The 71,444-nt window shown below is 44.0% G+C and overlaps 3 protein-coding genes across 13 annotated transcripts in view; 2 read left to right on the plus strand and 1 right to left on the minus strand.

The window, feature by feature from the left end:
* The window catches only part of LOC106823978 (zinc finger protein 34-like), a 3,636-nt gene extending 2,715 nt beyond the window's left edge, over window positions 1-921 (plus strand). For 2 of the 4 annotated variants that reach the window (XM_044759277.2, XM_070499589.1), the window contains one exon: window positions 1-914. This exon is cut by the window's left edge and continues 433 nt beyond it. In XM_044759277.2, coding sequence (XP_044615212.2) covers window positions 1-622 — 622 coding nt within the window. In that variant the 3' untranslated portion in view covers window positions 623-914. The other 2 variants (XM_014829988.3, XM_044759276.2) reach the window with 2 other exon arrangements.
* A 21,528-nt stretch (window positions 922-22,449) lies between these two features.
* On the plus strand, window positions 22,450-54,733 carry ZNF667 (zinc finger protein 667). 7 transcript variants are annotated; one of them, XM_044759254.2, is made up of 8 exons: window positions 23,068-23,148; window positions 28,405-28,670; window positions 28,858-29,034; window positions 34,079-34,231; window positions 35,122-35,213; window positions 40,361-40,487; window positions 41,773-41,865; window positions 49,836-54,733. In XM_044759254.2, the coding sequence occupies exons 5-8, from the start codon at window positions 35,181-35,183 to the stop codon at window positions 51,413-51,415; spliced, it is 1,833 nt and encodes a 610-aa protein (XP_044615189.1). In that variant the 5' UTR covers window positions 23,068-23,148; window positions 28,405-28,670; window positions 28,858-29,034; window positions 34,079-34,231; window positions 35,122-35,180; the 3' UTR covers window positions 51,416-54,733. The 7 variants fall into 7 exon arrangements, with proteins under 7 accessions (XP_044615190.1, XP_044615192.1, XP_070355668.1 ...); XM_044759255.2 differs by lacking the exons at window positions 23,068-23,148; window positions 28,405-28,670 and adding an exon at window positions 22,450-22,676; XM_044759257.2 differs by lacking the exon at window positions 28,405-28,670 and having other exon boundaries at window positions 23,031-23,148.
* A 10,844-nt stretch (window positions 54,734-65,577) lies between these two features.
* The window catches only part of ZNF583 (zinc finger protein 583), a 15,505-nt gene continuing 9,638 nt past the window's right edge, over window positions 65,578-71,444 (minus strand). For both annotated transcript variants that reach the window (XM_044759261.2, XM_014830006.3), the window contains one exon: window positions 65,578-68,135. In XM_044759261.2, coding sequence (XP_044615196.1) covers window positions 66,658-68,135 — 1,478 coding nt within the window. In that variant the 3' untranslated portion in view covers window positions 65,578-66,657. The remainder of the gene's footprint in view (window positions 68,136-71,444) is intronic.

Below are 71,444 nucleotides of genomic sequence, written 5' to 3' on the forward strand. Positions count from 1 at the left end.
CGGCAAGGCCTTCAGCCACAGCTCGGCGCTGCTCCTGCACCGGCGCGTGCACACGGGCGAGCGGCCCTACGCGTGCCGGGACTGCGGCCGCGCCTTCTCGCAGAGCTCCTCGCTCATCCTGCACAAGCGCACGCACACCGGGGAGCGGCCCTACGACTGCCTCGCCTGCGGGAAGGCCTTCACCCGCCGCTCGGCCCTGGTAGAGCACCGGCGCGTGCACACGGGCGAGAGGCCATACGCGTGCGTCCGCTGTGGCCGGGCCTTCAGCCAGAGCGCGCACCTCGCGCGCCACCAGAAGGTGCACGTGACGCAGAAGCCGCACGCCTGCGGGGACTGCGGCAGAGCCTTCCGCTCGTCCGCCGCCCTGCTGCAGCACCGGAGGATCCACACGGGCGAACGGCCCTTCGGATGCCCTGTGTGCGGCAGGGCCTTCACCCAGCGCGCCTACCTGGCGCAGCACCTGCGCGTGCACTCGGGCCAGAGGCCCTTCGAGTGCGACCGGTGCGGGAAGGCCTTTGGCAAGTGCGCGCACCTGGCGCGCCACCGCGGGACGCACGCATGCGCCCGGGCACGGCCGGTGAGGGCACTCGCCGGGCAGGGCAGGCGCCCGGCAAGCGCGTAGACGCTGGCGGCACCGTGGTGGGGGACCCCTGCCTGCTGCGGCCCCACGCCTACGGGGAGTGCGGAGGGCCCTTAGAGTGGCTCAGCCCTCGCCCAGCTTCTAGGGCTGCACACCCCCTAACCTGTGTCCCAAACTGGCGGAAACCTGCCAACCCGCGTCCCAGGTGCGGGCCAGGCGTTGGCACGGCTTAGCTCATTACCTCGGAGACACAGGGGGCGGAATTTGGGGCAGAGAATCAACAGCAGAGCCTTCTTGAGAGCCCTCAATGTGCCATTTGAAAAATATATTGGAAAGCCTTATTTTGTCGTCTGGGAGTTTCTACGCCTCTTAGTTTGGAGTTGAACCTTGGAGTGTAGGGGTGATTGGTCATCTGGCCCCTTGGCTGCCCCTCCCCGTGCGGTCCGCTGCTATGAGTGGGAGGGTCAAGGAGGTGAGGGTGCTGATTCAGAACCCTCCTCTGTGGAGGCCGGGAGACCAGGGCCTGGGGTCCTTTTCGGCTTCTCCATAAACGTGGGTGAGGAGCTTTCTATTTCTAGTCTGCGCAAAGGGCCGAGTGTGCCAGACCCTGTCCTGAGTGCTTCACAGAATGTGTTGACTCCTTGCACCACCCCGGAGCTGGTACTGTTGTCACCTCCCTGTTACAGGTGGGAAAACCCAGGCTCTGGAGGGGAGGCCTCTGGTGCAAAGCCATGGAACTAGGCACCACCCTGGCCGCTGGGCCCAAGGGGCTGTTCTCTTAAACACCAGGCAATTAGTAATCAAGATGATGCTTGAGCGTTTGTCAGACCCCCGGTGGACATGCTCTCATTTCATTCTTCTGGCAACCCTGTGGGGCTTGGTCTCATCCCTTACTCTCAGATGAATAATCACCAGTAAAATGGCTCAGCCAAGGCTGCTGGCCCCCCAGGGTTCTTCCCCCTGCTGGGCCCAAGGGTCAGTGGCAAATTGAAGTCGCAGCCACAGTTCCCCTAAGAGAGTGTATGGGGAATTGATGGGGGATGGTCCCTGCCTCCTCCAGGAGGCGCAGTGTCTGCCCAGGCCAGTGGAGGTGTGTTAGGTGACAGTGGCTGTTATTCCACTTTCCTGAGAAAGAATCAGGAGAATGCGTACTCTTCGTGTTCTAAGACTTCATGATCGGTCATCTGTGATCATGATCGGTAACTATGTTTTGGCCTTGCAGGCTGCTGGATAGTAAGAAGTGGTTGGCCTGTGTTCCCTGGTCCCTGGGAGGGAACCTCACACCTTTGGAATTTGTTATTCCATGGTGGGCCCCTTGGACCCTGCGTGAGCTTAAGATAACGAGGTGACTCATGGTGGTGGGCCCCTGGATAGCTTCAGGATGGGGGCTGGTCATGCCGGAAAGACCACCCCTGTGATTGGCGGTTTGGGCTTTGTGAGGAGGAGTGGGGGCTGGAGATTGAGTTAAATGAGGCGGCCAGTCATCCACTCATCATGCCTACTTGATGAAACCCCAGTAAAAACCCCGCACCCCCGAGGCTTGGGTGAGCCCCCTGGTTGGTGATACACATCAACCGGCCACATCCTGAGGACATGGGGAGTTTTGCATCGGGATCTCGCAAACCTCCCTGCAGCTGGCCCTGGTTTGTATCCTTTATAATAAAACTATAGCCATAAGTACAGAGCTTTCCTGAGTTCTGTGTCATTCTAACGAGTTATCGAACCTGAGGTGGGTAGGAAACCTTCGAATGTGTAGCTGGTCTGTGCAGAAGTGAAGGTGGCCCAAGAGCCCTGGAGCTTGTGGCTGATGTCTAAAGTGGGGGCGATCTTGTACCCTCAACCTATGAAGTCTGGCCCAACGTAATTGAATTCCCTCTAATACTATTATGATTTTACTTCCTTTCTTTTTTTCACATTAGGTTTGGTCTGGAATTAGTGGTCAAACTGCGGCCCTCCAGCTGCGGGTGCTGTGGGGAAGGTGTTGACTGAGCTGGCTGGCTGCTCCCCCCCACCCCTTTCCTATCCTGGGTGCGGACCTACACACTGCTGGTCAAGCCCACATATAAAGTAGAGGAAGATGGGCACGGATGTTAGCTCAGGGCCAGTCTTCCTAAAAAGAAAAAACGAAAACAAAACAAAAAACCAAGTGGGACTGATACCAGCTCAACACGAGATTGACATAAGGGAAACCGTACCGTAGAAAAGAAACCATATTGTAACTTTGAATGACTTCTGATTAACTAGCCCAGACTTGCTCTGTAGCTTGTGTGGCCCCTCCCAGCTGCTTTATGGTGATATCTGTAGTCTTTTGAGTTCTCTAGGAATGTGATGACCCCCAGGCAGAGAGCCTATGCTCACAGCCATCATCAATGACAACTGAAAGATCAGGGCATAGGGCATTACTCCGTTCCATGATGCATATCCAGTAAAACAAAGGACTATCAGGAACTAGGACCAGATGTCTACCCAACCCAGAGACCAGCCGTCTCCCCCTCCTGGACACCAGCCCTGTATATAACTGGCCTGTAGTCTTTGTTCTGGGAGATGGTTGTTTCAGACATGAGTCTGCCATCTTCCCTCTTGCTAGCAAGCTGTAATAAACACCCTTTCTCTCCTCCCACCTTGCCTCCTGACTATTGGCATGTCTTGTGGTGAGCAGAGGATCCCCCCTTGGGCTAACAGGACCACTGATCTAGACCAGGCCTCTGCTTTGTGAATGCTAATGCAAGCTGCCATGGATCAGAGCGTTTACCAGGCACCAAGCAAACTACTGAGACCGGGACCTCACCTCCCTCCCCCCACAGCCAGCTCAGGTGGTAGCTCCTGCCCCCTGATAATGCATCCTGGTTACAGGTTTGCTTGCTACATCTTGACCTGGGTCTGGATCTTGGCTCTGGCGCCACCTAGCTACAGAGCCGGAGCCAAGGCAAGAGTTTCAATTCCTCCGGTTTCAGTGGCGGATCTGATCCCCTCCCAGGCTTGTTACAGAGTCAATGGGAAGCGCACGCAGGTCTTAAGTCAGGGCCCTGCACAGGTGTTCAATGATTGTTGGCGATTGTTTTCAGAGTAAATGTGAAGGGGCTAGCATATAATTTCTTTCAAAAATGATACATACTATCTGTTTAATAGAATTCGTATCAGCTCATAATAGCTACCATGTACTGAATCCTTGTTTTGTGCCAAAACCTGTAAAATGATTACGTTACTGTTTAAACCTTCGCCACAACCCCCTGAATGTGGCTCCTCTCTGTACTCCCCAGTTCACCCTGAGAACGCTGGGCCCGGAGCAGCTCCCTCGTTTGGGCAGAGGGGCCACTGAGCAAGTAGACAGCCCAGTGCATCCACTTACTGTCAAAACCTCCGCTGTTAGCCTCGCCATCTTCCTGCCTCCCACGCTGTGGTGATTACGTGGCATATACAGGTGTGACGTATAATAAGAAATATATATTTGGTCTTTGTCCCCATTCCTGACACAGAGCTCCCATTTCGTTAGTGATGAAAAGGATAAAGGCCTTTTATATGTTAATAAGGTGACTTTTGGAAAGCACCTGAGGGTGGGCTAGTTGCCATGGGAACCAACCACCTGATTGGAGGGTCAGACCTTTCAGGATGAATCAGTCGCCAAAGGCCAATGATTTAATCAGTCCTGCCTACGTCATGAAGCTTCCACAAAACCCCCAAAGGATGGAGTTCAGAGAGCTTCCAGGTTGGTGAACACGTGGAGCTTTGGGGAGAATAGGGCATTCAGAGAGCATGGAAGCCCCATACCCCTTCCCTCATACCTCCTCCTATGCGTTTCTCCCACCTGGCTGTTCCTCACTTATATTCTTATATAATAAACCAGTCACCTAGTAAGTAAAATGTTTCTCTGAGTTCTGTGAGCTGCTCTAGCAAATTAACTGAACCTGAGGAGGGGGTCATGGGAACCTCTGATTTACAGCCGGTCAGTCAGAAGCACAGGTGACATCCTGGACTTTGGACTGGGCTCTGAAGAGGTAGGAGCAGTCTTGTGGGACTGAGCCCTTCATGTGTGGCATCTGATGCTGTCTGCAGATGCATAGATAGTGTCAGAAGTGAGTTGAATTGTAGGACACCCAGCTGGTTCCGCGGAATTGCTTGGTGGTGTGTGAGAAAAACATATAATTGGTGTCAGAGTCAGAACATGTAACCCCTTTCTGGATTGCTGAGTTCCCCCTGCCCCCAGGAAAGATGCCGTCTTCCTTTTTGACTCTAAGCAAGACCAGAATAGTCCCTGCACCTGAGCAGAGGGATCCTTCGAGCCTTTGGAAGGTTTGATGGTGACACATGGCCCCTCTTCCCTGTGTCCCCAATGCCTTTCCCCGCCAGCGTGTCTGTATCCACCCTACAGGGCTGGGGGAGGTGTAGATGCATCTACCTCAGTGGCTAAGGACCAGCCTGAGTAATAGCTCATTACTACTTCATGCAAATTAAAATCTAAAAACCCTCTGGCTGGTGGTTCTCAAACTGTGGTCCCCCAACCAACGACACTTGCACCTTCTGGGAGCTTGTTAGAAATGCAAATTCCCAGGGTCCCACTCCAGACTATGGAGCCAGAGACTCCAGGGGTGGGGCAGCAACTGTGTTTCCTGGGCCTCCAGTTGATTCTGAGGCACTCAAGTTTGAAAATGGGATGGAGAAGAGACAAAATTAGAATGATTAGGAAACTTGGCTGATACGGTTGTTCTTTATTGGCGGGAAGAAGCTTCTGCCCACAGGCACGGTCAGGAAAGGAGCACTAGGATCCTACAGATTCGAGAAAGTCACAAGATTCTTTTTCGGTTCTTGAAGGCTCATAAGAATCGGAATAGCCACCAAAGTATGGCACCGTCTGGTCCTTTGCAGTTGCAAAGCTTCGCGGCAACATTACGGCATCTACTTAACCTCTTGCACCTTGGAATCATCTAGAGGGGCAGGGGGTCCATCCCTGAGGCTGGGCTTCAGCCGGCCCCAGGTGGTGCTGCGCCGATCTTTTAAAGAAGTGGTAGTGATGTGACAGGATGGAGGTGTTAACTAGTGCTGTGGTGGCAAGCATTTTATAATACAAATGTATCAAGGCAGCACGCTGTGCACCTTAAAGTTACACAATGTTATATGTCATTCATTGTAACCACGGGCCCTCGAGGACCAGTTCAACTGATTCCATCTTATCAGACTAATTAAGAGTGGGTTTTTCAGAAACTGAGACCCCTTGTTCAGTTCAGGCCAGTTGAAATTGATGCGGGGTCGGCGAGCCGAGGAGTCGAAAGAAAGATTTCTTAGACTCTCAAGATCTGGCAGTAGTGCTCTTTTATTTAGAGAATAGTATAGAATAGCATGGGGACAGGACCCATGGGCAGTCAGAGCTTCTGCTGCTGCTTCTGCTGCCCCCGCTGGCATGGGGACAGGACCCATGGGCAGGCAGAGCTGGTGCGTGGGGACAAGACCCACGGGCAGTCAGAGCTCCTGCTGCTGCCCCGAGTTGAGGGTTAGGGCTAAATTTAAGGCATAGGTATGTGAGTCATCTCGTTACGAGACAAAGAAAAAAAAAGTTAAAATGGTGCCAGTGCCGGTAGGGTCCGGCCATTGGGCGGTCCCACAACTTTTAGATAAGAATCAAACCGGATTGAGTAAATGGCAGAAGTCACCGCTCAAATATTATCTTCAACTAAAGACAAAGGAGGATTTCGGGGTGGGGGGTCAGTTACATGAGGTTGCCAGACAGTAAACAACTTAAGTTCTTGCCTTCCCCATTAAGAGTTTCCAGAGATAAGGCCATCCCCCCTTCCTCCTGGCGCAGAGAGGGAGGCATGGAGATTTCCTTCACAAATGCAATTGTCTCTGATCAAAGGGCAAGCAAATTCCACTCCTCGGAGCCTGATTCTCATCTGCAGTTTTAAAATTAACCAGCCTAAAAATCCTCATCACAAACTGTTCCAAAATTAAGCAGCCTAAAAATCCTCATCAAGATCACTAACCCTTCAACTGGGCCTGTGCAAATGCCTGATAAGTGACCCTTTTGATGTCAGGGGGCAGAAAACTCCATCCTCAGATCATGCTAACACCACCATTTTGTGAACATGTGTCCCATGGAGAGCCGTGGAGCTTGATCACACTTGCTCAGATCAGCAATTACCTCACTTCTTACCTCAGATCATCTCTCTCCACACTTCAGACCGCCCTGCCTCTGCTCTCAAAGATTTTGCCCCAAGCCCTGGATCAGGAGACAGATCTGAGAGCATATACCTCCTGTCTCCTTGCAGATGGATCTAGCAATAAAGCTGTTTTCTTTTCCCAAAAGCTGATTCTGTAATAATTGGCTTTTTTTTTTTTAAAGATTTTATTTTTCCCTTTTTCTCCCCAAAGCCCCCCGGTACATAGTTGTATATTCTTCATTGTGGGTCCTTCTAGTTGTGGCATGTGGGACGCTGCCTCAGCGTGGTTTGATGAGCAGTGCCATGTCCGGGCCCAGGATTCGAACCAACAAAACACTGGGCCGCCTGCAGCGGAGCTTGCAAACTTAACCACTCGGCCACGGGGCCAGCCCCTGTAATAATTGGCTTTTTAAAATGCACATCAGGTAGGAGAACCCATTTGTGTGGTAACAATATCTCAATAAAGCTGCAGGGGTGGTGGGGGGAGAAGAAAGAAGCTCCCAGGTGCAGCCCAGGTGGAGAGCCAGGCATTATAGTCCAGGAAGAACCTCCTCACTCCTTCCTCAGACACAGAGTGCCCGCCCGGGGTGAGGGTGTCGGCTGCACCGTGCAGCCCTCCAGGATGGGGTGGTGTTGGCAGGGGTCCGCAGACAAGTGAATGGGCACCCAGAAGAGTGTGAAAAGTGCTGTGATGACCAAAAGTACAAGATCCTAAGGGACCATGAGAAAGTAAGTTCTTCCTGCACCAAGGCTGGGGGAGGGAGGCGGGGCAGGGTTACCCTAGGGACCATTTCTGGGAAGTGCAGTGACATTTAAGGAAAAGAGAGATTGGGTGAAGGTGGGTGGAGGGAGTACACACTTCTGTCCACGTCCCATGGCCCAGAACACAGCTGCAAGGGAGGCTGAGAAGCTTTGGCTCATGGGGGCCACGACCAGCTCAAAGTCAGGGTCCATCACTGTGCTGGAGAGATAGCCTGACTGCTGGGACCAGTTGGCAGGTCAAAATGCATCTAATTTGCTGGGCAAAGACATCTAATAATAATAACCAAGCAACCATGATCATAAAAACAACTAAATGCCATTAGCTGAGCACACACTAGGCTGCAGAAATTCTGCCAACCACTTGACATCATCTCATCGGGTCCGTCCAGCAGCCCAAAGATGCTTTGCCCTGTCGCCTTCTCTCTGAGCCTCAGCTCCCTCTGCTGCCATATAGGAGGCACAACTCCCTATGTGCACTGTGAGGATTAGCAACCTTACCGGGTGAATAAAGAAGGCCACTTCCCTGGCAGGTGCAAGAAACCTCAGAATATTTTGGGGAACCTCAAGAGAAGAGAGGAACCCACCCAAATCTATAGGTACTGCCAGCAAAGTCTGATGACAAGTCCGTGGCTTGGTTTTCCCGGTCTTGAGAGGCCTTTAAAATTCAATCTGAGATTCCTTATGAAAAGTTCCAGCAAAGCAGATTTAAAAGAGCCTATAGGATCAACTACTATTCTTGCTGTACTTATGTAAATAATTGGGCCAAATTTATTGAAACTAGACTTATTTTTCAAACCAGATAGTCTTAATTTGGCTATAATTGGTAATGATGAGGGTGATTTTAGGGATAAAACCCAGAGGGGCTCCCACGCAGGGACACTCCTCAAAGACACTCTAGAAATGCATTTTCCCCTTTCTACACGAAGTGACCAAAGATCTGAACTCTTTGTTTTTCATCCCTTTGCTTTCCTTAGGGTTTTATCATACGTTTTCAAAATGTGTGCAAATGGAATCGTTCTCTGTGTGGTTTTTTTTTGTTAATATTTTGTTTATGCCATTCATGCATGTTTTTGCCCATAACTTTAGTTTATTCATGTTCACTATTGTTTCTTAGTCCGAACTATAGATATTGTTGATTATTATTCTGTTGTATAGCTGTTTCACAATTATTAATTCTCCTGTCTTTGCTGCATGATATTACAAAAATCCTGCTATTTACATATTGGGATGTGTCTCAGTGCACATGAGCAAGAGAACTTTTCCAGGTGGGACACAGACAGGTGAATACAACTTCTGGAGGTTGGGGAGTGATGCATTACCAGTGTTTTTAAGATATGGTGCAAAATACTTTCCAAAGTGCTTTGATCCATTTCACTCCTACTGCCACATGGTTAAGCGCTCCTGCCTGCAGGTTCTCACATCATCTTCAGCACAATATAAATGTCTATTGTTCTGTCATTCTGGTGCAGCATTTCTCTCACAACTGTTTCTCTGTTTCAAACCAATACATTGAGTTTTCAATTTTAATTTTTCCATTTTTGTATACAATTTTTATTTTGAAACTATCTCAAATTTACAAAAAATTCAAAGTACAGCAAAATTGGCTTTTATTTTCACAAAACATTTGAGAGTTATCTTCTAACCCAGAACCCTAACCCCCTGGTTACTTTAGTGTATATTCCCTAAAAACAAGGATTTTCTCTTACGTATCCACAATACAATCACGAAATCCAGGAAATTCACATTGATACCTACTACGATCTAATCCTCAGTCCCTAATCAAATTTCACCAATTATTTCAATAAAGTCCTTAATAGTGAAAGTAGACAGGTCAGAATTACATGTTGCTATTTACCTGTCCTGTCTCTTCAGACTCCTTCAGACCGGAAAAGGTTCTTTTTCTTTATTTGACTTTTTTCGTCTTGACACTTTGGAAGACTACAGGCAATTTATTTTGTGGAGTGTCTCATTTTGAGTTTGTCTGATGTTTCCTCTTGATTCACATTATGAATGCTTGGCAGGAATATCTCAGAAGGGATGCATCCTTATTGCATCCTTTCAAAAAGTGCATGATTTTTTTATTACATGTATTTTTATTTTTATTTTTTTATTGAGGCATAATTTATATATAACATTGTATAAGTTTAAGGTGTACAATGTGTTGATTTGATACATTTATAAACTGCAATATGATTAGCACCACAGTGTTACCTAATACTTCTATCGTGTCACATAATTATCATTTTTGTGTGTGGGCAAAGGAGAAACCATAAACTGGAGCTATAGTGCCACCTTCTGGAAAACAAGAGATGTTTCCAGCAGTCAGCCTGGTAAGTTGTACAAACCAGGGAAGACGTAAAAGCTCAAGAATTCTACCACAAGAGGGAGCAGAAAGTGGGGAGCAGAAAGTGGGGAGCAGGGTGTATCCATATAAGTTCAAAGAAAACCCCAGATATAACAGGACCATTAAACAGCATCTCCCACCTGAAAGCAACTAACCAAGATTTGAGGAGGTATCTGCTCCTTCAAATGCGAAAGCAGCAATGCAAGACAACAGGGAACATGAAGAATCAAGGAAACATGTCATCACCAAAAGATAACAATGATCCTCCAAAAACCAAGCTCAAAGGCATGGAATTTAGTGATCTAGCTGACAAAGAATTCAAAATAGCTATTCTGAAGAAACTCAATGTGCTACAAGAAAGACAATTCAATGAAATCAGGAAAAAAATACATGAACAAATGAGAAATTTAAGAAAGAGATAGAAATAATAAAAAAGAACCAAACAGAAATTCTAGAGCTGAAGAATTCAATGAATGAAATGAAAAATGTAATAGAGAGCATCTATATCAAAGTAGGCCAAATGGAAGATAGAATCAGTGATCTAGAGGATAGGAACTTTGAAATAACCCAATCAGAGGAGAACAAAATTAGGATGTTTAACTTCCTTCTAATGTCAAGGTGCTGCTGCTCATTTACTTGCACAATTTTTCTCCTTCTAAGAACTTACCAGTTTTCTCCTTCTAAGAATTTGTCAGTTACTGGGGCCAGCCTCATGGCCAAGTGGTTAAGTTCACATGCTCTGCTTCAGTGGCTCAGGGTTTTGCTGGTTCGGATCCTGGGCAAGGACATGGCACCACTCGTCAAGCTACGCTGAGGCGGCATCCCACATGCCACAACTAGAAGGACCCACAACTAAAAATTCAGAACTACGTACCAGGGGGCTTTGGGAGAAAAAGGAAAAATAAAATCTTTAAAAAAAAAAAGGAATTTGCCAGTTCCTTGATGTCAAGACACATGGGGGTCATTAGTTAACATAAGCCCAAATGACAGTGGCATGGTGCCAATGCCACAGCTTTATGTAATTATGTCTATATCACAAAAACTTAAACTTTCATTCAGGCTAATTGGTAAGTGCAGAAATTTGAATATGATTTTTTTTCTAAAATTTCTCTAAGGTTTAAGGATAGGTATTATCTTGGGATTTTATGAATATTTAACATTCAAGGATAGAGCAAAAAGTTGATATATACATGGGCAACAGCCATTGACTTTTGTCATCATGTGTTCATTTATGGAGGCCATGTAATAGCCAGCCCAGGCTCCCTGTGCATGCCCACACACTGGTCATTGGGGACCATATTGCACTGGGAATGGCCATCATCTTGGACAGGCAAAGACATTTGCCTCCAACCCAACTGCGTAGAACAATAATAACTAGGAAACCTCATGGAGCACCACCCACTGCAAATGCCCCAGCTTATGCTCCCAGTGTACTCTGCCAAAAAATTCCTTGGAACTTTCATATCAAATGGAAATTTCTAGAACACTTGTGTGGCAGAATGCATAAAACAAGGCAGAATATTGCCCTGGCTTGTTTTATGATGCAAAGCACTGTGTATGCAATATCTCCTCTCATACACAGAAACTAAGGCTCAAAAAGGTTTAATTACTTTCCTATAGCCACTCAGTAACCGAGTGGAGACTCAAGGAAAAGTTAGGGTTTTCTTGCGTCTATGTTCTTATTTATTAGGGGACTGTGGGGGATTCTTGTCCCTCCACAGGGAATTCAGGACTCCACCAGGATCAGAGTGGAGGAAGTCTAATGTGGTCTAGGTGGTCGGTGAAGCCCAGCCTGTAGACATGATCGTTAATCTGAGGACTGGAGTATGCGCTGGAGTTGATAGGATGAAAGAGGTGGGAGGGGAGAGCTGCTTACAGAAGGAAATGCTTGTGAGAAGCCACAATCTGCCTCCACTACATACCTCTCATCCCCCCTAGGAAGAATCAGAGAAATAAGAACCTCTGGCCAGAGTTTACCCTCTATCGACCGCCAGAGACGGTCCGGGGCTGGGCACTAAGTCCCGTCTGAGCCCAGCACTTCCCTCTTGTGTTTTGTGTGGATTACTGTCACAGCACATGAAACGCTTTTTTAAATTTTTTTATTTGTTTGTGTTCAGCAGCGTGCTGGAAAATATCTAACAGTAGGCTGCAGGGCAGAGTGCTGACACAGCACTTGCCTCTCTCCACAGCGTAAAGGGCCAGCTGGCCTGTGGCGAGGGATTGCTGGGGCCCGTCCTGTGCCTACTAAGCATTAGCTGGTTGTTTAATAAATGTTTGTTGAAGGAACAAATAAACGAAGGAATCTTTAAATGTTACTAATAATACCAGCCATTGATTATTGAATGCTTCTGAAAATTGAATTTCATTCAGCTGATTAAATCTGAGGCAGAGTGGCTTTTAACTAAACGAGGTCAAGGGACATCGGGAACTCTCTTATGAAGAGAAATGAGTCACCCCTTCTGTAAAGTTAGAATCCTTAGCAGTCAGTGTGATCCCTGATTCGCTGCAGTCATCTGTGTAATTCAGTAAATGGAGATGGAGAGCTCAGTGCTGTTGGCGGAGCTCGGGGAGGGGACCTTCCCTTCCTTACTTGAGTTCCAGGTGTAGGTGCGGGAGGAAGACCTTTCATCTCACATTTCCAAAACTTCTTTCCACCCTATGAGCAAATTCTTCTCAATGGAGATGTCACCAATCTGACTGTCCGGAACCAAATATTCATTTCACAAGTGGGCAAGTTCCCTGTGAAGCTGAAAATGCATGTTTCTGAATAGGTTTCTTTGCACTTTCCTCAGAGGCACAATTTTCAAAAGAATGTCCTCATTTATCAAGGCATGAGGGAGCCCTCCTCTTGTATCTTTTTTCCTTTCCTGCCCTTCCCCACAGCTGGGCCTCTTGCGCTGTTCCTGTGGGACAGACAGACAGCGGCAGAGTCCGTGGCCCTGTTTCCAGGAGCCAGACCTAGACGTGACCCACACTTTCTCTGTGCCAGCCACTTGTCCTCTTGATAGATGGAGAACATGGTCTGAGGGTCTTCCCTTTGGGCAAGGAGGACCTGAAACTTCACTGAGTCTTTAGGACAGAAGCCTGAATTCCAGCATCTTTTGCTGAGGGAGCCCTGCATTATTGGTGGAGGCCCAGCTCCTGATTACAGTGGTATCATTTTTTTAACCTATAAGTACTGACACACAGAACTTCACTGTCAGGAACTTTGTAGGAGAAGGAGTGAAAGGTAGGATTCAAGAACCACAGTACATACAACGCTTACTACACATTTCATAGGACCTTGTAGATGACAAGCGCTCAGTAAAGGAAAGGTGTGTTCATTTTTGATTCGCGGTTTCTCTCCCGACCCAGGCATGAAAACAGGCCAAATAACGAGCTGCCAGGAGGCTCCGAACTCCATGCAAAGCACCATGAACTCACAGGGCCAGCTGCCACTTTCCAGGAAACATCCCTGGATTCTGGGATTCCCTCCAAAGAGCCAAGGCAGACTATCTGAGACAGATATGTCAGTTATCTGATGAGATCTATGCTTTGACTCACGGGCAGCTGAAGCAGGGAAGCAGTGTTCCATTACTCCCTCTGACCAGTTCACATATCCAGCATTCAATGAACATATTAGAACACCTACTGGGCGTTCTGTTCAATATTTCCACTTACCTTTTGGGTACTAAACTCAGGTCCCAACTCCTAATATGTAGCACAGAGTATGGTATAGATTCAGTGCTTAATAAATGGGAACTAATACTTCTAAATTTTTATTGACAATAACTTATCCCTATCTAGTGCTTTCATCCCTTACCTCAATGCTGTTGCATCCATACCACTAATCCCAAATCTGAGCTTCAACCATTGACCCAACCTATCCATGTCTCTGGCCTTTGTCTTAATGGCAGAATTTTGTCTATCATTGTAGCTGAGAGGTTGAATACCATGGGATTGGAGTAAGAGAAACTGTGTTTGAATCTCAGGTACAGATTCCCAGGGGTACCACGGAGGATGTCATGGGTGCTGGTTACTTGACCCCCCTGGGAGAATAGTGGGGGAAGGGATGTAACCTGGCTGATCCAGGAGGCACATGAGTACGTTAAGGATCAACCATTAATTCAACCAATAATGTGAATGCACATTATTATACGTTCAAGAAATTAACTCAAGGGTGCAGTAAAGTAAAAAACTTAAAGTCAGGTGAAAAAAAAAAAAAAGGCTAGCGCTGATAGAATGCTTGCAAGGCACCACGTACCATGATCCGAGTCCTACATTTGGACAAAGACAGGTCTGATGTGACCAAGAACTTGTTCTATCAATGACTGAGCCACGGATGCTGAATGTCCCTCTGTGGTGGCTGTTTTGCCTTTCTCTTTATACTTGTATTGGTTTTTGTTTTGCTATGTTTTCAGAAGGTATGTCCTTCATTAAGAATACATTTAGACTGTAGAATTTTATTTCTTCTTGGGAAATTCACCCTGTGGAGTTTGTAAAATGCTCCATTTTATCTCTAAGTGTAATGTTTTGCCTTCAAGTTTACCTTGTCTGATATTAGTAGGACTAAACTAGCTTTATTTTGATTAGTATTTGCACAGTGTGACAGACTGAATGTTTATGTCCCCCCAAATTCATAATAGGAAATCCTAACCCCCAAAGAGATGGTATTATGAGGTAAGGCCTCTGGGAGGTGATTAGGTCATGAGGGCTCTGTCCTGGTGGGACTAGTGCCCTTATAAAAGAGATCTGAGAGAGATCCCTTGCGCCTTCCTCCACGTGAGGACGCGCTGATCAGGCATCATCCATGAACCAGGAGGCGGGCTCTCACCAGACACTGAATCTGCCAGTGCCTAGATCTTGGACTTCCCAGCCTCCAGAAGTGTAAGAAATACATTTCTGTTGTTTATAAGCCTCCCAGTTTCAGTATTTTTGTTACAGCAGCAAGACTAGGATGGTGGTATAAATTTTTCCAATTTTTTTATGGTCAACTTGGGTATGTCTGTCCCCTTATATGTCCCTATATCTGGGCTGTTTGTCTTCAACCAACATATGATTTTTTTTATACCAGGTTGTCAGTCTCTGCCTTTTAATTGGAACACTTATTCTTTTTATATTGAATATAGTTGCTGATGTACTTTGATTTAAAGCTGTTTTCCATTTGCCCCACCTGTACGTTGGTTCCATGCATTGAAGTAGAGAGATTAGATGAAAACCATCACTAAAGGAACTGCCATTATAAAGAGGAGAATACAGTACAGCTTTGACATACAAGAAACAATATGAGGGAAGGCAGCCCTGATGGCCTAGTGGTTAAAGTTTGGCACATTCCACTTCGGTGGCCCAGGTTCATTTCCCGGGCGTGGAACCATACCAGTCGTCTGTCAGTAGTCATACTGTGGCAGTGGCTCACACAGAACTAGAAGCACCTACAACTAGAATGTACAGCTGTGTGTTAGGGCTTTGGTGAGGGAAAAAATAAGAAAAAGAGGAAGGTTGGCAATGGATGTTGACTCATGGTGAATCTTTCCCAGCAAAACAAAAAACACACTATCAGAGATGGGGGAATGTGAAAGAAGTTAAACTGGAGACAAAAAAAGCAAATACTATGAAAGTGCATTTGTGCAGTGACCCAAGGATATACCCATGTGTTCACTTAAGAACACTTTGGGGGGCCACCCAGTGGCGCAGCAGTTAAGTGCGCACCTTCCGCTTCAGCGGCCGGGGGTTCACCAGTTCGGATCCCGGGTGTGGACACGGCACCACTTGGCAAGCCATGCTGTGGTAGGCATCCCACATATAAAGTAGAGGAAGATGGGCATGGGTGTTAGCTCATGGCCAGTCTTCCTCAGTAAAAAGAGGAGGATTGGCAGCAGATGTTAGCTCAGGGCTAATCTTCCTCAAAAAAAAAAAAAAAAGAACATTTTGGGCAAGCTGTATTTTCTCCTGCTGATCTGCGCAGGACAGGTATAAATAAACAACGACGTGTAGGTATGCAGATGTGGATGGCTCCATTTGACACAAATAAGAGTTTTTCTTTTTGAAACAAGTAACACAATGTCTAAAAATACACAGCTGTTATCCTTAGTTCAAAGGTTCAGTGTTCAGCACCCTGGACTGGCTGGCATGTCTGATCGTACGGGTCTTCTCCTCATGGTTGCCAGAGGGCAGGAAGCCCTCTCAGCTCACTCAAACACAAGAAGTAGATGGCTCCATGTGGCCCGGCGTAGCCCTCTGTAGGACTTTCTTCTATCCACAGAGATGTCTTTTCTTTCCTTCCCCGAATCCTCCCAGAACACTTTCTCTTATATCTCATTTTCAGGTATCCAGTCACACATTCGACCCTAGCTTAAACTGAGTAGGAGGGAAAATGACTATTTGGCTTTTGTAAAGCCAAAAATAGCATCTGCTTCACTGAGCGTCTGTGAGCCACTCTTCCTCGCGTGCACTCTCTGTAGGGGCTGCTTCAACGGGGAAACCCAGGCCTGGAAGATGGTAGAACTCACTCTCCTGGTGGAGTTTAGAACGTCTGTGGCGACTTTCTGCTTTGATTATTCTCTCTCTGCCTTTGCAACTAGTACCCATGACAGTCAAATTCTATGTATGAAACAGGATCGATGGTTATGTTGAATATTAGATGAGGAGGGAGCAAACAAGACTGAGCAGCTGAAACCAGAATAGAAGGACAAAACAAGATGAGTGTGGTCCTATGGAAGCCAAGAGAACAGAGTGTTTCAAGAATGAAGAATTAATTGAATGGTGCTGAGTGAAGAAGACAAGGAATGAACATGTCGATTATATTTACGGACATGGGCATCGCTGGTGAATTAACAAAGTGATTTTAAGATGCACGGGTGGAGAGTTCCACTTCCAGTATGACAGCACTGCAGACCTGCAGCCTAGGAAAAGGGTGAAAATTATCTTTAAAAAGAAAACATTCAGGGGCTGGCCCCGTGGCCGAGTGGTTAAGTTCACGTGCTCCACTGCAGGCGGCCCAGTGTTTTGTCGGTTCGAATCCTGGGCGCAGACATGGCACTGCTCATCAAACCACACTGAGCCAGCGTCCCACATGCCACAACTAGATGGACCCACAACGAAGAATATACAACTATGTACCGGGGGGCTTTGGGGAGAAAAAGGAAAAAAATAAAATCTTAAAAAAAAAAAAAAAGAAAACATCCATTTAAGGTCTCTGGAAATAGTCCTAAGAGCATACAGCAAGTGAAGGAACATTGATTCAAGAAAACCTACTAAAATGTGTCTCTTTCCTCCCCCAGCTCCCAGGCAGAGGGCTAACTTCCTAAGGAGGCAGAACAGCAGCACTTCTCATCCTGCCCCAGCTGTCTGCTGCTGAGGCTAAGTTCTGGGCAGGGGAGGTCGAGATACGGGCACTTAAGTCTTCCACCAGCCCCCACTCATGTGACAGAAGCTCTGCTTGGGTGGAGAGCCACTAACAATACTGGCTCATGGGGCACGGGTTCCATGCCAGGAGATGTGTCTTCAAATGTACCCAGGATTTGTTTTAATCAGGTCTCATAAGGTGACAGACACAGGGACAACTACCTTGATGAGAAGAGTTTATTATTTACAAGAGAAGGGGACACACTACCCTATGCAGGGCCACAGAGGGAAGCACCAGGTTTGGTCAAGAGGCAGCAAGGAGTGAGGGGAAAGCATGACCCAGAGCTTTTTTGAGTTTTCCAAGGACTGGCTGGTTTGAATAATGTCATGGACTGTGGGCTATAGGGATGGTCTCTTGTTTCTGGTACCTGGCCCTGGGTTGATTTAGGACAGGGAAAATATTGGCTTGGTGTATGAGAGGTGGGTGAGAATATGGGCTGAGGATTGGTTTGCATATGGAATGTACATTCTCAGGCAAGTTGTTTACTATCTAAGAATTAGCTGGCCCTGGAGGGGGCAGTCTCTCCCCAGGTGGCTAGGCCCCTCAAGATGTCAAAACACCATAAATTACAGAAAATACAAAACATGATTAACACAAGAGACCAGACAGAAAAGGTCACATAGCATATGATTCCATCAATATTAAATCTCCAGAATAGGCAAATTCTGGAGTTTGACACAGATTTTTGCCAATAAAAATCCTGGCATCTAGAATTATGAGTTTCTTTCTGAGGTGATAAAAATGTTCTAAAATTAACTGGTGGTGATGGTTGCACATATCTATGACTATACTAAAAACCATGGAATTGTGTACTTTATATGGGTAAATTGTATGGTATATGAGTTATATCTCAATAAAGCTATCATAAAAAAAAAAAGATGTAGTGTTAGAGTGAAAAGTCAGATTGAAAAAGACGACTCTCTCTTTTCCCTCCCTATTCAGGAACCAACTGGATATTGGAGATCGTCCACTCCAAGGGAGGTCCCAGCTGGGAACAATCTGTTGTCAACTGGGATCTATCACCATAGATAGAAAATAAATCTAGCTGGGCAGGAACAAGAATCAGAAAGACCCTCGCTTCTGAACCTCCCATCTCCTCATTCAATTCTTTCCCAGGTCGTTCTTCAATTCCAAGGCCGAGCTGATAACGCAACGTCAGTTTGCATCACTTCTCTGGTTGTCTTGAATGCCTGTGTCTGTGGGACAGATTTAACCTTGATTGATTAAAGTGAGCATATCAGAAAACTTTGTTCAAAGCTACATATTCATATACTAGACAATCTCCCTGGTATTGCCCCAGAGAACACTCAGTTTTCATTAGCTAAATAAAACTCTGCTGCACCCTAGCATAATGTGCCTGACATTGAGTTGCCCACATGGAAAGCAGCTCAATTATAAGTTATCACATACAATTCAGAGAAAGCATTGGTTTGGTGTTCACATTTGAAACCCAGTTGGGTTCCTTTATTTTTTTTTTAATTTTATTTTTTTAAAGATTTTTAATTTTTTTCCTTTTTCTCCCCAAAGCCCCCCGGTACATAGTTGTATATTCTTCGTTGTGGGTCCTTCTAGTTGTGGCATGTGGGACGCTGCCTCAGCGTGGTTTGAAGAGCAGTGCCATGTCCGCGCCCAGGATTCGAACCAACGAAACACTGGGCCGCCTGCAGTGGAGCACGTGAACTTAACCACTCGGCCACAGGGCCAGCCCCAAACAATGGGGAACAGTCGCAGGATTTTTTTTTTTTTTTTTTTTGAGGAAGATGAGCCCTGAGCTAACTAGTGCCAATCCTCCTCTTTTTGCTGAGGAAGACTGGCCTGAGCTAACATCCGTGCCCATCTTCCTCTACTTTATACGTGGAACGCCTACCACAGCATGGCTTGCCAAGCAGTGCCATATCCGCAACTGGGATCCGAACCAGCGAACCCTGGGCTGCTGAAGCGAACGTGCGAACTTAACCGCTGCGCCATTGGGGTTCCTTTAATTATGACATGTGTGTAGGGCATGTCTTTCCCAATCAACAGCTCCACAAACCTATGATGCATAACTGCAGGAGCTCTAAAGGAAGATTCTAACTTTGAATATCCCCAGGGATATAAACATGAATCTGTACCTTAGATTACAGCTTAAATCATATGATACAAAATACATTATCTAAATTTCATGAAACTCTCTCAACCCATCTTCTGTGATCTGGTAGTGGACAAACGATCAGAATATTCTCAGATCAGACTGTGTTGTGGACAGATTTTTGGGACCCCTCTTCCTGGTCTAACAGGTGAATCTAACAAGCAAGGTGCATAGGCTTTAAGTCAGTACAATAAAAACGCATGCTCTCCTGTGAAGCAACCGTGAAGGCCATCTTCAGCCTGTGTCAAAATGACCTTGCTACCCCACACCTCATGACTGAAGATGCCAGCTGGACAGATCCACAACAGGAAAAGATAAAGGGGGACCTCACTCTCATATATCCCAGCTGCATTTGTTAGAGATTAAGGGAATAATGAACGACCCTGGTCCTTACCTCCCTCCACACAGATAACATCAGCATCTCCAAACTTGTTTGATGTATAACCAAGAAATTTTTGTTTATATTACCTTCAATGTATAATCTAGAGAAAACCCCAGATGTACTCTATCCCTTTTCAAAAAAGATCTAGTTCTAAGTTTTTTTTCCTCTTCCCTGCACATACACTGTTTTGTGAAAGAGATTTACGCTGGACTTAAACTCACACACCTTGGAGCAGGTCCATCAGAGCACAGTGTCGAACTGTTTCCCAGGGTTCCAACTCCTCACGCTGATTACTGAATAAACTCCTTCACTAATATCACCCTGACTCTTTATTTCACTTGACAGTGTTATATTATATGAATGTTGTACTGTGTTTCTATTTGTCTGCTTGTTTACTGTAAGGGTCATTTATTTGGCTGTGATCTCCATGACTCTTTATATTATCATCTTTATTGTGTTATTATTCTACCATTTTACACCAACTTGGCAAAATACTTGGCACATAATAGAAACTAGATAAAATACTGGATAAATGAAATAAACAAAAATGACATCAGATCAAGCTCAATTTCACCCCCAGACCTCTGGGGAAGGGAGAGGGGCTGGAGATTGAGTTCAGTCACCAATGACCAATGGTTTAATCAATCACACCTATGTAATGAAGCCTCCATAAAAACCCAAAAGGACGGTTTCAGTGAGCTTCTGGGTTGGTGAACATATGGAGGTGCTTGACGAGTGGCGGGCTCAGAGAGCACGGACGCCCCAAGCCCCTTCCCACATACCTTGCCCAGGGCAAATCTTCCATCTAGCCAGTCCTAAAGTTATATTTTTTTATAATAACTGATGATCTAGTAAGTAAAATGTTTCTCTGAGTTCTGTGAGCTGATCTAGCAAATTAATCAAACCCAAGGAGGTGGTCATTGGATCCTCTGACCTCTAGCTGGTCAGTGAGAAGCACAGGTGACAACCTGGACTTGCAATTGGTGTCTAATGTGGGCTGTGGGGGCAGTCTTCGGGACTGAGCCCTTAGTCTGTGGGATCTGACGCTACTGTCAGCTAGATAGAATCAGAATTGAGTTAAATTGTAGAACACCCAGCTGGTGTCGAGGAATTTCTTGATGGTGGGGAAAAATCCACACACTGGAATTGGAATCAGAATTGTACACATACACACCTCTAGAAACACAAAAACTGGAGGCCAGCCCTGTGGCCTAGTGGCTAAGTTCGGCTTGCTCCACTTTGGCAGCTTGGGTTTATGGGTTCAGATCCCAGGCACAGACCCACACTGCTTGTCAGGCCATGCTATGGTGGTGACCCATATACAGGGTAGAGGAAGATGGGCACAGATGTTAGCTCAGGGCAACTCTTCCTCAGGAAAACACACACACACTCACACACACACTGTGTCTCAATACACAGCCACAGTGGTTTACCATACACACATACCCAACCACGAAAACTCAGCCATATACGTATACAAGCACACACTTCCACAAATGGTAGCTTCTAGACACACACACACACAAATTTCACTATCTGTGGTTCCCTACACATACACCACACAACCACAAAGACTGGGATCTAAAGAATCAGTCAGATAGTGTTTCAGGCTCCGTGGGCCATACAATTCCTATTGTAACTACTCAACTCTGCAGTTGTGCAAAAGCAGCCACAGTGTAAGTACGTGAGAGGATACTTACACACACACGGGCACTCATTCAAAATCAGTGTTCCCTCCACGCTCCATACACAACCACAAAAGCTGCGTCTCACAAAGCACAACACAACAAGAGCACTGTGGGCAGCTTTTTGGGCCCCCTCTCCCTGGTCTAACAGGCGAATCTAACAAGAAAACTGCATAGGCTTTAAGTCAGTACACTAATATCCACGCTGTGCTGTGACGCAGCCGTGCATCTTCAGCCTGTGTCACATGACCTTGCAACCCCTCATCTCGTGACTGAAGACGCCAGCTGGAGACATCAGCAACAGGAAGAGATTGAGGGTACCTACTTCCTACAGCCCCAGCTGCAGTTCCTGGAGCTAAAGGGAATAATTATCCACCCTGGTCCTTGCCTCCCTCCACACAGCGTCAGCATCTCTGAACTTGTTTGACGTATAACCAGGGAATTCTTGTTTATGTATCATCAATGTATAATCTAGAGAAAAACCAGACGTACCCCATCCTTTTCTGACATACATCAAACCTCCTTGTAAGCTTTTCCCCTCTCCCCTGCACGTACACTGTTTCGTGAGAGACGCGCGCTGCACCTAAACTCACACACCGGCAGCAGCTCCTCCGAATATTCTGTCGGACTGTTTCCCAGGATTGAATTCCTCACCTGGATTATCAAATAGACTCCTTTAATTAACCTTCACCCAGACACTACTTCAGTCGACAGCACACAACCACAAAAGCAGGGTCACACACGCTCACAAACAATCGTTCATCTTCACACGTATACACACTAACACAACTTGGGGCCCAGAAGCACAAACGCACAATCACACCCCGGGACTCGCGCGCCCAGACGATAGGGGCAGGTCCACATCTCACACGCTCCCTCTGAGACTCGCAATGGCACTGCACTTAACTGCGGCGCCACCGCAGTTCCAGCCGCCCCCGCCCACCAGCCCGCCGGGCTGACGCGCCTCCCCGTCACCACACGCAGGGTCTCCTGGGAAATGTAGTTTGACGGACGGAACGGCGGCGCGCAAAGGATTCTGGGGCTCTTCGTTCAATGAAGGCGTAAGTGAGATTTCCACTCCAGCCTGGACGAACATCCCTCCGCCCCTCTCGCGGGTCACTTCGTCACGGACCGGACAGGTCGGAGCCACTGCGGGCCGGGATTCCTCAACCTCACGTCTGGGTCTGGCCGACCAGAGCCGTGCCGCGCCCCACAGGCTTCTGGGAGTTGCAGCCTGAGCTCCAAGTGCGCAAGCGCGGGTGAGCCCAGCTCTAAGTCCAGCTGAGCCGGGGGACAACGGGGAGGGTCCTAGGGGGAGAAGACCCCAAACGGGACGGGAACGTGCAGGCGTGGAAGCCGAGGAGAGCAACGAATTGCGGAGGGTGGAGGCTGGGTTTGGTTGAACAGATATAGCAAACGCCTCAGTGCCAGAAGACGCCTCCGTGACTTCCTACGGGGAATGAGGAGTGGGGCCCCGGGGGAGCGCAAAATAGGCCCTGCGCGTGCGCGCGGCCGTGCGTGCTACGTGTTGTGCAGGGGCGGGGCTTCGGGCTGGCTCGCGAGCGACCCCACCCCCCCGTGGCTCTGATTGCGTGAGCGTGCCTGCGTACGCTGTTGCGTGTGAGGGGCGGGGCCTCAGGCCCTTGTCTTGTGGGACGGTTCCCGGAGGGGAGAGCGTGAGCGAGTGGGCGCCGCGTGGCTTTGTTTAGGGGCGGGGCCTTGCGCTCTGGGGTAAGCCCTGGGGGGTGGGGCCGCGGCCCGCCTACTGGTTGCTCGTGTGAGGGGGCGGGGCCAGCGGTGCTCTGGGGTCCCGGAGGGGAGTGCGCAGGCGCGCGGGGCGGACGCGGGGAGCTGGCCTGCGCGGAGGTGCGAGTGGTCGCCGCCGGGACGCGACCTGGGAGGAGGGAGGTGAGCGTAGGTGTGGGCGTGTGTCTGTGCGAGTGTGTCTGTGCCCGCGGCTGCGTGGGCTTGCCGGCGTGTGACAGCTTGTGGGGTCGTGGGCCCGAGACTGCGTAGCGTGGTGACACTGCGCGGGGTTGGGGCCGGTGACCACCTGTGGGGCTGTTCCCTGAGATTCTGAGGGGCTCTGCGCCTGCGGCCGCGTGTGCGGTTCGCGTCTGGTTGTGTGGTGGACCGAGTGGGAGGTGAAGGACCGGGACTGGATATTTGAAACGTGTGATGACGTCGGGTGTGCTGGGAGATGAGGGGGCGTCGGTGGCTGTGTGTCTGTGACCGAGGCAGCCCGCGTGGTGACGAGGGGGCGTTGGTGGCTGTGTGTCTGTGACCGAGGCACCCCGCGTGGTGACGAGCGGGTCTCGGGACCGGGTGTCTCATGCGTGGTCCGTGGTGCTTGTGAGGAAGAAGTGGCTGCGCCTGTAGCGGGCGGGGGTGGGCATGAGAGTGTGGCTCTGAGGACTTGTGTGTTGGAGCGCTTTGTGTGACACGTGTCGTTTACCACAGTCTGGCGTGACTAATTTGACTGGGTGACTGTGGTTCGGCGGCTGTGTGATCGTGCTGTCCGGCTGTCTGTCCCCCTGTAACTGGCAGGGGCTCTGCGGGGAGGAGGCTGAGGGCCGCACAGGTGCGATGGGCTCTGGGAACGGGAGTGTGCGCGCCGTGGTGCCGGGCTTTCCCCCGGTGACGTAGATGGAAACAGCACTTGGCCTAGGTGTTGGGAAAATTAAATGGGGTAACACGGGTGAAACGCCCAGCTCAGGGCTTGCCGCTCACTAAGCGCTCTGTGGGTGCTGGCTGTTTGTTTCAGTGCTGGTGGTCTCTGTTCTTTGACCCCGTGCAGAGACAGGGGCTTATGGTGAATGCTGGAGGGGTTTTCATCTCTGAACTTAAGACTGGGTGTTTGTCCTCGAAGCTGGGGGTCTGACCTCTCCCACGTGAGCAGCGGTGCCCTCCATAGCCCAGCCACACACTTACCCGTTGTCTGCTTGGGCCTTAGTGTGCTTTTGAAGGGAGGGCGCAGCCCCTCCTGGCCTCTGGGACCTGAGGCTGGTGTGGCTGGGTATGGTTGCGTGTCACCTTCCTAACCAGTGTAGCTCGGGGGAGGAAGAGCATGGACTCTGGGATTCCTGGTTCCATCACTCACTAGTTGTGTGACTTTGGGAGAGGTTACTTAAATTTGCTGCCCCTCAGTTTCACCTCCAAAACAGGGATAATAATAGTATCAGTCCCAGGCTTGTGGTGAGCATTAAGTAGAACAGCGCCTGACACAAGCAAACAACATATAAATGATACTTGTATTAACATAATAACAGTAAGGATCCCAGAGAATAGAATCCACAGGAAGAAAGGCAGAGAATTGAGCCCCAGAGTAGAGGTTTCAGGTTAACAGATAAAATAACCCTAAAGTCTAGGTCATAGCTTAGATTCAGAATTTTGTAGTCATAATTCCTGGGAGGGCTCTAGGCGGGCGGGGGAGGGAGGTGGGTTGGTATGGGGGGTGGAGACCAGGAATAGAGAGTCTTCCTGGATGGAAATGTCCCTAGGGAACCTGTGGGGTGAAGGCCTGAACTGGGAAATGACAGGGCCGAGGCTGGGGTATTTTCTGATTAACACGGGGGTCTGGAGATGTCTCTATGTAGAGACAAGGGTTTTTCAGCCTCGGCATCGTGGATACTTTGGCCCAGATAATTTTTTGTTTGGGGCAGGGGCTGTCGTATGCGTCATAGGATGTTTAGCATTATCTCTGGCCTCTTCCCACCAGATGCCAGTTGCACACTCCCCTGCCCCAGTTGTGAAAGTGAAAATGTCTCCAATCACTGCAAGGTGTTTCCTGGAGGGCAAAATCACCCCATTTGAGAACCATTGGTGTACAGGACCACGATGAGGACACCCTGTGGACATTCCCAAGGCGTGAGGATAGGGAGGGGAGTGAGGGGGCTGGAGGAAAGAGGTCAAAGAGGGATGTTGACTGAAATAAAGAGTCTAGGTGATGTTAGTGAAGGAGTTTATTCACTAATCAGTGGGAGGAGTTCAAACCTCGGGAAACAGGTCAACAGAGGGCTCTGTTGGAACTGCTCTGAGGTCTGTGAGTTTAAGGGCAGCTTATATCTTTTTCACAAAACAGTGTGTGTGCAGGGAAGAGGAATAAAAACTTACAGCTAGATTTCATATATGTCAAAAGGGGGTAGGGTACGTCTGGTTTTTCTCTAGATTATACGTTGACGATACATAAACAAGAATTCCTTGGTTGTACATCAGACAAGTTCGGAGATGCTGACGCTGTCTGTGTGGAGGGAGGCAAGGACCAGGGTCGTTAATTATTCCCTTAATCTCTAAGAAATGCAGCTGGGAAATGTGAGAGCAAGGTACCCATTACCTCTTCCTGTTGCTAATGTCTCCAGCTGGCGTCTTCAGTCATGAGATGCGAGATAGCAAGGTCGTTTGACACAGGCTGAAGATGCATGGCTGCTTTGCACAGCACAGCATGGATTTTAATGTACTGACTTAAAGCTTGTGCAGTTTCCTTGCTAGATTCGCCTGTTAGACCAAGGAGAGGAATCCCAAAAATCCATCCATGGGGTAGTGTTCCTGAGATGAGAAGAAAGGGTGTCTATGGCCTGCAGCCTGGGTCTGCTCTAAGAGACATTCACTTATTTAGCAGTTGAGTGCCTGCTGTGGACCAGGCATTGTTCTAGTCAACCCACAAGACAGACAAGGTTCCTGCTTACCTGGAGCTTGCATTTAGTAGGTAGATGACAATTCAATTTATAACAGGTAGTGATAAGTATTTTGAAAAATAAAGCAGGGTGAAATGATTACGGGTGACTGCAGATGCTATTTGCGAAATCAACACCCAGCTTCCCATGGGCATCTCCATCAGCTCCAAAGCCAGGAAGGGCCACCATCGGTGACTGGGTGGAATCCCTTCATCAGGGAATCCAAGAGTTTGGCTTTGAGCTTAACAAAGACTCTTCTCCTCTAATGCTGACCTGGAGAGGTCAGATCTCCAGCCCTATCTCTGAGGCTCAGAGACTGGGGCAGTGGTTCTAAACTAGGGGTTTGCATTATCATCAACTTAGAAAGCTTTAAAAAAAAAAAATAAAAGCCCTAGACTCAATCCCCAGAGGTTCTGATTAATTAGTCTGGCATGGCGCACAGCCATTGGTATTTGTTAAAAAGCTCCCAAGACAGGTCGGCCCAGTGGCGTAGTGGTTGAGTTCGCATGCTTCACTTCCGTGGCCCAGGGTTCACTGATTCGGATCCTGAGTGTGGACCTACACACTGCTCAGCAAGCCATGCTCTGGCCGTGACCTGCATTGCAAAACAGGGGAAGATTGGCACAGATGTTAGCTCAATGACAGTCTTTCTCAAGCAAAAAGAAGATCTTAGCTCAGGGTCAATTCTTCATGACCAAAAAAAAAAAAAAGAAGAAGAAAAGAAAAGCTTCCAAGACATTCTAAGGTACAGACAGGGTGGAGAGCTACAGCCCTGAGAGCTTGCGGGCTCTTTTGGGATTTCTAGGAATAGAAGAAATTAATGTGGTGGTGGGAGAGGAGGGTACCAGTGACCAGTACTGTCCGATTCTTATCAAAGGCAGGCCTGACAGCTGCGCTTTCCTGCAATAGGGACATTCCTAGCCCCGTCCTTCAAATGGGGATATCTGTTCCCATGAAAGAGGAATGGCAGGGCCCACATTCACGTGCAAAGCCTGTGTTTTCTGTTACAGCTAGACTTCGGTCTTTAGAGAACATGTCTTTGTATATCCCTGGGGCTGGCAGGTGCAGGGTAGGGGTGATCTTCACTGTTTGGCAGGTGGTACAGCAAAAGTACACTCTGGTTGAACGGAAGTGGTGAGGCTGTGCCGGTGTGCTAAAGGGCTGGCTTACAAGTGTATCAGGACCTGCCCCCAGCTTGTGCTCAGCACAGCCCTCCAGGATCAGAGGAGTTCTTGGGGCTGAGAGGAGAGACCTGGTTGTCTGCCTGAGGGGAGGCATGGCCACTGTCCAGTAACTCTTTGAAGCTTGTTCCCATTCCAGTTCTAGCCATCCTCCCATTGGGACCGAGAATTTAGCTCTGTGTCTTTCAAAGCCCTCTCCCACCCTATGGTCAGGGACTCAGAAGACAAGCCCTGCCCGGAGATGGTGTGGGATCCAGCCTCTTTATTTGCATTGTTATTGTTTATAAGAGGTAATTATAAATGCATGATAGAAAATGCCAGAGTGTAGACAGGGAAAGTGAGTTCTAAGTCTTCTTTCCCATGCCAGGTAACCCAGTTCCCTTATTCGGGGGCAGTCACTACTACCAGCTTCCTGATTATCCTTCAGAACTGGTCTATGCCTTTTCAAACTCATGCATCCATATCCTGTGTCTTGTTTTCTCTAAGCAGTTTTTCTATACCTTTTCCCCCATCATTGTCCCGTATCCTGGAGATCGTGTCGCATAGTACACGTGGAGCAGGTTTCTCAACCTCGGCACAGTTGACTGTTGGGCCAAATCATTCTTTGCTCTGGGGACCATCCTGTCCATTGTAGGATGTTTAGCAGCATCTCTGGTCTCTATCTACTGAATGCCAGGAGTACCCTTCCCCTCCTTGTGACAACTAGAAATGTCCTCAGACATCAAAAGTGTCCCCTGGGGGCAAAACCTCCCTCAGTGAAGAACCACTGATGTAGTGCCACCTTGTTCTTTTAAAGGTCTACTTGGTGTCCCATTTTGTGCACATAACATTCACTTAGCCATTTTCCCATTGATGGCAGTTGGGTTGTTTCCACTCTCTTGATAACTAACGTTTGTTTAGCACTGGCACTGCTCTGAGTGTGTTACATGTTTTCACGCCTTTAATCTTCACAGCAGCCCTGTGGAGCCGTTGTTGTTTGCCCCATTTTACAGTTGAGGAAGCTGAGGCCCAGACAAGACACAGAGAGTGTCTGAAATCACACACAGAGGGGATGGCAGCGTTAGAAGCTGGTCCCAGACAGCCTGGCTCCAGGCACACTCCCTTCACTGCAGGACTGTCTTGCCTTTTTCCAGACCCTGCCACAGTGGATACCCTGTGTGCCTGTCATTTCATACACATGCAAGGACGTCCAAAGGCGGATACCAGAAATGAAGTGACGGGGTTAAAGGAGGTGTAACTTCAGTCTTAAAGGTGCTGTCAAATTGCCCCTCCCTTGAGGTTGTTCCAGTTCCTCTCCAACCAGCACCATATGAGAATTCTAACCACAGCCCTTTCAGTGGGTCTCGGTCTTCCTTGGTCCTCTCGATGCGTGGCGTGTCCTGGCGTAAGGAAAAGGAAGGTGAGAAGTCGCTGCAGAGAGCTCGTGTAAGCTTCCCAATAGCCGAGGGTGAGGCGGGTGCTCTTTACCCACTGCAGAGGAGCACACTGAGGCTCCGTCTAGCTCTCCCACAGCCGATGATTGGCAGAGGCAGGCATTGAATTCAGAATTATCTAATGTCAAACTGCTGTTCTTTCCTCCCTGGCAGAGCTGAGTTCCTTGGAGAAAATTATTTGTGGACACGAATCGTGCTTCTCCAGTTTGGGGTGCGTGACTGAGTGCAAACAGCTATGAGAAACCACAGGATGGACGTGATACTACTTCCTGGAGAAATCTGTCTTACCTGAGGAATCAGAAGGGAAAAACCAAGTGATGTACTTATCTGGTAAATAATTTAAAACCTGATTTTTATATTAACCACAAACTCAGATTTATTGTAACATAGGATGCACAAGTCACCTGGATGTTTCAGAACAAAACAGAACCAACCAGCAAAAGAGTTTTCTCTTGTGAGGTAGCTGCTTTGGGATGTGTCCCAGACCACAGAACTAGGCGTTAACCTTCCTCTAGTGTTCGGGGATACTGGTCAAAAGTATGAGAACTGCCGGGCAGAGAACAGAACTTCATCCTCTGAGGCCCTGGGTGCTGGAGTGCTGGGGCTGGCCTGCACCAGTTCACATGACCCTGTTGTGCACACCTCTCCCCAGCTCCGTGCTCAGTGACATCAGTTTGGTAGCTTACGATGGGCCCTGGTGGGAGTATTTACACCATGGAAATTAGCAGACGCTGCAGATCACCCAGCACACCCCTGCCCCGGGGTCTAACAGGATAGAGGTGTCCAGGATTCTGGGGCCGGCCCCTTTGTCTTTCTGCTTGAGGGAAGGTTTGCTCAGGGTAGTCAGAGACTTGAAGGCCAGGCCACTTGGTTTGTCACTGAGCCACAGCCCTCACCCTCAACAATTGGTGTGCTGCCAATCTCCCCAAGTCCTTTGGCCGCTCTAATAGAACAAAGGTAAATGTCTTGTAACTATGGTGCCACATGGACACCTCCCAAACTCTGCCAGAGAGGACCACGGGGGAATTTCCTGTGTAGGCTGCTGTCCTGCACCAATGGGCAGTTTGTGCTGCCTGTGGACAGGGGCTCAAACCCAGGCTGTCACTTAAACTGCTGTGACAGCAGACAGCTCATCTTCCCTTTCTCATCCTCAGAATGGAAAATGTGGACCCACGTGGTCAGTTTGCTCTAAAGATGAAAGGAGAGCACGTGATGTATATAAAGTATCCAGCACAGCTCTCATTCTCCTACTGATTGTTAACTGAGGAGGTGATGTTGTCACCAGGGGTTGAGCACAGTCAACACACACACCCGAGCACTTCCACAGAGCGCATGGATAGGACGGTAACTCAGCCTGTCTGCCAGACTCAGCTCACAGCACTGGCCCCACCTGTGCTAATGACAACCACCACAATTGTGCTACCCTTCGTGGGTGATGACACATACAATGACAACCACCATGATTGAAGCTACCCTTCACTGAGCACTGGCCCTGATGCTATCTTATCTACTCAAAGCAGCAGCCCTTTCTGGGTGTAAAAGATCAAGGTAAAGGCCCAGTAAGGTTCAGTAACTTGCCTCAGGTCACACAGCTACGCAGGAGTGTTGGTCACTTCACAGTGTCCAGTCGAGGACAGGAGTTGAAGGCAAAGGCAAATGCAGCAACAGCAGAATTCTTTCTCTATGTGATGAAGTGGCACTCAGTGCAGGTCCCAGAGGCACCTGCCCCAGCTAGGGGTGCCAGGAGGGCTCCTTGAAGGAGTGACGGTAAAGAAGGTATTTGCTAGGGGACCATTCAGTCATGGTGGTAGCAGCCCTTAGCACACCCCCTCCACGTGCCCCGCACTGGTCCAGGGTGCTTGGGACTTGCACTTGAGGGAGTGGAGACAGGCTGTAAGCACCACACATAGTAAGTTGGCAAGTTACATAGTATTTTGGGGAAAACTCAGTCTTTCCCTGTGTTTCTCTCCTTTACTCTCAGTGTTACCACGCTCACAACACTTCTGATGCCAGATGTGTGGGGTTTTCCCACACTAGCAATTCTGCGACACTAACTCAGTGTCCTACAATTTAACTTAATTCTGACACTGTCTACCTGGAGGTAGCGCCAGATCCCATGTGTTGAGGGCTCAGTCCCATGAGACTGCCCCCTACCTACCCACTTCAGATGCCAAGTGCAAGCAGTGAGTCCCCAGATTACCCACCACTTCTGTCTGACTTGGCTACTAGTTGGAGGTTCCCACAGCCCCCTCCTGGGGTTCAGTCAGTTTGCAAGAGTGGCTCACAGAACTCAGGGGAACACTTCATTTACCAGTTTGTAATATAATGAAGGACACAGATGAACAGATACATAGAGGGGATCTGGGAGGGTCCCAAGCGCAGGCGCTTCTGTCCCCATGGAGGTGGGGTGTGCCACCCTCCTGGGACTTTGATGTGTTCACCAGCCTGGAAGCTCTCTGAACCCAGTACTCTGGGGATTGTATAGAGGCTTCCTCACGTGGGCATGATCAGTTATTAACTCCATTCTCAGCCCCTCTCCCATCTCTGGAGGAGTAAGCTTTTACTCATAGCTTGGTCTTTCTGGTGACCAGCCCCCATCCGGGAGCCCACCCGGCATCTCCTTGTTAGAGCAGAAGATGCTCCTGGTGCTCTTATCACTTAAGAATTGACGAGGCTTTTAGGAGCTCTGTACCAGGAACCAGGGGCAGAGACCAGTGTACATCTTTTCTGTTATCTCACACGTGGAGCGTTAGCCATGAGAGCTATGGAGAAGAGAAGCCAGAGCTGGGTGAGGGAGGCCAGGAGTGAGTGTGGGTGGGGTTGGAGGCAGGCTGCCGTTTTAAATAGAAAGGTTGGGGTGAGCCTCACAGAGACAGTGAGATTGGAACAAAGATTGAAGGGAGTGAGGAGCTGAGCTGAGGCGGGGGAAGAGCACTGCAGGTAGCGTCCTGAGGCCGGGCTATGGCAGCACCTTCAGGGACTGGCAGGGAGGCCAGCGTGAGGCAGGGAGGGTTGTAGGACCTAAATTTGACTCTTAATCCTCACAACAGCTCCAGAAGTAGTTCTGTTTTGTCCCCGTTTAACAGGGGAGGAAACTGTGGCACAGAGTGGTTAAGTAACTTGCCCAAGGTAAAACAGCTGATGAAAACAACTGTCACACCCAGGTGGTCTGACTCCAGAGTGATGTGTTTAACACACATCAGGCTGCCCAGCCCTTCCCTCTAACCCAGAGGGTTAGCCAGGTACCTGGGGGCAGATACCCCAGCTTGAATTCTGGCTCAGCAGCTTCCCTGCCCTATTACCTTGGGCAAGTGATTCCTGCCTCTCTCAGCTTCATTTTCCTCATCTGGAAAATGGTGTGAATAAAAGTACCTGCCCCCAGGTTAGGAGTGTGAATTAAATGATAATCCTCACGGAGCGATGCCTAGCACATGTAAAGCACTCAGTGTTTGTTAGTCTTATTAATAATTAATCTTAGTGTTACTTGTCATTATTTCTTCTGCTTTTCTCTTTATGAAGAGAGAAGTACAATAAACCAAATGTTCTTCTGGCTGGGTTCCCTTAAACAGTACAGGCCATCCTGTCATTCAGATTTTTAATCAAAACATACTCACTGTCAGGGCTGGCCCGGTGGCATAGTAGTTAAGTTTGCGCTCTCCACATCAGTGGCTAGGGGTTCATCAGTTTGGACCCCGGGCGCAGACCTAGCACCACTCATCAAGCCATGCTGTGGTGGTGTCCCACATACAAAATAGAGGGAGACTGGCACAGATGTTAGCTCACTGACAATCTTCCTCACCAAACCAAGTCAAACAAAATAAAACATACTTGCTATCTAATTCTGAACTTAATTATGGCCTTGATTTCATTTATCTTCCCTACCTCCACCCTCAAGGGATGAAAAAAACACCTATAGAGAGAACTATCTTGTATTTCCATTTTCTAGATTGCATCCTGCTGTAACTTTTTCGTAGAAAAATCAAAAGTTTTTTTTATGTTATTTCTGGGGGTTTTTTTGAGGAAGATTAGCCCTGAGCTAGCATCAGCTGCCAATCCTCCTCTTTTTGCTGAGGAAGATTGGCCTTGAGCTAACATCTGTGCCCATCTTCCTCAGTGGTTTTATATGTGGGATGCCTGCCACAGCGTGGCCCGACAAGCAGTGTGTAGGTCCGTTCCCATGATCCGAACCAGCGAACCCCAGGCCACCGAAGCGGAGCACGTGAACTCAACCCCTGCGCCACTGTGCCAGCCCCTCACCAAAAGAGTTTTTTATGCCATAGCCACCATTGTTGGCACCGGCTGTGATGATGGCATTCTTCAGAGGCACGTGCTGAAGCACTTAGGGGTGAAAGGTCATCATGTCTACATCTTATTTTGAATTTAAAAAAAAACGAAATGTTATTTACATTTGGTGAAGAGTAATCAGGTGTTCGTTGTACTGTTCTCTAGATTTCAAGTTTTTTGAAATGGGGCAAATAAAAAGTCTACCCCCATTTCTGCCTTTTCTAGACCCTGCCCTTCTGCGAAAGACAAGTTCAGAGGGCTTGGAAGGACTGCTAGCAGAATTGTTGCTCTGTGACGGGGTCTTGGCGTAGGATGGTTGCTCCCCACCCCGATTTCAGCATGCCAGGAAGCACTCAGAGCTGGTGTTGAGTGAGTCAGCAGGTATTTCTTGAGCACTGCTCTGTGCTGGCTGCTCTCTCAGCACCGGGAGGAGAGCCGTGGACAGAGCAGCCAAGGTGCCTGCTCTCGTGGAGCCCTGGTCACGGGGTAGTGCCCGTGCAAACACACGCTTACACAAGCCGTTTCCAGGAGGCAGTGAGTGCCGTGCAGAAAACGGAGCAGTAGAATAGTATAGACTCTGTAGTAGGGGGCAGCGCTGTCCCCGGGAAGTGTAACGTGAGGCATGGAACGTAAATCTTCCAGCAGCCACGTTGAAAACAGTAAGAAGACACAGAAATTCATGATCACGGTTAATTTTAATAATGCATTTTATTTAACTCAATATGTCCGAAATGTTACAGTTTCAACATGTAGTCAATATAAACAATTACCACTGAGATATTTTACGTTTTTTTTCACACTAAGTCTTTGAAATCCACTGTGTCTCGCACATGTGTGTGCCTCAATCCAGACACTGTTTTCATTGGAGATGCTTGATCTATATTTGAATTTCATAACATTTACCATTGGAAAAGTAGATTCACACACCCAAGTTGTTCGAAACATGCTTAAAAGTTTTACAGAAACTGAATTGAGGATCAGTTTTTAATTTTAGATTAATAATAAGTTTTAGTTGAGTAATTTTAATATTATTTTATTGTGGTTTTAATAATAATTGAAATTAAGTAAAATTAAGCACTCATTTCCTCAGTTGCAGTAGCCTTGTTTCCAGAACTCAGTTGTCATATGTGGCTAGTGGCAAGCGCGTTGGACAGCACCGGTGGAGGTGACTCGGCGACGGAAGGACCTCCCTCGGAGTGATGTCCGGCATCTCGCGCCTCCCCTCTGCCCGCCCCAGTATCTAGTGAGTCTTCTCTTCAGCTCTTGCTCCTCCCCCACCAGCATGCACACAGTTTCTTCGCCACAGAGCCATGCAAAACAGTTTTGTTAAATGGTACTTCGGGTACGTCACTCCTTGCCCAGCCTCCTGCTCCCTCAGTAATGTTTTATCACACTTAGGGTCATTTCCAAACTGCTCACCCCCACTTCATGATCTGACCCCTCCTGACCTCAGCCTCCTCCTAGCCCCCTGTTCCCTACCTCACTCTGCTTCAGCACACCTACCCACTTGGTTCCTCCACATGGCAGGCACACGTCTGCCGCAGGGCCTTTGCACCTATGGTACCTCTCCCCAGAATACTCTTCTCCCAGTGCCCAGGTGGCTCACACTCGCACTCCATGCAGACTCAGCTCAGTGTTGCCTCCTCTCACAGGCCTTCCTCCAAATCTCTTCACTCCCCGCCTGCTCTGGTCCTTTTTTTCTTCATAGCAATGATTGCAGCTAACACTTTGTTACGTGGGCCTGTCTTCCCTGCTGGAACGTAGTGTGCGTGGGAGCTGGTACTGCTCCACTCTAACTCATTGCTTACCACCCAGCACCTGGGCCAGTGCCTGGCACTTGGTAGGCACTCAGCAAATACTTGTCAAATGGATGAACAGGTGTCTACGCAGGTCTCATTTGCCTCCTGATACAGAGCCCTCTGATCCTTGGAGCAGGTAGCATTGGCTGTGGTCCCTCCCTGACCCTGAGAAAGGGAGGAAATGCTGCACGAGGTGCTCTGACCTTCCTCCAGGTCTGTCTGTGCACGTGTGTGTGTACGTGTGTGTGTGACCAGGCTGAGGGGATTCTTACCCTAGAGACTCTGGGACTGCTTAGAAGTCCCCATCAGCCTCATGACTTCTCTTCTCCTGTAGCCCCACCTCCCCAGCACGCTGCCCCTCTCCAAACGCGGCCCCTCAGGGGCGAGGACAGGATGCCTGCTGCACGAGGGAAATCCAGGTCCAAGGTAAGTAGCGATTCCTCTTCCTTCAGGAAAGTGCCATCTTGTGAGACATGACCATTTGTTTTCCTCCCATGGAAACTTCCTGCCCAGGGGAGACCAGCTAAGACCTGGCCCTGGTTTCCTCCCATCAGCACAGAGGCTGGGAGCCTGTGAGAAGGGCCCCAGCGAGCCAGGAGACCACCCAGCAGCCTCCTCTCCTCTTTTCTCAGCTCTCTTGTATTTATTGATGTTTGCTTTGTTTCCCAAAATATGGTCAATCCTTGAGAATGTTCCATGTGCACTTGAGAAGAATGTGTAACCTGCTGTTTTTGGATGAAGTGTTCTATATATATCTATTAAGTCCATCTGGTCTAATTTTTCATTTAATTCTATTATTTCCTTGTTGATTTTCTGTCTGGATGTTCTGTCCATTGGTGTTAATGGTGTGTTGAGGTCCCCTACTATTATTGTACTGTTGTTGATGTCTTCTTTTAGTCCTATTAAGAGTTGCTTTACACATTTTGGTGCTCCTGTGTTGGGTGCGTATATATTTATAAGTGTTATGTCTTCTTGGTGGAGAGTCCCTTTTATCATTATATACTGTCCCTCTTTGTCTTTCTTTATCTGTTTTGCTTTGAAGTCTACCTTGTCTGATATTAGTATAGCGACACCTGCTTTCTTTTGTTCATTATTAGCTTGGAGTATTGTTCTCCATCCCTTCACTCTGAGTCTGTGTTTGTCTTTGGGGCTGAGGTGTGTTTCCTGGAGGCAGCATATTGTTGGGTCTTGTTCTTTGATCCATCCTGCCACTCTGTGTCTTTTGATTGGGGAGTTCAATCCATTTACATTTAGAGTGATTATTGAGATGTGGGGGCCTACCACTACCATTTTATGTCTTGTTTTCTGGTTTTCTTCAATTTCCTTTGTTTCTCGTCCCATGGGTTAATCTGTTCTGATGAAGAGCTGCTACTCTCTGTTGTTGTCCTTCTACTTATCTCCCCTGCTCTTGGTTTTGTAGCCCCTTTCCTTTTTTTGATTTTTCAGGAATGAGGGTTTTCCTGAGGATTTCCTGAAGAGGAGGTTTTGTGGCAATGAACTCCCTTAACTTGTTTATCTGGGAAAGTTTTTATTTCTCCATTGTATTTGAAGGATATTTTCGCTGGGTAGAGAATTCTCGGCTGTAGGTTTTGGTCCTTCAGATTTTTGAATATATCATTCCACTCTCTTCTAGCCTGTAAAGTTTCTGCTGAGAAATCTGCTGATAGCCTGATGGGGGTTCCTTTGTAGGTTAGTTTCTTTTGCCTGGCTGTCCTTAGTATTTTCTCCTTGTCGTTGACTTTTGCTAGCTTCACTACTATATGCCTCGGGGTTGGTCTTCTTGCATTGATAAAGTTTGGAGATCTATTGGCTTCTGTCACCTGAAGATCCATCTCTCTCACCAGATTTGGGAAGTTCTCAGCCATTATTTCTTTGAATAGGCTTTCTGCCCCTTTCTCCTTCTCTTCTCCCTCTGGTATACCTATAATCCTTACGTTGCATCTCCTAATTGTGTCTGATAATTCTCGGAGAGTTTCTTCATTTCTTTTTAGTCTTACTTCTCTCTCTTCCTCTGCCTGCAGCATTTCTATATTGCCATCTTCCAAATTGCTAATTCTTTCCTCCATATTATCGGCCCTACTGTTCAGTGCATCTAGATTTTTCTTAATCTCCTCTATTGTGTTCTTCATTTCCAGTATTTCTGTTTGGTTCTTCTTTATTGTATCAAACTCTTTTGTGACATAGCTCCTGAACTCGTTGAGTTGTCTATCTGAATTCTCTCTTAATTCATTGAGTATTTTAATGATGGCTGTTTTGAAGTCATCATCATTTAGGTTATATATCTCATTTTCTTTGGGATTGTTTTCTGTGTATTTGTTATTTTCCTTCTGTTCTGGAGATTTAATGTATTTTTTCATATTGCTTGATGTTGTTGATTTGTGCCTCTGCATAGAGATAGAGTTTAGTTGCTCCTTCCACTTGTTTCAGCTGCTGTGGTGGGGGAGCAGCTGTTTATACTGCACCAACCAGGATCTCTATCTGCAGTTGCTAACCAGGCCTGGGCCCCTCCTTGTAGTCACAGTGGTCCTTTGGATTCCCTCTTCTGCCGTGGGGGCCATCACGGGTGGGCTTCAGGCTGCTGGTGCCTACTGTTGCAGCCCACCTAGACGTGCTCCCTCCTTGGGGTCTGCAACGGTGTTATGGGCTTTTCCAGCGGCCAGGGGTAGGATCACTTATATTTGCCACTCCGTCACTGTCGGCACCCACAAAATCTCACTTGTCCACTATGGGTCACAGCAGAGCTATTGGCATCTTCTACAGTCTGTGGTTAGCTCACCTAGCTATGCTACTTTTGTCCCAGGGTCTTCCAGCCTTGTGGCTGCCTGTTGGGTGCTCTCTACTAGTGCTGTGCAGAGGCTTTACCTGAGGCTGCTGTGAGCCTGTAGGATTTCCCCCTAGGCTACAGAGCTGGGTCGCTGGAACTCCACCCAGCCCCAGTCCTGTTCCCCAGGAACTCGGGGAGCCCTTTGCCCTGTCTGGAGGATAGCCGGAGATCCTGATTTCAGTGGTAGCTGGTCAGCTGCTGCCCTGCCTGATATTCTCCTCTCCGGGACCCTCCCAGTGTTGTGGATGCTGGACGTAGCCCCTCCACCAATGGCAGACAGAGAGTTTTGTCTGCTGCCCGGGCAGAGCTCTGGAGCTTCCCCTCCGGGCCGCGGAGCCGGCCTCTGCAGCTTCACCCAGCCCCAGTCCTCTCCAAGATCTCCGGCAATCCCTAGCCCCACGGGGCGGGCAACGGCAGCTGGGGGTTGCCTCGCCCTCCAGGATTCTCCCGGAGCTGTGAATGCTGGGCGTAGCCCCTCCGCCAATGGCAGACAGAGAGTTTTGTCTGCTGCCCGGGCGGAGCTCTGGAGCTTCCCCTCCGGGCCGCGGAGCCGGCCTCTGCAGCTTCACCCAGCCCCAGTCCTCTCCGAGATCTCCGGCAATCCCTAGGCCCACGAGGCGGGCAAGGGCAGCTGGGGGTCACCTTGCCCTCTGGGATTCTCTCCAGGACTTTCCCAGAGTTGTGAATGCTGGGCGTGGCCCCTCCGCTAATGGCAGACAGAGAGTTTTGTCTGCTGCCTGGGCGGAACTCTGGAGCTTCCCCTCCGGGGCGCGGAGCCGGCCTCTGCAGCTTCACCCAGCCCCAGTCCTCTCTGAGATCTCCGGCAATCCCTTTCCCCACCGTGCAGGCAGTGGCAGCCGGGGGGCCTCCGTACCCTCAGTGATTCTCTCTGGGACCCTCTGGGCGCCGCGAACACCACACGGGATCTCCCCGCCAATGGCGGGGAGAGACTCTCCCCGCGGGCTCAGGTGTGCAACTCCAGAGTTTCCCCCTGCGTTTAGGAGCAATTGCGGGGGGTTTAGGTAGGGTTCTGGTCACCTGTTTCCACCGTCGCTCCTCTGTTGTGTGCTCGCTCCTGCCCTAGGTGTGCATTGATCCTCTGGGGGCGTCCGTTGGAAGAAAGCCGCTTGCAGGTACTAGGCTGTTTGGTCGGGGTCGGAGAGTTTTCACCTATCTCCATGACCTCCCGGAGGGAAGTCTGTCCGCCTTCCGATGTCTAGTTGCGTGGGTCTCAGACGTCCAGAGATGCTGTCTGGATATCCTTTGTTAAGCGATGAGTGTCCAAATAATTGTAGACTCGAAGGGGGAGAGACAAAGAGGACTACTCACCGTGCCATCTTGGATCCTCCTCTCCTCTCCTCTTTTCTCAGTGTGCGCATGACCACTCTCCTGTTTGTTCAGCATCTCCAGGGTCTCTGCCAGTGCTGGGAGGAAGGCCCTCCCCAGGGCATTCGAGGGAAGACGAGAGCCCCTGTGACATCCAGGTGGACACGTGTGCCTGGGTGGGACCTGCTGAGGCAGGGGGGATTCGATGTTGTGCTCCAGAGTTCTCTTAATGTCACTTTGTTTTCCTCGTGGAACCCATATTTACATGGAGGAAATCTCTTTAAGAGACTCCGTGTAGCCCCGCATTCAGGTTGAGTTCGTTGGAGCCAGGCCAGCGAAGGGGTGATGTCAGCTTCCTGTGAGAAGCGTGCTTCACCGCTTTAGATGGTCAAGGGATTTCCTGCAATAAGCGTCTTGAATGCGATTTCTTGAATACGATAACAGAAACTACTGCCCTCTAAGCGATGTGTATTCGTTCCTTATTGCTGCTGTAACAAATTGCCGCAAACTTGGCAGCTTGAAGCAGCACACGTTGATCATCACAGTTCATGGGTGGAGTTTGGGCACAGCATGGCTTAGCTGGGTCCTCCGCTTTGGGTCTCAAGGCTAAAATCAAGGTGTTGGCTGGCTGTGGTCTCATGGGTCCTCCTCTAAACTCCCTGGTTATTGGCAGAATTCAGTTCCTTCTCACTTTTTCCAGGTGGCCCCCTTCTTCCACCTTCAAGCCAGCAACAACAGGTCAAATCACACTGGTGCTTCAGATCCCCCCACTTCCCTCTCTGCTCTCCTCTTCTGCCACCAGCAGGAGAAAAATCTGCTCTCGTGGGCCCCTGTGATTAACTGCCTTGGGCCCCCCTGGATTATCTCCATATTTTAAGGTCAATTGATTAGTAACCTTGATTACATCTGCAAAGAACCTTTTGCTGCGTGTAACATAGTCCCATGCTCTTTAGAGAGCGAGTGGTCAGGAGCGAGACTCAGAAGTCAGACTGCCAGCTTCCACCCCAGCTCCTCCTTCAGTGGCCCTGAGAACTTCAGTAAGTCACCTTAGCTCTCTGGGCCTCAGTTTCCTTGTCTGTAACATTGCTGTGATTTTCTCAGCAATACCTCATCGGGGGCTAACGCAAGCACTAAATGAGCCAGTATGTGTAGGGTGCTCAGAAAGATGCCTTGACTTTGTCGATGCCCGGTAAATCCAAGTTGCTGTGTTTTTTGTGCAAGTCTTTAATAACAGCTGTGTCATAGTCATTGTTTATTTATTTTATTTAATACACCTGCCCCTTTTGGCTTCAGAACCTCAAATGTTTCCTGGATAGATTCTTGGCACTATGTGTCTCCCATGTTTTGGGACAAGTCCACCATTTCCTTCAGCCACGTGGAAGCACAAGCCCACGGTGAAAGGACATGTGATTTTCCATTTCAGGCGCCAGTGACGTTTGGGGATTTGGCCATTTACTTCTCCCAGGAGGAGTGGGAATGGCTGAGCCCCGTTCAGAAAGCACTATACGAAGATGTAATGTTGGAGAACTACCAGACCCTGGCCTCTCTTGGTAAGGCTCTCCTCCCCGCGTAATCCACAGCTGGCTCACTGAGGGACGGGAGTCATCAGTTTAGTCAGGAAAACAGAAGCCACTCCAGTTTTGGGGTTTTTTAACAGCTTTATTGAGATGGAATTCACATTCTGTGCAACTCACCCATATAAAGTAGGGTAGTGGTTTTTAGTGTATTCACAGAGTTGTGCGTCCTTCAATGCAGTTAATTTTAGAACATTTTCATTACCCCCAAAAGGAACTCCCTACTCATTAGCAGTCATCCTCATTTCCCACTGCCCACTAATCGCCCCCAAGTAGGCAAACACTAATCCGCTTTCTGTCTATGAATTTGCCTATCCTTGGCCTGTCATAGAAATGGAATCATAAATATGTAGTCCTTTGTTTCTTGTTTCTTTCACTTAACATGTTTTTGAGGTTCACCTGCATTGTTTCATGTGTCAGTACCTCATTCTTTTTATGGTCAAACGATATTCTCCATATTTTATCCATTCATCAGTTGATGGGCATCTGCACTGTTTCCACTCCATGGCTTCTATGAATATGCTGCTATGAACATTTGTGTACCAGTTTTTGTGTGTGCATGTATTTTCGTTTCTCTTGGGTAGATACCTAGGAGTAGAATTGTTGGTCATATAGTAACTATACATGTAACCTCTTGAGGAGAGAGAATTTTATATAAGGAATTGACTTAACGGGTACTGTTAAAAGGTGAGTAGTAGACAATGAATTAACAGAGATGGTAACTGCAGGGCTAGGGGGACAAAGGGAAGAGTTAGGGGTCTTAGGACTTAGAGGAAGAGACTCAGACTTCTGAAGGAGGAGAGGGGTGCACTGTCTGGTTGGTTTATACTCCTCAGAGGGCAAGATGAGGCTAATTCTGGGAGTGCAGGCCAAAAAAGAAAAGCAGAAATTGAAACCACCAGAGCCCCGTTGGTGGACCCTGACAGGGAGCACCTGGCAAAAAAGAAGTGTGGATTGCAGAGCCCCTGCACCACCAAACAGATCAAGGAGGGGTGTGGCTGGAGGCGAAAAGGCAATAGCTTAACCAGCCTCAGGAGTTTGGGGTCCAACTTTTTAGGAAAATAGTTGGCTTTGTAGAGTTAGAAATAAACAACTCTGCCAGCTGTAACTGAACTTTCATCCTCCTCATTCTCCACCTGCCCTTCGCATCCTCTGTGCTCCCTTTGTGCTAATAAAGCCCCTTTCCTGTTGACACAGGGCTGGGCTCTGACGTCTGTGGCACCCCCATCATGCTCAATTCCAATGTTTTTCCCGTGTGCAGGACTTTCCTTTCGGAGGCCAAATGTGATCACCTTATTGGAGAAAGGGAAAGCGCCCTGGATGGTGGAGCCAGTGAGGAGACGCCGGGGCTTGGGTGAGTGACAGAATCAAGGCTTAGAAGGTGGCTTTCTGTGTAAGAGTACACTCCATCGTGAGAGGGCAGCCTCTTTGAGACAATATTGGAGAGGTACTTTCCTCACCTCCATGGCCTCAAGCCTGTGCAGAAAATTCAAGTCTCTTCAGTACGAGCCCCCAGAGGGAGAATAACCAACATTTAATAAGCTCTTACTAGGTATCAGGCACTCTTCTAAGTATAAGTTTCTCCCAGCACCCTATACAGTAGGTACTGTTATTCCTATTCTATAGATGAGGAAACTGAGAACCAGAGAGGTTCAATGACTTGCCCAAGGTCACCCAGCTAGGAGGTGGCAGCAGAGCTGGGTTTGAACCCCAGCTACAGGTTTTAGAAGCTCAGCTCTTAACCGCCTCATCTCCACCTATCACTTTCCCTTCCTCAGCTTTCATATTTCCCTTCAGAGAAAACGTATTCCACCTTCTCTAATGATAGCACTTTTGATGGTAATGTTCAAACTTGCATCATTTTCTTCATTCCTTAAAAAAATTAAAGTCTTTTCCATAAATGTTCATTTTGACTACTTTTCAGGAACTCATTCCCTTTTCTAATAGATTCCTCTTTGGTTCGTCAAGTTATATGGGTTTTTTTTTTTAATTGTGGTAAAGAACACAAAACATTAAATTTACCTTCTTAACCATTTTTAAATGTAGGGTTAAGTATATTCACATTGTTGTGCAACAGATCTCTAGAAGCTTTTCATCTTTCAGTGACAAAACTCCATACCTACTAAATACTAATTCTTCCTTACCTCTCTCCCCAGCCCTTGGTAGCCACCTTTCTACTTTCTGTTTCTATAATTTTTCTACTGTGGATTTTTCATAGGAGTGGAATCATACAAGATTTGATCTTTTGTGACTGGCTTTTTTGCTTAGCGTAATGTCTTCAAGGTTCATCCATGTTGTAGCATGTGACAGAATTTCCTTATTTTTAAAGGCTGTATAATATTCCATTATGTGTATATACCACATTTTCTTTTTCCATTCATCTATCAATGGATATTTGGGTTGCTTCCACCTCTTGGCAACTGTGAATAATGCTGCAGTGAACATGGGAGTGTAGATATCTCTTGGAGATCCTGATTTCAGTTCCTTTGGCTATCTACAGAAGTGGGATTGCTGGATCTTATGGTATTTCTATTTGTAATTTTCTGAGGAACTTTCATATTGTTTTCCACAGTGGCTGCACCATTTTTCGTTTCCACCAACAGTGCACAAGGGTTCCAGGTTCTGCCCATCCTCGTCAACACTTCTTATTTTCTGGTTTTTTGATCGTGGCCATCCTTATGGGTATGAGGTGATATTGTGGGTTTGGTTTGCATTTCCCTAATGGTTAGTGATGGTAGGCATCTTTTCATTTATTTATTGGCCATTTCTCTTTTTTTTTGAGAAATGTTTATTCAAGTCCTTTGTCCATTTTTTAATAGGGTTATTTGTGTTTTATTGTTGAGTTGTAGAAGTTCCTTATATGTTCTGCATATTAACTCCTTATCAGTTATGATTTGCAATTATTTTCTGCCATTCTGGAGGTTGCCTTTTCACTGTGTTGATTGTTTCCTTTGACATGCAGAAGTTAGGTCTGATGTAGTCCCATTTGTCTATTTTTTGTTTTGTTGCCTGTGCTTTTGGTGTCATAGCTGAGAAATCAGTGCTGAATTGAATGTCCTGAAGCTTTTCCCCTATGTTTTCTTCTAGGAGTTTAGTAGTTTTAGGTCTTACATTTAGGCCTTTAATCCATTTTGAGTTAATTTTTGTTTATGGTGTAAGGCAAGGTCCAGGTTCATTCTTTTGCATGTAGATATCCAGTTTTCCTAACACCTTATGTGGAAGAGACTGTCCTTTCCCCGTTGTGTAGTCTTGGCACCCTTGTTGAAAATCATTTGACCAGATGTGTGAGGGTTTATTTCTGGCCTCTTTATTCTCCCCTTGGACTGTATATCTATCTTTATGCCATTACCACACCATCTTAATTACTGTTGCTTTGTAGTGTGTTTTGAAATTAGGAAGTGTGAGGCCTCCAAGTTTGTTCCTCTTTTTCAAGATTGCTTTGGGTATTTTGGGTCCCTTGAGATTCCATATGAATTTTAGGACTTGTTTTTTCCTATATCTGCAAACAGTGTCATTGGGATTTTGATAGGGGTTGCATTGAATCTGTAGATCACTTTGAGTAGTATGGACATTTTTACAATATTGAGTCTTCCAATCCACAAGCACAGGATATCTTTCCATTTATTTGTATCTTATTTAATTTCTTGTAGCAATGTTTCGTAGTTTTTGGTGTACAGGTCTTTCACCTCTGGTTAAATTTATTCCTAAATATTTTATCCTTTTTGATGCTTTAGTAAATGGGATTGTTTTCTCAATTTCCTTTTTGGAGTGGTCCTTGTTAGTGTCTAGAAACGCAACTGATTTTTGAGTGTTGATCTTGTATCCTGCCACTTTACTGAACTCGTTTATTGGTTCTAACAATTTTTTTGTGTGGAATCTTTAGGATTTTCTACATATAAAATCATGTTGTCTGTGAACAGAGAAAAATTTTACTTCTTTTCCCTTTTTTATGGCTTTTATTTTTCTTGTATAATTGCTCTGGCTAGAACTTCCAGTACTACATCGAATAGTAGTGGTGGAGTGGGCATTCTTTGCCTTGTTCCTGATGTTAGAGGAAAAGGTTTCAATCTTTCCCCAGTTACTGTGGTGTTTGCTATGGGCTTTTCAATGATGACTTTTATTATATTGAGTTAATTTTCTTTTCTTAGTTTGTTGAGTGTTTTTATCATGTTGAGTTTTGTCAAAAGCTTTTTCTGCATCAATTGAGAAGATCATGTAGCTTTTGTCCTTCATTTTTTTAACGTGATGTATTACATTGATTGATTTTCCCATATTGAACTATCCTTACATTCTAGGTATAAATCCCACTTCCTCATGTGTATGATCCTTTTAATGTGCTGTTATATATTTAGGATTTTTGCATCGATACTCATCAAGGATACTGGTCTGTAGTTTCCTTGTGGTGTCTTTTCTGGTTTTGGTATTATTAAGGTAATGATGGCCTCTTAGAATGAAGTTAGCAGGTATTCCCTCTGTTTCCGTCCTTTGAAAGAGATAATGGAGAATTGGTATGATTTCTTCCCTTGGTAGAATTCACCAGTGAACCCATCTGGGCCTGGTGCTTTCTGTTTTGGAAGGTTACTAATTATTGATTCAATTACTTTAATAGATAGAGGCCTATTCAGATCATCTCTTTCTTCTTATGCAAATTTTGGCAAATTGTGTCTTTTAAGGAATTGGTCAGTTTCACCTAGGTTATCAAATTTCTCAACATAGAGTTGTTCTTTTTTCTTTATCATCTTTTTGATTTCTGTAAAATCTGTAGTGATGTCCCCTCTTTCATTTCTGATATTAGTAATTTGTGCCTTCTCTCTTTTTCTTAGTTAGCCTAGCTAGAGGCTTATCAGTTTTATTAATTTTCAAAAAACCAGCTTTTGTTTTGTAGTATTTCTCAGTTGATTTCCTGTTTGCAATTTCTGCTCTAATTCTTATTATTTGTTTTCTTCTGCTTACTTTGGATTTAATTTGCTCTTCTTTTTCTAGTTTCCTAAGGGGGAGATTTAGATTATTGATTTTATTTTTTATTTTTTAATTTTTTTTTTAAGATTGGCACTTGAGCTAACAACTGTCGCTAATCTTTTTTTTCCCCCTGCTTTTTCTCCCCCAGTCTCCCCAGTACATAGTTGTATATATTTTTTTTAGTTGTGGGTCCTTCTAGTTGTGGCACATGGGACGCTGCCTCAATGTGGCCTGATGAGCGGTGCCATGTCCGTGCCCAGAATCTGAACCAGCGAAACCCTGGGCCACTGAAGGCGGAGTGCACGAACTTAACCACTCGGCCACTGGGCTGGCCCCAGATTATTGATTTTAGATCCTTGTTTCTTATATGTGCATTCAGTGCCATAAATTTCCCTCTCAGCACTGCTTTCACTGCATCCCACACATTTTGATAGGTTGTTTTCATTTTCATTTAGTTCAAAATATTTTTTAATTTCTATTCAGATTTTTAAAAAATTTTTTTTATTTTTATTTTTTGTGGAAGATTATCCCTGAGCTAACATCTGCTGCCAATCCTCCTCCCCTTGCTGAGGAAGACTGGCCCCGAGCCAACACCCACGCCCATTCTCCACTTTATATGTGGGACACCTGCCACAGAATGGCCCACCAAGTGGTGCCATGTCCGCACCCGGGATCTGAACCGGCGAGCCCTGGGCCACCGAAGCAGAAGATGCAAACTTAACCACTGCACCACTGGGCTGACCCCTTCAGATTTCTTTTTTGACCCATGTGTTATTTAAAAATGTGTTGTTTAATCTCCAAGTATTTTGGGGCTTCCAATGATCTTTCTGTTACAGATTTCTAATTTAATTCCATTGTGGTCTGAGAGCAAACATTGTATGATTTCTGTTCTTTTCAATTTATTAAGTTGTGTTTTATGGCCCAGAGTATAGTTTATCTTGGTGAATGTTCCATGTGAGCTTGAGAATAATGTGAATTCTGCTGTTGTTGGATGAAGTAGTCTATAGATGTCAGTTATATACAGTTGAATAATGGTGTGGTTGAGTTCACTGTATCCTTTACTGATTTTCTGCCTGCTGGATCTATTTCAGAGAGAAAGGGGTGTTGAAGTCTCCAACTAAGGTAGTGAATTTATCTGTTTCTCCTTGTGGTTTCATCAGTTTTTGTCTCATGTAGTTTGATACTCCTTTGTTAGACATGTATTTGTTAAGAATTATGTCTCACTGAGGAATTGACCCCTTTATCATTATATAATGCCCTTCTTTATCCAGGATAACTTTCCTTGCTTTTAAGTCTGCTCTGTATGAAATTAATATAGCTGCTCCTGCTTTCTTTCAATTATTGTTAACATGGTATATTTTTCTCCATCCATTTACTTTTAATCCATGTGTGTCTTTCTATCTAAAGTGAGTTTCTTGTAGACAACGTAACAGTTGAGTCATGTTTTTTGATCCATTCTGACAATCCCTTTTAATTGGTACATTCAGATCGTTGACATTCACAGTGATTATTGATATGGTTGGATTAGCATCTACCATATTCATTGCTTTTTTCTATTTGTTGCCTTTATTCTTTGTTCCTGTTTTTGTCTACCACTCTTTTTCTGCCTTTTGTGGTTTTAAATGAGCATTTTATATGATGATATTTTCTGTCCTGGTATCACTTATACTTTTTTTTTTCAGTTGTTGCAAACCCTAGAGTTTACAATATACCTTTACAACTAGTCCAAGTCTGCTTTCAGGTAACGCTATACCACTTCATGGGTAGTGTGAGTATCTTATAATAACAAAATAACCTTAATTTCTCCCTCCTATCCCCTGTGTTATTGCTTTCGTTCACTTCACTTATATATAAGCCTATCCTTCAAAAGTAAAAGAGAAATTGACTTTCTCAGACAAATAATGAGGGCATTTATTGCCAGTAAACCTGCCTTGCAAGAAATGTTAGAAGAAGTCCTTTAGAGAGAAAAAAATAAAATAGGTCAGAAACTCAGATCTGCATATGGAAACGAGGAGCATTGGAGAAGGAATAATTGAAAGCAAAAAAAACCTTTTATTTTTCTTATTCTTAATTGGTTTAACAGATAACAGTTTGTTCAAAATAATAATCACAACAGTGTATGCTTATGTATTTATCTTGAGTGTGTATATATGGGTGTGTACATGTATTTTCACAGGGTACGGAAAGTTCTAGGTTGATGGGTTGTTTTCTTTCAATACTTTAAATATTTTGCTTTGCTCTCTTCTTGCCTGCATGGTCTCTGAGGAGAAGTTGGATGTAATGCTTATCTTTGTTCTTCTCTAGGTGAGGTTTTCTTTTCCTCTGGTTTCTTTCAGGATTTTTTCTTTATCTTTAACTTTCTTCAGTGTGAAAATGACATGCCTAGGTGTGGGTTTCTTAGCATTTATCCTACTTGATGTTCTCTGAGTGTCTTGGATCTGTGATTTGGTGTCTGATGTTGATTTGGGGAAATCCTCAGTCATTATTGTTTCAAATGTTTCTTCTATTCTCTCTTCTTCTGGTATTCCTTTTACACATTTGTTACTTCTTTTGTAGTTGTCACACAGTCTTTGGATGTTCTGTTGTTATTTCAGTCTTTGTTCTCTTTGCTTTCCAGTTTTTGAGAATTCTATTAATAAATCCTTTAACTCACAGAATCTTTCCTCACCTGTGTCACATCTACTAATAAGCCCATTAAAGACACTGTTCATTTCTGTTATAGCATTTTTGATCTTTTAACATTTCATTTGGTTCTTCCTTATTTCCATCTCTCAGCTTTACATTTCCCATCTGTTCTTTATCCGTTAGAGTCCTTAGTATATTAATCATAGTTGTTTTAATTTCCTAATCTGATAATTCCAACATCCCTGCCATATCTGAGTCTTATGCTTGCTTTGCCCCTTCGAATTGTGTTTTTTACCTTTGGTATGCCTTTTAATTTTTTCTTCATAGCCAAACATGATGTACCAGTTAGAAAGAACTGCTGTAAATAGGCCTTTAGTAATGTGAGGTCTGGCAGGAGGGGGAGCATTCTGTGGTCCTATGATTAGCTCTCAGTGTTTTAGTGAGCCTGCGCCTGTGGAATGTGAACATCACAAGTGTTTGTTTTTTTTTCCCCCCTTAGGTAGAACAGGATGGGTAGAGTGGGCTGGAGTTGGATATTTCCTTTCTCCCACTTGGGAGGCTAGAGTCAGCTGGAGCTGGGTATCTCCCTTTCCCAGGTCAGTTAGGCTCTGAGAATACCTCAGCAGAGTTGGCTCTGGTTAACTAGTTTCCCCTGAGGGCAAACCTTGTTAAGAGGAACAGAGTGCTCTGGCATATTTCAAAAATGGTTTCTTTTCCCCTTCCCCTGCTGGCAGCCCAAGAGGATTTTTCTCCGATATTTATGGTGAGCCTCTGATCAAGCTCCTAAAGGTAAATCTCACAGTATTTTAGAGATCCCCTTATGATTAGCTCCCTCTGGAGTTTTTAACTCTCGGACTTGTCAGCACTGAGCCTCCAGCAATTTGTCAGTTACAGTTCAGGTTTTCCTACCACAGCACAGGTTCCCATGGTGGTTTTGCTTGTGAGTCTCTGCTCTGCTAAGGTGCGACTCCCTGTATTCTTCAGTCTGTCTCTCCAGTCTTGGAGGCGGCAGTTTGCCCTGCATCCTCCCTTCTCTTGGGGATCCTAAAGGAGTTCTTGGTTTTATAGTCTGTTTAGCTTTTTATTTGTTGCTAGGATGAAGTGGCAACTTCCAGGCTTCTTACATGAGGAACCACAAACCAGAAGTCTGGTTTGGTTATTATTTTTAATTTTTGATTTTAAGAATACATTTTTTAAATTTACAACTTTATTGAGGCATAATTTACGTATTGTAAAATTCACCCATTTTAAGTGTGTAATTCATTAGTTTTTGATAAATTTGCCAAGTTGTGCAACCATCACCATAATCCAGTTTTAGAACATTTTTATCACTCCAGTAGGAGCCCTCATGCCCCTTTACAGTGAATCCCCCTTCCCACCTCCAGCTCCAGGCAACCACTAATCTGCCTTCTGCCTGTATGCTATCGTCTGCCTTTTCTGGAATTTCATATAATAAAACTACATTCATTTAATGAACAACCTATGAAGTTTAATGTGATATATGGTATAAATTTATCCTACAAATAAAACTTTATTCACTTAAAATTGCAAACTTTCCTAAATTCTAGTTTTTAAATATTTCTATAAATTCCTTACTATGTTAAAACCATAATAAGACACTAAAAAGTTATTGTTCTGGTTAACATCATTGTTATTATGACTGATAATGATAATGACTTCACAGAAGCTTCGTTTTTCCAGCCCAGAAAAACAAACATTTAATTTCTTGATGTCTTTCAGACTCAGGGTCTAAATGTGAGACCAAGAAGTTACCTCCAAATCAGTGCAACAAATCTGGGCAAAGCATCTATCAGAAACCAGTTTCTGTGCCACAAAAAGTTTCCACAGGAAAGAGGGGCTGCAAGAAAAATTCAGTCCTGGTAAAACCCAAGAAAGTGCATTCAGGGAAGAAATCTTTAAAATGTAATGACTGTGGGAAAATCTTTAGTCAAAGCTTATCTCTTGAACTTCATCAGAACTCTCATACAGGAGAGAAGCCTTATGAATGCAGTAATTGTAGAAAAGCTTTCAGGCAGATCTCATCCCTCATTCTTCATCAGAGAATTCACAATCGGAGGAAAAGCCATAAATGTGATAAATGTGGGGAAAGCTTCATTCAAAGAACAACCCTCATTCTACATGGGAAAACTCATGATGGAAAGGAAACCTTTGACTGTGGGAAGGCCTTGAGTCAATGCCCATCTCTCAGTATCCATCAGAAAATGCACTTTGTTGGGAATGTCCACCAGTGCAGAAAATGTGGGAAAGCCTTCATTCGAATGTCATCCCTTTTACTTCATAGGAAAATTCACAATGGAAAGAAAGTACATAAATGCAGTGTGTGTGCGAGAGGCTTCAGTAAGAAATCAGTCCTTGTTACACATAAAAGAATTCATACTGGAGAGAAAACCCATGAAAGTGGGAAGACCTTAAGTCAGAGTCTACAGCAGAGAAGTCACCATTTAGAGAATCCTTATAAATGCAGAAAGTGTGGAAAGTCCTTCAATAGGATTTCATCCATTATGCTTCATCAGAGAATTCACACTTCAGAGAAACCCTACAAATGTGATAAATGTGAGAAGGTCTTCAGGCGGCCTTCAACCCTTATTCTACATCTGAGACTTCATGTTGGAAAGAAACTCTATAGATGCAATAAATGTGAGAAGGTCTGTAACCGGCATTCATCCCTTATTCAACATCAAAAAGTGCATACAAAGAAAAAGAAACTGTTTGAATGTAAGGAATGTGGGAAGATGTTTTCTGGAACTGCCAACCTTAAAATACATCAGAACATTCATTCTGAAGAGAAACCTTTCAAATGTAATAAATGTAGTAAAGTTTTTGGCCGCCAGTCATTTCTTATTGAACATCAGAGAATTCATACTGGAGAAAAACCCTATCAATGTGAGGAGTGTGGGAAAGCCTTCAGTCATCGCATCTCTCTTACTCGACATAAGAGAATTCATAGTGAAGACAGACCCTATGAATGTGATCAGTGTGGGAAGGCCTTCAGTCAGAGTGCACACCTTGCCCAACATGAAAGAATTCACACTGGAGAGAAACCATATACGTGCAAAACATGTGGGAAGTCCTTTAGTCAACGCACATCCCTTATTCTGCACGAAAGAAGTCATACTGGAGAGAAGCCCTATGAATGTAATGAGTGTGGGAAGGCCTTTAGCAGTGGCTCTGATCTTATTCGGCATCAGAGAAGTCATTCTTCAGAGAAACCCTATGAATGTAGGAAATGTGGGAAGGCATATAGTCGGAGCTCATCCTTGATTCGACATCAGAATTCACATTCTGAGGGAAAAGCCTGAAGCTATTTTAATTATGTGAAAGCAAAGAGTGAGGCAGAGGCATGGGAAAAGTGCATTTTTCTGTAACGTAAAGTTTGTCTATAACATAAATTTTGGACCATATGTTGATGTGTCCCACTTTGAATGCCAAAGAGTAAAAGTCATTGGTGACTTTTGACCTGAGCATTTTAAATCAGCTAAGGTAATGGCCTTATTGTAGGTCTTAATTTCATACTAGCATGTCAGATGATTGGATCAGTCATTTTTAATGAGTATCATTCTTCACTTGATAAGAGTCACTGACATTTTGTTCCGATGGTAGGTTTTAAAGCTGTTTCATTGGTCGTATGCAACAAAGCGGAATTGTGAAGTCCATTTCTGTGGATGGGGCTTTGAGCCTGATTTAAGGTCACCTGAAGGAAGAGTTTGAGTTTGTCCCTTAAAACTATAACTGTCACATGTAAGGGACTTCCTGGGAAACGAGGGTGCTGTTTTTAGCTGATAGAAACTTCTGGGATCAGCATAAAGAAGAGTGAGTCTTTATGTGGATAAAGATAGCACTCAATTGTGTGGAGCAGTAGAGTCATTAGCAGCTGACTCCGTGGATGTGAAGGTACATGATCTTCACAGTATGGAGACTCTAACAAGCCTGAGATGGGCTAATAGGAAAAAAGGTAGGATGTTCTGAGGAGCAAGGAACTTCAGAGCCGAGAGAAATTATTGTTTTATTTGAAAAGAAATTTGTCTATATTTTTATGAATAACATTGGTATTTTTATGTAAGAACACTAGTCTGCAGAATGGAATGTCATGGACTGAATGTGTTCCCCCAGAATTTATGTTGAGGCCATACCCGCTATGTGATTGTATTTGGAAATGGGGCCTTTGGGAGTTATGTAGTTTTGATGAGGTCATGAGGTTGGGGCTTTCATGGTAGGATTAGTGTCTTTTAAAAAAGGGACACTAGAGAGCTTGCTCTCTCTGCCATGTGAGGAAGGCAGCCAGAAGGCAGCTGTGCAAGCCAGGAAGCTAGCTGTCACCTGTATCCAGCCATGCTGGCATCCTTATCTCGGACTTTCAGCCTCTAGAACTGTGAGAAATTTCTTTTAAGTCACATGGTCTATGGTATTTTGTTATGGCAGCCCACACTGACCAAGACATGGGTGAAACCCTGGATTTGTGTATCAGGCTCTTTTCCTGTCAGCTGTTCATCATATATAATAGCTTTCAGTCCCTCTTTCCAGCTTGTGTGAAATATGCAAGGAATAAAATAAGAGCTCTTTTTTGTGGTTGTGTTGTATACACTTGGATTCTTCTGTGTGTTTATCTACTGCAGAAGCTATTTTTTTTTTTTTAAAGATTTTATTTTTTCCTTTTTCTCCCCAAAGCCCCCCGGTACATAGTTGTGTATTCTTCGTTGTGGGTTCCTCTAGTTGTGGCATGTGGGACGCTGCCTCAGCGTGGTCTGACGAGCAGTGCCATGTCCGCGCCCAGGATTCGAACCGATGAAACACTGGGCCGCCTACAGCGGAGCGCGCAAACTTAACCACTCGGCCACGGGGCCAGCCCCTGCAGAAGCTATTTTTGAGCACAGCCATATCTTAAGACAACTTTGTAGAATGTGTGGCCACATGGATTAGGTCACTCAAACTTTGACCACAACTGAGAAAACAACAACCAGATTTGTGAAGGGTGAGCATGCATACAGGATAACAGAATAATGGATTTTCCATTTAAACTTGTTAGTTCTGTAAAATCATAAAAAATCAATGCTTGGAGCAAATAACACAGAGAAGTCGCATAGGAAGTCTTGTCTTTTCTTCTTCACCGTCTATACACACACTCCTCTATGTTGTTAATTCTTCTGCCAATGTGCCAGAGAGGTTGGTTCCAAATCAACGTCACAAACCTAACTTATGTAAGATAAACTGATAAGACTGTTCTTGCCTGCAGACACTTACACTTTACTAGAAAATATAGTTTATTTAAATATGGAAACATGTTTAAGGTAGACAAGCAGTATAGAGGATGATGAACCTAGGGTGATGGGAAGGCATGGGGCCAGGGATTGCTTTTGGAGGTGGTGATAGTATTAAAAAAGAACAGGAGTTTACTAGGCACACAAAAGTTGGAAGGCTATTGAAGGCAAACAGAGAAGTACAGATGCACAAAATAACGGCAGAGGGTAGTAGAATGGGGAGTTAGAAGTTCAAGCATTTAGTACAGTGGGACATAAGAAGTGGTAAGCACTCAAATGTTGAATGAATGAATGAAATAGTATAGCTGGACTGTCTCTGAGGCATAATCCAAAGGGAACACCCGAGGGTGACCCAGACATTGAGATAAACCCTTGGGAAAACCAATCCTCATTCTAAGGAATCACTGTTGATGTTTGAAGACTGTGGCTTTGAACTTAGGGTAACCACAGGAGCAGCAAACCTTAAACCTAGTCCAATTTCTGACTATGTTAATGAATTACCCCACATGCATACAGACACACACACACTAAAGGCTTAACAGAAGGAATGATATGAGCACTTTTAGGAATTAAATCTTTTTACCTCTGTTTTTACTGTCCTACACAAGATATCTAGCTTTTGGCAGAAAAGAAAATTATAAGGCATACAAAAATGCGAGAAAGATCAATACCCATCCCCCCCACTAAGAGACAAGGCAGTCCAGAACTATTCAGAAATGACATAGCTGTTGGACTTTGACACAAAATTTAAAGTAATGGTAATTTAAAGTAATGGGTAATATATTAAGGGCTCTAATAGAAAATGTGCACAATGGGGAAATTAAATGGGTCATGTGAGCAGAGTGATGGAACTGTAAGGATCAAATGGAAGTACTAGAAATGAGGAATGCAGTAACAGGGATGAAGTGTGCCTTCATCAGGCTCATCAATATGCTTGCCACAGCCAAGGAAAGAATAACTGAACTTTAGGGTCAATAAAAATCACCCAAACTAAAACACAAATTGGGGAGAAAAGGTGAGAAGAACAGACCATCCAAGAGCTGTGGGAGAAGATCTGTTGGTCCAGCACATACATAATTGGGATCTCAGAAGGAACAGAGGAAATGGGGCAGAAAAAATATTTGAAGAAATAAGGGCTAATGACACCAGAACTCAAATCTGTAAAACTCAGGGGACAGCCCAGTGGTGCAGTGGTTAAGTTCGCACGTTCCACTTCTTGGCGGCTCAGGGTTTGCCGGTTTGGATCCTGGGTGCGGACATGGCACCGCTTGGCAAAAGCCATGCTGTGGCAGGCGTCCCACATATAAAGTAGAGGAAGATGGGCATGGATGTTAGCTCAGGGCCAGTCTTCCTCAGCAAAAAGAGGAGGATTGGCACTAGTTAGCTCAGGGCTAATCTTCCTCAAAAAAAAAAAAAAAATCAGAGAACACTAAGAAACATTAAATAAAAAAATTACAGAGGGGTCGGCCCTATGGCAGAATGGTTAAACTTATGCACACTCTGCTTTGGTGGCCCAAGTTCTCAGGTTTGGATCCTGGGTGTGGACCTACACCACTCATCACCATGCCGTGGCAGTGGCCCACATACAAAACAGAGGAAGATTGGCACAGATGTTAGGGTAAATCTTCCTCAGCAAAAACAAAACAAAACAAAACAAAACCAAAACAGAGAAACAAAGATAATTACAGCAGACTTATAAGAAATAATGCAGGCTGGAGGACAATATAATGACATCTGTAAAGTGCTGAAAGAAGTTATCTTTATGAAATTTTTCATGAAAATATCTTTCAAGATTGATAGAGAAATGAAGACTCTCAGAGAAAGGAAAACAGAATACGTTATTGCCAGAAGATCTACTGTACAAGAAATGTTAGATGAATTTCTTCAAGCAGAAGGAATTTGAAACACAACAGATACTTAGATATACACAAGGAAATGAAGACATCTGGAAATGGAATAAATGAAGGTAAAGTGATTTTTCTTTTAGCCTAAATATCTAAAAGATAATTAGCTGTCTAAAAGAGTAAGATATTTTGTGTGTTTATAGCAGATATAAAAGTGAAATATATGACAGCACAAGGGCTGGGAGGGAGAAGTTGAGAATACATTGTGTAAGATCTTTACTTATTAAATGGTATGTTATTTGAAGATATATTCTGGTTAATGATGTATATTGTAAACCTTAGAGTAACCAGTAAATGTTTTAAAAGAGAAATAATTAGCTAGTACAATAAAAGGGAATATTAAAAATGCTCAGTTAATCTAATAGAAGGCATAAAGAGAACAAAAAACAAATGGAACAATTAAAAAATAGTTAAGAGGATGGATAGATTTTAATCCACATACATAAAAAATTACATCAAATGTGAATGGGCTAAACACACCAGTTAAAAGAGATTATAAGATTGAGTTTTTTGAAAAGGTAGGACCCAACTGTATGCTGTCTAGCAGAAACCCACTTTAAATATAAAGGGATAGATACCTTAAAAGTTAAGTAGTGGGGAAAAGACAGACCATGCAAACTCTAATAAAAAAACTGAAAATCACTATGTTAGTATCAGATGAAGTAGACTTTAGAATAAGCAATCTAATCATGGATAAAGGGACTGGCCCGGTGGCGCAGCGGTTAAGTTCGCACATTCCGCTTCTCGGCGGCCTGGGGTTTGCCAGTTCGGATCCCGGGTGCAGACATGGCACCACTTGGTAAGCCATGCTGTGGCAGGCGTCCCATGTATAAAGTAGAGGAAGATGGGCACGGATGTCAGCTCAGGGCCAGGCTTCCTCAGCAAAAGAGAGGAGGACTGGCAGTAGTTAGCTCAGGGCTAATCTTCCTCAAAAAAAAAAAAAAAAATCATGGATAAAGAGAAACCTTACATCATAATACAGGGATCACCTTTCTAGGTAAATATAACAATCCTAAATGTATACACACTGAACTACAGAGCACAAATTACCCAGAGGAGAAAAGAACAGAAAGGACAAATAGACAGATCCACAATTATTGGACTTCACCAGTCCTCTCTTGTTACTGATAGAACAAGTAGACAGAAAATCAGTGAGGATAGAAGACCTGAACAACACAACCAACCAACTTAACTGGTTGACATTTATAAAACACTCCACAAGAGCAGAATATATATTCATTCCAAGTACACATGAGACATTTCATTGAGACCATAAAACAAATATTAATACATTTTTAAAAATTATAGTAATCATGGGGCTGGCCCTGTGGCCGAGTGGTTAAGGTCGCGCGCTCCGCTGCAGGCGGCCCAGTGTTTCGTTGGTTCGAATCCTGGGCGCGGACATGACACTGCTCATCAAACCACGCTGAGGCAGCGTCCCACATGCCACAACTAGAAGGACCCACAACGAAGAATATACAACTATGTACCGGGGGGCTTTGGGGAGAAAAAGGAAAAAATAAAAAATCTAAAAAAATAAATAAATTATAGTAATCATAAAGTATATTCCCTGGCCATAACACAACTAAACTGGTGGTAACAGCAAGATATCCAAGAATATTTGGAAGGTTTAAATTACCAAATCGATTTCTTTAATAGATACAGAGATGCTCTGGTTACCTATTCTTGAGTAAGCTTTTTCCATTTTATCTAAGTTGTGAAATTGATTTGCATAAAGTTCAAAACATTCCCTTATCCATTTAATAACTGTAGAATTTGTAGTGATGTGATCTCTGCCATTCCAGATACTGTAACTTGCATGTTTTCTCTTTTTTTCATGATCAGTCTGAATGAAGATTTCTTGGTTTTATTGACCTGCTTTTTGGTTTCCTGTTTCCGATTTGCTTGCTATTCTTTGTCATTTCCATTCTTATGCTAACTGTGGGTTTCATTGCTCTTCATTTTCTAACTTGTTAAGGTGGAAATTGAAGTCATTGATTTGAGAGCTTTCTTTTATAACTTAGACAGTGCTATTCTATTTCTAAGTATTGTGTTAGCTGCATCCCGCACATTTTGATACTCTGTGTTCTAAGTTTCGTTCAATTCAAAATACTTTCTATTTTCCTTTTTGATTTCTCCTTTGACCCATGGGTTACTAAAAATTGTACTATTGAGGTCCAAATATTTGGAGATTTTCCAATTACCTTTCTGTTACTGATTCTAATTTAATCCATTCTGGATTAAAACATTTTGTACGGCTTGAATCCTTTTAAATTTATCGAGACATTTTAAGGCCTGGAATATGGACCGTCTTGGTAAATGTTCTGGGCGCATTCTCAAAGAATGTGTACTCTGCCGTTCTCGGGTGGAGTGTTTTAAATGTCAGTGAGGTCCAGTAGGCGCACACTGTTCAAGTCTTCAATCTCCCTACTGATTTTCTGTCTCCTTGTTCTATTGAGAGACGCATGTCAAAATCTACTATAATTGTGGATTTTTCTGTTTCTCTTTGTAGTTTTATTGATTCTTTCCCCAGCTTCAGGTAATTTCCTTACATGCATGTTCTGATCAGTATTCTGGTAGAAATTAGAGTTTTTACTCAGGTAAAATTCAGATAAAAATTCTGCAGATGTCTAGGGGTTTTTTTTTTCTCTCTCTAAGAGGTCTCAGGCACTTCATCCTGTGAACTTTAGCCACCTCGATCTCCCTGACTCCCAGCTCCATCTCCTCAGCTCAGGGAGCCCACAGCCTGGAAACCCTACTCAGTTATCTGGGGATGTCCTAGTGCTCACCTCATTGGTTCCCCATTTCTCAGGGATCTCTGTTTCGTTGCCTGATGTCTAGTGTCTTGAGTACCAGGTTTCACATATTTCGTCCAGTTTTTCAGTGTTTCTGATGGAAGGGTAAACTATTCCCTATAATCCCACCTTCACCAGAAGCATTTAGCCAGGGCAGGGACCGCTTATGGATCTAGGATTTATTTTTTATTTTTAAAAATAGTGCTGCCATTAACATTCTTAGACATATGCTTTTGAAAAGTTTTACCGATATTTTTGGAGGATAAATTGCCGGATCAAAAGATAAGGCATATTTTAGTAGATATTGCCAACTTGACTTCACTATTCAAACTACTATCTGTCTAGAATGAAGAAGGATTCTTGGAGGAATTTATGTACCTTTGTCCAGTGTTTGCCTACCAAGTTGGGATCTAGTAGGGAAGGTATTCAGAATTTCTCCTGCCTACCTTTTCTCCATTATGTCGCTCTCATCAGAGGGCAGAGAGTGCCAAAGATCCAGCATGTTATTTTAGTGTGGCCCTAACTGTTGTTTCGTATTATACTTTTCATAGTGTGTGATATGAAGCAGTATCCCTTTCCTCTTTCACTGATGCTTAGCATATTCTATATTTTTTTCATTTTGTTCAGTTTTGGTACAAGGAACTTCTGTACATCTGAGTCTACCATTCTTCCTGAGGATCTCTAAAAGGCCGGACTTTTCAATTTTTAAATGAGTAGAGCTCTTCCTGATCTAGCTGTGTATCAAAGGGCAGTGCTCCAGAGTAGCGGGAAATTTTAGTCCAGTGATTTCTCAAACGTTGCTGTGTATTCAGATCACCTGAGGGTCTTAGAAAGCTGCACCTTCTGAATTACTAGGCCTGGGTTAGGGCCCAAGATCCGTTCTATCAAATTGTCAAGTGATGCTGATGCTGCTCTGTGGCCCACACTTTGAGTAGCAAGGATTTAGCCTTTATCTCGCAGTCCTGCACATCATTGGCAGTTTCCCTCTCCTCTGTCTCAGGATAAATCACCTTTTCAAAGCCCATGTGTTTCCTCCTTGTACTCTTCGGCTCCCTGCCTCTGCCACTCATGATGGTGAACAGAGTTTAGGTAGGCTTCTAAAGCCAGACTTTCCAAAGTAATGCTGTGGCTCCAATCGAGGTGACTTTGCCTTTGGCCTTTCAGATATGCCACTGCTTTGGAGGAATTTTCTGCTCTTCAGTGCAGCATCAGTTTCCTCTCCCAGGATTCTCATCACATTTAGCAGCATTTCCTTGTAGATTTTGAGGCTCAGAATTATAGCTTTTTCTTCATTTTATCAAAGATAGAGCTTCCATGTCTATTTCTTACTCTTCTTGTTGCTTTAACTTGGTTTCAGAAAGGAGAAACAGAGACATCTCGGTTCCCCCACTTTAAATTCAGAAGTTAGTAAATATTTCTAATGGCTCCTCATACATACATTAGAATTTGCCTCCTTTGACTGTGCACCAATCTGCCACTCTTCTGTGGAGACCAGGAGAAGGGTGGGGGAAAATGAAGTTTCCTGACTTGAACGCAACCCTCTTTGTAGACAGATCTGCTTTCCTTTACGTAAACAGCCCCACTTTCTGTTGGTTGTCTCTATCTGACACCTTCTGTGAAGGAAGCCTTCTTTGTCGGGCTTTAAAAGGAACTCCCCTGAAGTCTCCTGGCATGAACGGTCCAGGTGAGGCTCAACCACTTGTCACCCAAACCCTAGCTTCTTGCCGGAGTTACCTTGTCCAGCATCAGCCATGTCGAGATTACTGGCAAGATAACTTAGTTACAAGCTACTGTGTACTGAGTCCACTTGACCCACGGACATTTAATGTGCCTGTGCTGCAGGCTCTGAGGCAGCATCCCCTAATCAAACACAGTATTTCTCCAGCAAAAGATATGAATATTCACATATTTAGTGAATCAATAAATGCCCTCATGCCAGTTCAGGTCAATTTTTCTTTATGAAAACTGATTCTCAACCTCCCTCCACCCTGTCCCCATTCCATGAGAATTTTGTGAACTAGTCAATCCAGTGATCCATTCCCCCTGCAGACACTGACCCAGGGTGCACTTGACCCAGACTAACCAGAATACCCCACACCATGGACCCAGCGATTGGTCCAGAGTAGACACGTGGCGTAAACTGGAACACGGTATAGTCTCCCCCCAGGGATTGACACGGAGGCTAAGAGAGAGATTACCTTGCTTTTGAAATTAAAAACTCTAAGGACCTTTTAAATCTAATATCATCAGATGCCATGGTTTTCCTTTCAAGAGACAGAGCCTGCCAGAGAATGAAACAACTGAAAGCGGAGCTGTGAGCTGCTAATCTCTGCTGAGTCTGAGCACTTCAGTCCAGCCCGCCTGAGGCTGTACCACACACCTCTACACCTTTCATTTACAGGAGCTAAGTACCTTTCTCCTAAGCTAATGTGAATTGAGTTTGTCAGAATCCTCATTACAGTTGCTGTTTCTCCTTTTACCAACTTTATATACTCTTTATAAGTTTTTTATGAAAAATAAGCACTTAACTCATTCCACAAAGTGAGTTATGTATTAGCTCCTCTAATGTGTTTTAACTTGAAATATAGCTAACCTCTCTTTCTTCTTGTATCGACTTTAGGCAGACCTCTTGAATCCCATCTATGTACAACGAGAATATTGCCCCTCATCCTTGCTTCAATCTCTCATTTCCCTGTCAACCTTCCACCATCCAATCTATCTGCTATATTCTGCCTTTTACATTATTAAGGACATATTAGATCTCTACGCATACAGAAACAGAGAGGCTTCAGCTCTGTCTGTATATTTTAAAGTTGCAAAAAAAATAGTATTAGATCATTATCACCATATATATATTACTCTCTGAAGAGTCAGAGCCAAGCAGTGTGTGTAGATTACATTTCCTTCTCTACAGGTCTAATATTATGATCCCAGTTACCCACTTAAAGGAGTCTATTCCTGATATCAGTCAAATGGATTTTCTTTCTTTATATTCTAGTTATTTTACAAAATCATGTCACATTTTATGGGGACTTGCTTTATATGAGGTCCATGATGTCTGGTATGGCTGCTTTGTTTTTCCTAGAGCCAATTGCCTTATCTTCCTCTTTCCTTAAGAGCAAACTTCTGTCTTCATCATATTGCTGACATCTTCTAATTGCATACTAATTCTGTTTAATGTAACCGATTCCATTCTGCCTGAAGGTTTTCTTCACTGACTCCCTGGATTCCTAACCTACCAGTAATTTGGTCTGATTTTTGCAGAATGGTCATCGCCATCATCCTTAACACCACTTGCCGAGGTTAGATCCACTATTTATTGAAGGATTTCCTGCTGCCTTCTTCTTCCTTTTCCATCTAAATTTTGCCAAAGCTAATCCTTTAAAACCCCAATAAGGGACAAGTGGGAGTAAACTGAAATAAACTGAATATACAAATGATCAACATTTGGCCTCATGTTTTATTGTTTTGGTAAAGGCTTCTAGATTCAAAGTAATTTTAACCTCATAACTTGGAAGTTGCTTTTCTGTATTTCATCTTATATTGTTCGTGAGAGGGAGGGCTAAAACTATCTTGATCTATAGGTGACATTTAGATGTTTTGAAAGTTTCCAGAATGGTCTCATCTTTAGTATTCTGGAATTTCACAAGCATGTTTCTAGATGTCTTTTTTTCTATTGTAGTTGTGGTTTTTGCCTGTTCACCCTGCCCCACATTCAGTGAGCCATTCCAAGCTGAACCTAACTTTCTTTAGTTTAGGAGTCTTAATCATTTATTTGATACATCCTGTTATATTTTCTCTGTTAGTTTCTTTCTGGAACTTCTATTAGTTGGATGTTGGACCTTCTAAACTTCCATGTTTCTTTTTGTCTCTTGTTTTAATTTATGACCTTGGAGGGTTTCCTTAGTTTTCTTTCAAACCTTATATTAAGTTTATTACAGCAATATCTTTTCCTCCTTAGGAGTTCTGTCTTATCTACTTCTCTTTTTGGGTAGCTTCCCATATTTGTTTTAAAAGTGCAACATCTATCCAAATCTCAGGCTACCATAAACTTTGTTTCCTTCTCTTATTACATAACTTCCCCACTGTGGGTTTATTCTGTCTCTCAGTCTTTATTATGCTGATAGTTTTTTTCATATGTGATGATCCTTAGCTCTCTGTTCACATTTATGAATGATATGGTTTGACTATCCTAGGTAGATAGCAGGGGCCTCTTTGGATATTTTCCCTGTAGATCTGTTTCCCTGAAAGGGAAGGGTTACTGGGATCTCTGTATGCATGGGAAGGGCTGGTGAGTCAATGAATCTCCAAATTCCACGAAGGTTTCAATTTAGGCCACCAACTTAGTTCTTCATAAGTTCATTCAATTTTTCATAGTTTAAAATTTTTTTTTAAAATATTTTATTTTTTCCTTTTTCTCCCCAAAGTCCCCCGGTACATAGTTGTGTATTCTTCGTTGTGGGTTCTTCTAGTTGTGGCATGTGGGACGCTGCCTCAGCGTGGTCTGATGAGCAGTGCCATGTCCGCGCCCAGGATTCAAATTAACGAAACACTGGGCCGCCTGCAGCGGAGCGCGCGAACTTAACCACTCGGCCACGGGGCCAGCCCCCATAGTTTAAAATTTTTTAATTGTATTGTTACATTCTTGTTTAAACTTCCAATGTTACAGATAACACTAAATCCCTCTTTTTTCTTTCTTTTTTTTTTTTTTTTTTGCTGAGGAAGACCAGCCCAGAGCTAACATCTATTGCCAATCTTCTTTTTTTGTTTGTTTGTTTGAGGAAGATTAGCCCTAAGCCAGCATCTGTGCCAGTCCTCCACTTTGTATGTGGGTTGCCACCAGAGTGTGGCTGATGAGCAGTGTAGGTCTGCACCTGGGATCTGAACCTGCCAACCCAGCCTGCCAAAGTGGAGTGCACTGAACTTAACCACTATGCCACGGGGCCAGCCCCTAAATCCCCTCTCACCCAGAATATCCAGTCCCACTCCCCTCCCCAGAAGAAACACTTAGGGGTCAGATGTGTCTGTTCAGAACTTTAATCATTTCCATACTTATATAAATGTATTAGAACTATATTTTAAATATCTAATACTCTATTATTCTGCAAAATTTGCTTTTTCAATGTCTTTTAGTGACATCAATATTATCAGTCCATTCTTTTAAACTGCTGCTCCAGCAGTATTTCTAGTCATGACTCTGTTGATGAGAATTTAGATTATTTCAGCATTAGATGTTCCAACCATATTCCCCTCCAAAGGGGTTATAGTGAACATTTAGAAAATTTCACTGCCTCCAAAGTGGCAGTGAAGAGGGTACTCATTTCTCCACAGCTGCCAAATTTGATATTACATTATTTAAATTTGCAGCTCTTAACACTAGCAATGTTACACAAGGACTCATATTTATTGGCAATCTATATTCTTTTATTTGCCCATTCTCAACCTTTGTCCATTTTCATACTCCGTTAGTGTTCTGTACTTATTTATAGGTATTCTTACGTCTTCCCCTTTGTATTACAAATATTTTCTTCCTTTTGCTTTTAACTTTGTTTAAAAGCATGCTAACTTTTAACATAATCAGCTTCATTAAGCTTTTCCTTTTGGCTTTTATTTTTGTCTATTTTAGTAAGATATGTCCAACACCAAAGTCACAAACATATCCCTACTGTATTTTCTTCTAATGCTTTTACTTATTTACTTTAACATTTAGGATTTTATTAAACTGGAATTCATTTTTGTGAATGGTGTAAGGGTCACATTAAATTTACTTATAGAAGAGATAGTGGAGTGGGGAGGCTGTTAGCAGGGGGTGCTAACATAACTTTCACCTAGAAAAGCATTTAACAGTCTTGTCATCATGTCTCCTTATTACCCACAGCCTCTACATAAGCCACTTCGAAGCCTGAACTTCTCTAGGAATTTTTTGGGCAGATTGGCTCCCATTACTAAAATCCCTAACATTCAAACATTTCAGGTAGAGCTGCTTCTGCTACATTTCATGAATCAATACTCTTCTCCCTTTTGTCTTTTACAAAATTTAACTCTTTCATGCACTGATGGCCCTTTCTTATGTGCTTTTTCTTTGCTACCTTTTACATTATCTGCTTAATGGGATATAGAGGGAAGATAAACATGTGCTTGTTAACTGCAAAAGAAAATCTCGGTTTTCCCAGTGAAAATTGATACTGACAAGTTGCCTTCAGAAAGGTTTTACAGGGGCCGGCTCCATGGCCAAGTGGTTAAGTTTGTGCCCTCCGCTGCGGCGGCCCAGGATTCAGATCCTGGGAGCGGACATGGCACTGCTCGTCAGGCCACGTTGAGGCAGCATCCCACATCCCACAACTAGAAGGACATGCAACTAAGGTATACAACTGTGTACAGGGAGGGTTTGGGGAGATAAAGCAGAAAAAAAAAAAAGGTTTTACAAATTCATACTCCCTCACGTCAGTGCATACAAGTATCTCCTTTCCTGTGCTTTTGCACTGCACACTTATCAATGTGATATTGAAAAATGGGTAGTTCATTGGTTTAGCTTGTATTTCTTGTGATCCCAATGAGACTCAGTACTTACTACATGTTCATCAGTCATTTGCTGCCTCTTTATATCCTTTACCCATTGGGGGAGAAGTATCATTTTCTGAGTGATTTCGAGGAGCACTTTTATCCTGAGGATATGGATTTCATAAGTTACATATGTAATAATTTTCTCCAATTCTGATGTTTAAAAACCTTTTCTTTATACTGTTGTTGACTATATAAAAACTTAATAGAGGTCTTACACAGTCAAACCTAGAATCTTTGTGTGTTTTGCTTCTGGATCTCATGTCATGTTTAGGAAGGTTGTTCTCACTCTGTGATTACAAAGTGTGTTACAGTGTCCTCTAATAACCGTTTCACATTTGGAAAAAGAATGAGGGGATTGTTTTTGTACAGAGCAGAATTAATTTTACCAATACTATTAAGCCACTGATATGAAACAGCACATTTTCCTTGTGTGTGTATCTATAGGAATGTATATTTGTGTATGTTCACACGGTGTTTCAAACCTTAGAAAATTCTTTTTAGGATTTTGTTACGTACAAAGAGTTTGTAGGTTAATTTGGGGCCTGCTAACATCTGTATAATACTGAGTCTTCCCCTACAGAAGGATGAAATGTCTATTCAAGTCTTCCTTTTCATCCTCCATTAAACTTTCATTTTGTTTATACCTATATTCATATGTGCATTGGTTACTGCACTGATTACATTCTCAAAGCCTTCAGGAGTCAGGAAACAATACAAAATGTAAAACATGTTAGATGTCAGGGAACAGGGAGTGGTTTGAACTGTGGAGAACTGGAAAACAGATGCTCACCTAAAGGGATTCACGTTCATTTTAAATTTGATGTATACCAAACCAAACATGTTTGTGGGCAGCCAGTTTGAGTACTGACCTGTAATTTCTTTTCCTCTCTAGTTTTGGAATTACAGCTTAGAAGCTTAACAACATTTTCTGTTTTAAATAGAATATGGTTATTCTATAAATATTTTATTTAAATAGACATAGGTTTAATACACTCATCCACCTGGAATTTGGAGAGGGGAGTTCAAACTTACACTTTATTTTCTATTCTTCTTTGGTTGTCGATCATTTTAAGTTTTCTGTCTTTTTTAATATCCATTTCACATTTGTTTCAATGTAAATGATTACACCTCAATAAATTCTACTTATCTTATTACAAGTGATTTTTAAAATCTGGCTACTTAGAACTGTTGAATATGTAATGAAGTTAGTTTTTCTTACCAACAAAGTCATATCCTATATATTCATGCTGAAATAGAAGCTACCATCTTACTCTGTATCATCCTACTGTATTAGATACCCTTGTCACCCATCTTTAGAACAGTGACTACTGTTCTTAATCAAAATTATTTACAATCTCTTGAGTCTTGAGCTGCTGCTTGTTATTTCTCAGCTGATCATTGCTGAGATGATCAGGTCTTCTTTGTATACCACAGTATCTTTTCATCTTACATTAATGTTTATTGAGTGATTACTTTATGCTAGGCACTCTGAGCAATTTACATGCATTATCTCATTTAATCCTCCCATTAACTTTTGAGGTAGTACCATTATTATTCCCATAATATAAATAAGACTAAAGCTTACAACGGACAAAATGTTCTCCAAAATTAGAGGGCTAGGAAATGGAAGAATAAGGATTGGAATCCAGATGTATTTGATGCTGGAATATGAGTTCTTAATTCTGGATAAGTATCTAAAGAATGAGATGGATACTGACATGAGATAGGGCTTTGGAAGGTAGACTGGAACAAAGTATTGGGGGTTTGGAGAAACTTCTAGGCTATTTTGAGGAATGTGTGCTTTAACCTAACAACTGTGGGATGCCAGTGAGGGGTTTTAATGAGGGAGAAGTGATATACACAAACTGCTTTTAAATACAAGCAATGTGGACAATTGACAAAGGAAATGATAAATACAGGGAGAACAGTTAGAAAGCTATTTCCATAGTCCATGTCAAATCGATTACTGTGTATTGGACAAAGATGATGGAAATGGATTAAAGGAGTCAGATTCAAGGCATATTTAGGAGATAAAACCTAGAGGTCTTGGCAACTGACTGGACATGGAGGGTGAGGGAGAGGAAAGAGTCAAGAATGACTCCATAGTATGAATTCTCTCATGATGAGCAAGGTGTGCACGCTGCCTGAAAGATTTCCTGCAATCCTTACATTCATAGGGTCTCTCTCCAGTATGAATTCTTTGATGTAGAGTAAGAGATCCACTATAGCTAAAGGCTTTCCCACAAACATTGCATGCATAAGGTTTCTCTCCAGTATGAATTCGCTGATGTTGAGCAAGGCCTGCATTCTGGCTGAATGTTTTCCTACATTCCTTACACATATAAGGTTTTTCTCCAGTATGACTTCTCTGATGTTGTGCAAGTGATGAACTATTGCTAAAGGCTTTCCCACATTCAGTACATTCATAGGGTTTCTCTCCAGTATGAACCCTCTGATGTTGATCAAGGTATGCAATCTGGCTGAAGGCTTTCCTACATACTTTACATTCATAAGGTTTTTCTCCAGTATGAACTCTCTGATGTTGAGCAAGGTGTGCATACTGGCTGAAGGCTTTCCTGCATTCTTTACATTCATAGGGTCTCTCTCCAGTATGAATTCTCTGATGTACAATTAGGTATCCACGATGGCTAAAGGCTTTTGCACACACGTTACATACATAAGGTTTCTCTCCTGTATGAATTCTCTGATGTTGGGCAAGAAATGAACCATTACTAAAGGCCTTTCCACATTCAATACATTCGAAAGGTCTCTCTCCAGTATGAACTCTCTGATGTTGAGTCAAGTGTGCAATCTGGCTGAAGGCTTTTTTACATTCTTTACACTGATAAGGTTTCTCTCCAGTATGAACTCTCTGATGTTGAGCAAGGTGTGCATTCTGGCTGAAGGCTTTCCTACATTCTTTACATTCATAAGGTTTCTCTCCAGTATGTATTCTCTTATGTTGAGCTAGGTTCGCACTCTGGCTGAAGGTTTTCCCACATTCAACACATGCGTAGGGTTTCTCTCCAGTGTGAATTCTCTGATGAAGAGTAAGAGATGAGCTCTGGTTGAAAACTTTCTCACATTCATTACATTTCAAAAGTTTCTTTTCTACATAGACTTTCTTATGTTTCATTTGAACAGGTTTTTTTTGGTAACTTCTCTTTTGTGGCTCATGCTTACGTACTCTTTCTTTGGTGGGAAAACTCTGTTTTATAGCAAATATTGCATCCTGATGGAAAGTTTGCCAGGACTTAGTGTATTCAGTACTTGGATTTTTAGAGGGCATACTTTTATGAGTGATCACCAGTTGGCTAGAATGTACCTTCTGACTTCCCGACTGTTTCTTAAACCAGTCCTCACTTTTACAGTCTTCTCTCCAACTGGTGCAGTCAAGGCTATAACTAAGATGGCTTCTTCCCATTGTTGCTACTCTGGATGATTCTTCATAAATAACTTGCTCTGATGAAAATTCATTGTTTTTAAGTGCATACTCCCAATCTAAAAGATATCAAGAAAACAAATGTCTTTTGTACTTATGCATTAGAGAACTTCTAAAACAAAAATTCGTGAATAAAATATATAAGAAGTTGGAGGAGTTAACTGCTGTTAAATAAAATCTAAAAAGTATGAGATATATTAAGAATGAGAATTAAAGAAAGTTGATTAAGGAAATAAATTAATCATACTTAACTAGTAAGGTGAATATCAGAAAAATTTTTAAAAGTCATCTAAAATCACAATCATCATTTTCTATCTATAATAATATAACAGTCTCCAAACACCCTTCCTGTCCTGCCTCAGATTATCCTGCATTCAAGCTAAGTTCATCATCTTTAAAAAACCAATTTCATAATGTCATCGTGGCTAAAAAACCTCCATAAGATCACCAGACCCAAAGACACACCAGGTACTATTAGTTGCCTTAGGTTGTACATGAAAGTCTATGGTTAAACTTCTGCAGCCTGAAAAATGTCTTCCTGGATATAATTTTCTTGGTGATACATTCCAACCAAATGTAAATTTTCAACTGATCACAAAGCTATGGTGCCTTTGTACAGAAGTAATTTTGTATCAAATTGCTTGATTTTATTAACCCACACTGGACTTAATTTTCCTTCCCCTTTACATTCCCAAATCAAATCACCTGTTTTGCTCAAGACTTTCCAATGGTTTCTCACCACATTTATAATAAAACTAAAATTCCTATCATGCTTTACAAAGCCAATGTGGCACATGAACATAAATGTAAAATCTTTAATAAAATTATAGCAAATCAAATCCAGGAAACATGAAAGCATAATCATGACCAAGTAGAGTTTATCCCAGGAATGCAAGATTTGTTTAATATGTGAAAATCAATCAGTATAATTGACCACATTAACAGATTAAAGATGGAAAATCATATGATCATTTCAATAGAAGTCGAAACAGTATTTGACTGAATTCAACATCTGTTTATTATAAAAACTCTCAGCAAACCAGGAATAGAAAGGAACTTCCTCAAACTGATAAAGGACATCTAAGAAAAACCTGTAACATCATAATGGTGAAAGACTGAACACATTTTCCCTTAAGACTCAGAAAAATGCAAATATATCTGCTCTTACCAATTTTCTTCAACATTGTACAGGAGATCCTAGCTATTGCAATAAATCAAGAAAAAGAAGGCATAAGGATCAAAAAGGAAGAAATAAAACTATATTTGCAGATAACATGATTGTCTATGCAAAAAATCTTAAGGAACCCACAAAAAAACTACTAGAATGACTACTAAATAAATCTAGCAAGGTCATAAGATATAAAGCTAATATAAAAATTAATTTACATGTTCGCATCCTAGCAGCAAACAATTGGAAAATGGAACGTTTAAGAATTCTATTTATAATAGCATCAAAAAAAACCCATAAAAGACACGGGGAAGGTGCCTGCCCTGTGGCCAAGTGGTTAAATTCAGTGCGCTCCACTTCAGCAGCCCAGGTTTGGTTCCCAGGTCAGACCTACACCACTTTTCAGTGGCCATGCTGTGGTGGCGACCTACATGCAAAATAGAGGAGTACTGAGACAGATGTTAGCTCAGGGGGAATGTTCCTCAAGCTAAAAGAGGAAGATTGGCAACAGATGTTGGCTCAGGGCCAATGTTCCACAGCAAAAAAAAAAAAAGAAAAAAATTTGTTAGATATATAAGACCACTACACAATACTACAGAACATTGCTAAGAGAAATTAAAGAAGACTGTAATAAATGGCTAAATAAGCTATATTTATGAACTGGAAAATTCAATGATGTTAGGATGTCGGTTCTGCCAAAACTCATGTATAGATTCAACATAATCTCAATCAAAATCTCAGCAGGCTTTTTGCGTAGAAATTCCCAACTTTATTCTAAAATTTATATGGAAACACAAATGACCTAAGACAGTCAAAGTGATTTTACAAATTGGAATATCTGATATCAAAACTTATTATAAACGTACAGTAATCAAGACAGTAGGGTATTGGTGAAAGGACAGACATATAGATCAACAGAATAGAGTTCAGAACTAGACCCAGGCATAATATGGTCAACTGATTTTCAACAAAGGGCACTGGAGCAACTGTATATCCAAATGGGAAAAAAAAAGTCCTCAACCTCTACCTCACACAAGATACAAAAATTAGCTCAGTGGATCATGTATCAAAATGTAAAAGCTGAAATTATAAAATTCATAGGAGAAAATCTAGAAGAAAATCTTTGTGACCTGGGGATAGCAAGAATTTCTTAGATATGATACAAAAAGCTCCAACCAAGACAAATTAATAAATTAGAACTTTACAAAAGTTGAAAACTTTGGATGTTCAAAAAACAGCAGTAGGAACACGCCACAACTGGCATACATATATCCCAATACATACAAATGACAAAGGACTTGTATTAAGACTATAAAAAGAACTCTGACAATTCAATAATAAGAAAAATAACCCAATAAAACATGGGCAAAAGATTTGAACAAACACTTAACAAAAGATATATGAATGGCCAATAAGCACATGAAAAGATGCTCAATATTATTAGTCATCAGAGAAATGCATATTAAAACCACAATGAAATACCACAACACAACCATTAGAATGAATAAAATTAAAAATAGTGACAATACCCAGATATGATGAGGATGTAGAGCAACTAGAACTCTCATATATTACTGGTGGTGATGCAATGATACAGTCACTTTGGAAAACTATTTGGCAGTTTCTTAACAAGTTAAAAATAGTCCTACCACATGACTTAGTTTTTCTACTTTTAGATATTTACCTGAGAGAAATGAAAACATATGTCCACACAAAGTCCTGTACCTGAGAGCATCATAGCAGCTTTATTTATAATAGCCAAAAACTGGAAACAACCCAAATGTCACCAGTAGGAGAATGGAAAAAAAAAAATGTGGAATATCTACACACTACACTACTCAGCAATAAAAGGAATAAACTATTCATACATGGGCAACAATATGGATGATTTTCAAAATCATTATGGTGAACAAAATAAGCCAGACATAACAGAATATATACTATATGATTCCATTTCGTTTAGATGCAAACTAATCTAAAATGACAAAGATTAGATTAAATATTTGGAGCCAGGAGTGGAGATGGTTTCACAGGTGTATACAACTGTCAGAACTCATCACATTGGATAATTCATATGGATGCAATGTACTATATGTGTAAATAATTCCTTAATAAAGTTATTAAGAAAAAAATATAGACGGAAACAAGAAAGGTAACTAAAGACAGACTTTGATAACATAATAAAAAGGTAAAACTCAGT

The sequence above is a fragment of the Equus asinus genome, chromosome 26 (genome assembly GCF_041296235.1).
Source record: "Equus asinus isolate D_3611 breed Donkey chromosome 26, EquAss-T2T_v2, whole genome shotgun sequence".
Classification (NCBI taxonomy): domain Eukaryota; kingdom Metazoa; phylum Chordata; class Mammalia; order Perissodactyla; family Equidae; genus Equus; species Equus asinus.

Excerpts from the sequence above, each read along its gene's own strand:
- ZNF667 (XM_044759255.2), top strand. The coding sequence starts at position 35,181 with ATGCCTGCTGCACGAGGGAAATCCAGGTCCAAG. Across the intron at positions 35,214-40,360 it reads GAGGGAAATCCAGGTCCAAG|GCGCCAGTGACGTTTGGGGA; the intron begins GTAAGTAGCGAT and ends TTTCCATTTCAG. Across the intron at positions 40,488-41,772 it reads CCAGACCCTGGCCTCTCTTG|GACTTTCCTTTCGGAGGCCA; the intron begins GTAAGGCTCTCC and ends TCCCGTGTGCAG.